Source organism: Rhamphochromis sp. 'chilingali' (assembly GCF_963969265.1).
Source record: "Rhamphochromis sp. 'chilingali' genome assembly, chromosome: 11".
NCBI classification, from domain to species: Eukaryota; Metazoa; Chordata; class Actinopteri; order Cichliformes; family Cichlidae; genus Rhamphochromis; species Rhamphochromis sp. 'chilingali'.
Window position 1 is genome coordinate 21,209,585 of NC_137938.1, and position 72,089 is coordinate 21,281,673.

The window sequence follows — 72,089 nt, forward strand, 5'->3', positions numbered from 1 at the left end:
ACAGCTATTTCATGAGGTGAGAACGTTTGACAACACGTACAATAGATAGAAGAATTGACTCTTCTGTTGTGATTTATAATTGTATCTCCATCTGCCTGGTAGAAATTGTTTTGCTTTATTTGCAGCTCCAGTGTAGAGTTTAAATTACTTCCTCGCTAAGAAAAGAACTGTATTGTTAGTCCTTCAAACCTGCTGCCTATTTGCTTTGTTGGCCTTTTGTTTCTCATCCAGTTCTGTAATTATTTCTATGCAGTAACTGTTGTTCCCACCTCAAAAGATTCACCTCAAATGTGTAATAGTTAATTGAAAATCCTTTCTAAGGCAAAGTAGAGGCACACATCAATTTTCTAGTCATTTATTAGGTATTATCAGGATATATGGAGCATGGCTGTGCTGATCAGCACTAATCATTTCTGATTTGACTCATAAGTTTGTGGCATTTCAAGTTTCATATGTTGTAAGGATAATATAAACCAGGAAAAACTTTTTCCGTTGCCTCTTGCTAAACAATATCCTGCAGTTTAGGTGATTTAAATCAGTGAAATTTGCCATCTTGCACCACATGGATAAGGAGGAAAATGTGTTTGCCCTTCATCTTGTTTAGTTACTCTCACTGGGATCATTATGGATATCTGTCTCTTTGCCTTTATCCTCACAGTGGAATTCAAAAATTGGGAGCTGCTTCTTTCTTCAGGCTTTGGCTACAGACACCGTAGCTACTCAACACTGACAGAGATCACAGTCATTAATCTGTTAAAAACAATAAACATCTGGCTTTCTGTCTTCCACATATTGCACCAATATGGTGCAACATGAGCCAATTAAAAACTTTTATACACACAGACACAAGCTTTTGTTCAAACACTCTTGATTACACTCTGTAATTCAGAGGACTGCATACACACTTACTGGAATCGGCATGCGCATACACACACACACATGTTCACGCATTAAAAATAGACAAACATTAAAGAGTTTGAGGAAATTAAGAGAAACACATAAAGAACTTCAGAACTCCAATTCCCAACCTCCCACTGGGGCAATCCCAGTGCTTTTCTTGCCTTTAGAACCAATCGGGAAAGAGCTAAATGAGCCTCAGTCATCAGAGGACTGAGTGATTGGTTTGGGGCTTTGAGGACGAGATAGGGACTCTCAGAGAAACACATTCATTCCAAAATCCCAAGCAAGACTTAGTCAGGCACCACATGTTGAAGACAAATTTGTTTACAGAGGCTGATTTTCACAGTGACGTGGCTAAATCTCAGATGAGTCACATGAGTGAATATTACAGATAATGTTAGAAAATGTGGGATTAAACCTAACAGTGCAGCCTCAGATTGTTATTTTTACAGCACTGACATTAGCTGTTGCAGTTTGTGTCCCTCAGGATGCTGCAACGTCGTCATAGGTTAGTTGGGTGTCACATGCTTCTTTTCTTGAGATCACAGCTTCATTTAAAGATTTCATTATGCTGTGCTGTAAAATGGCCTTCATAAATTGCCAAGTTAGTGCGATGAAGGGGTTTGTGTGATCCCAGGAGCTATGTTGTCCAGGGCAATTTGCGCATGGTAGGATCTCCACAGGAGGGAGATAGGCCTGTGATTGACAGACAGATTGGTGCTGAGCTGAGCAGGAAAGCAAAACTGTAACTATATCAGTCAGTCTACATTGTCACTGTCACCTACGGCCACAAGCTGTGGGAAGTGACCGAAAGAAAAAAGTTGTGAATACAAGCTGCAGAAATGAGCTTCCACAGAAATGGGGAGAAGAGCTTGGTCATTCAGAAGAAGGAGCTCAAAGAAGAGATGCTCTTCCTCCACACTGAAAGGAAAGAGTGGAGAAGGTCCAGGTTCTGACTAGGATGGCCTTTTAGGTGAGGTGTTTAAGGAATGTTTAACTGGTAGAGACCTCAGGGTGAGACCCAGGATGCACTGAATGGATTAGCTCTTGGCTGGTTTGGTAAAACATCTTGATGATCCCTAAGACTTTGGAGGAAATATTCTGTGGACTGATGATACAAAAGCTGAACTTTTTGCAAGGTTTGAGTCCCGTTACATCTGCATAAACTTAATACAGCATTTTATAAACAGAACATGATACCAAGAGCCAAACATGGTGGTCTTTGGCTGCTTTGCTACCACAGGATCTGGTGAACTTGTTGTTATTAACTCAAACTTACTTGGTTTCTGCAGCAGGACCCAAAACACACCAGCAAGTGTGTTTAATGGCTCTGAAAGGCACAAGGAAATAAAATATCGGTTTTTGTGTGCCCTAGTCAAACTCCAGACTTAAATCCAATTAAGATAGTGGACCTTAACTGTTCATGCTTGAAACCCTCCAATGTGAATTAAATTCTGGAACAAAGTGTGGGCCACAATTCTTCCACAGCATTGTGAAAGACTCCAGTTACCTGTTATTGCAAACTCTTTACTGCATTTCTTGGTGCCAAGGGTGGCACAACAAGTTATTAGGTTTGGGGGCAATTACTTTTTTACACAGGTAGGTTTGGATAGCTTTCTTCACTTATTAAAGGAATTCATCTTTTAAAAACTGCTTTTGTATTTATTAGAGTTGTCTTTGTTTAGTCTTAGAAATTGTTCAGTGATCTGAAACATGTAAATGTTATACATGAAAAAACAAAATAACAAGAAGAAATCAAACAGGAGGCAAATACTTTTCAAATCAAATCAAATCAAATCACTTTTATTGTCACATCACATGTGCAGGTACATTGGTACAGCACATGCGAGTGAAATTCTTGTGTGCGAGCTTCACAAGCAACAGAGTTGTACAAAATACAATAATGTAAACAAGCAAAATACAAGAATGGCTACATCTGAAACTAATAAATGTATGTACAATATATAATAGTATATGCAAAAAAAAAAAAAATTCTGGATGTGTATACTAAATGTTTTTCTACGTGTGTGTGTGTGTACACATATTTTACAAATTAAATAGAGTCAATAAATAAAATATATAAAAATATACAGAGTTGAGACATGTGCAAAACAGTGGCATTACTGTACAGTATGGAGTGCATAATGTTGAAGTTCCAGTAGTGAAGCTGAGGTGTCTATGACGTGTTCAGTAGTCTGATGGCCTGGTGGAAGAAGCTGTCTCTCAGTCTGCTGGTACGGGACCGGATGCTGCAGAACCTCCTTCTTGATGGAAGCAGTCTGAACAGTTTATGGCTGGGGTGACTGGAGTCCTTGATGATCCTCCCCGCTTTCCTCAGGCAGCGCTTCCTATAGATGTCTTGGAGGGAGGGAAGCTCACCTCCAATTATCCGTTCAGATCACCGCACTACTCGCTGGAGAGCTTTGCAGTTGTAGGCGGTGCTGTTGCCATACCAGGTGGTGATGCATCCAGTGAGGATGCTCTCAATGGCACAGTGATAGAAGGTCCTGAGGATGTGGGGGCTCATGCCGAATCTTTTCAGTCTCCTGAGAAAGAAGAGGCGCTGCTGCGCCTTCTTCACTGTGTTGTTTGTGTGTACTGACCACGTAAGATCCTCAGCCAGATGTACTCCAAGGAACCGGAAGCTGCTCACTCTCTCCACAGCAGCGCCGTTGATGGTGATGGGGGTGTGTACTTCTCTGCACCTCCGGAAGTCCACTATCAACTCCTTTGTCTTTGCGACGTTGAGGGTGAGATGGTTGTCTTGACACCAGTGGGTCAGGGCGCTGACCTCCTCCCTGTAAGCCGTCTCATCACCATTGGTGATAAGACCCACCACTGTAGTGTTGTCACAATGATGTTGGAGTTGTTAGTGGCCGTGCAGTCGTGGGTGTAGAGTGAGTATAGGAGAGGGCTCAGTACACACCCCTGTGGAGCACCAGTGTTCAGTGTGATGGGGGATGAGGTGATGCTGCCCAGTCTGACCACTTGGCGTCTGTCAGACAGGAAGCTAAGGATCCAGCTGCAGAGGGAGCTGCTCAGTCCTAGATCCTGCAGTTTCCTGTCCAGCTTCGAGGGAACGATGGTATTGAATGCTGAGCTGTAATCTACAAACAGCATTCTCACATATGTGTCTCTCTTCTCCAGGTGTGACAGGGCAGTGTGTAGTGTCAGGGCTATGGCATCATCAGTGGACCTGTTGTGGCGGTATGCGAACTGTAGAGGGTCCAGTGAGTCGGGTAGTGCAGAGCGGATGAAGTCCCTGACCAGCTTCTCGAAGCATTTGCTCACGATGGGGGTCAGGGCTACAGGTTGCCAGTCGTTCAATGAGGAGATGGTGGAGGATTTGGGTACAGGGACGACGGTGGCCATTTTGAAGCAGGCTGGGACTACAGACAGAGAGAGGGAAAGGTTGAAGATGTGCGTGAACACTCCAGCCAGCTGAGCCGCGCATGACTTGAGGACGCGGCCGGGAATCCCGTCCGGACCTGTAGCTTTGCGTGCATTCACCTTCCTGAAGCACTTCTGCACATCCTCCTCAGACACAGTGTGCGCACTGATGTCATCCGCGGTGCGCACACTGTCTCACTCTCTCATGGTGTTCGCTGTGTCGAATCTAGCGTAGAATACGTTTAGATCCTCACACAGACAGATGCTTTTTCATAGCATTATAATATTAACAAATTTAATAAGAAGAAACTGATATAGATATCAACAAGGAAACAACCTAAAGCAAGCATACTGAACATGGAGACAATAAGACTCGCAGTAAACATAAAGATAGATACAAGGGAACATGTGAGGACAAAAACATGGACAGGATGAGAAAGATGAGCCAGAGGTCGGAGCAGATAAGAAAACACAGAAGAAACTTAAACTACTCCTGATACAAATCAGAAGTCAAAGATGTCAGAGGAAATAAAGCTTCCAATATACTAGAATTAAAAACATCAAACCAAGAACCCAAAAATCTAACAAGCACAGGAATCAAAACTTCGAATACCTGGAATTTAAAAAATAAATAAATAAATAAAAACATCATAAACAGAGAAAAATTCTCCCAAACTCCCAAATGACAAAAACCCTTCTGATAATAACAACAGATGTTTAGTACATGGACTCCAAATAAAAGAGTGTTTTGTTTAGTGTGCGTACACTGAGCATTGGGCTAGTAGGGTTCTTACTCTGAGCTGTTAGCTAACAGAATCAGTGCATGGACTCCTGTCATATTATTACATTTGAGGCGTTAGCTGGCGAAGTTAGAATGGATATTTTCCCTCCCTGGGTGCTCCTGGGAGGATAAACAGGCCATCCATAATTAACAGCCGCTCCGCCTGCATTCTGATCCACTCTGCTTTAAAAAGAACAACTGTCACCATCAGTTAGAGAGGGGGAGAGGGGGATGAGTAGCAGTAGAGTGGGTGAAACACAGACACACACACACAGAGAGATGGGGAGATCATGCTCAGGAAAAGATTTGCTTCCTGTATATTAAAAGCACCGTTACACATTCTCTCTCCTAGTTTGATGTGCTTTGCATTTCTTGGAAAAAGCTGATCCAGTCAACATCACTGCTGTTTGGTTTACAGCTGGAGAACCTAGGAAGAGTAGTGTGAGTTAAGTGCAGTTGTTTGGGTGATCTTCATACTGTGTTGTGAGTATGATATGTGTTGTGCTTAGCCTGCAGTGTGACTTTAATAACTGGATGATCGTAGGCTCTCTAAGGACAGTGTCTCCACAGCAGCTCACGAACTCCATCTCATTCTAAACTCAAACTGTAGGAAACCTGCCACAGCTTAGTGAGGTCGTGTTTTGGATGTTTTCTTTAGTTAATATCTGCTGCCTCACTGTCACCGCAGTGGTTTTGTCACAGCTAATAACGGCTGCGTTTCCTCTTTGATTTACCAGTGGCTGGCTCTGTTACTATAGTTCCTTTCATTAGAACCTACTTGGATCGACTCGCCACGGCTCACCACAGCCTGACTCCAATCAACTGGTTTTCCATTGGAATCGAGTACCACCTAATGTGCGTAGTTGTTGTTATAACAATGCATTCCAGCATCCGTGACGCAATAAGTATGCGCCACAAACGGCACAACAAAGGTGGATGTCGAGGCGACGATATACCTGCTGCTCAGTCTGTGGCTTTTCATCAGACTCAGTGGAACATGGCGTTGTTTTTGTAGCCATTTCCCTCGTTGCCAGGTTTCAAAAATGGTAGTTTTGATTTTTGTGAACAAGACGCTCTCATGACTCATCGAGTGACACCACTAACTGCTCAGATTTTTTTTAATTAAAGCAACACACAGAGAGCATATTGCACTAACTGTAAACTTCCATGGACCTGGATTACAGTACAAGACTAACACTGAATCACTGCAGCTAAATTTTGGCAATAGGTGACTTGCAGTTCTTGATTTTTATATCCTTTTTGTTGTTGTTGTATTGTGATAACGGTGTTTCCTCTCATTTAACATGGCAAAACACCACCAAAGCCTCTGGCATAAATAAAGTTAAAGATGTGTTTGTCTTATATTATGACAGCATTAGTAGGCAACTAAAATCAGCTGTTTGCTCTAGTCATTATTTCTTGGATTGACGAACGACTTCAGCCACAAACCCATGCCAACCTTCCATACAGACATATTTTAAACAGATTAGAGATGATGTCACTGATCAAGTTCTTACAATGACTCACTGATGACGATGACTCCTCTGGGTCCTCAGAATGATGTCATCAGTTTAAATAACATGCCGGTGATAACCTACAGCGTTACTAATTTAAAAAAAGACACATGTTTAATTCAAAACATGCACACATCAGGCTCACATATGTGGGAAAGGTACACATAGTTCCATGTAAGTGCTTGCATATGACACACACATTCACACGCACGAGCCCAAACACAGGGAGAAACATGTATATTCTTACTCACCCAGAACACATTTTGCCTCTGGCTCTCAAATGAACAATCTGTGACTTTATAATGTATTTAGTCAGAACATATTCAACATGAAAGCAGGAAGCTTCTACTGTGCTTCTCCGAATGAAAGGATGCAATTATCCAGAGCTTTTACAAAACAGAATATTTCCACCTGCTGAACCTGCCAGCTAATTCAAACCATAAACAACAACAATGCAATATTTTATACCTCCACCAAGGCTGACAAGTTCCCTCAACACTATACATGGACTGAGTTTGAAGATCCAGAAGTATTTCTGAATCTGTATTAGTTTGTGATATTACCTTAAGAAGATCGAGACAATATATGCCAGTTTTGGATATTTCAATTTGACAAGCATATAAAGATATGATATGAAATCTACAATTTCAGTGTGAATTGCAATGTAAACTGAATCCTTCCAGTCCTTACTAGATCCAGATCTGAAGTCAGATTGATGTTCAAATAAGGCAAAGCCCCACCTTCGGTAAAGTTTTAATCCAAATCAGTGCTTAACACCAAATCGTGTTTATAGTTAAGGTAAACCCCCCAAAAAATAGTTAAAAAAAGAAAAAGGTACAGGCAAATCTAGATATTGTACTAAAGATATTGTTCTGCAGCATCCGGTCCCGTACCAGCAGACTGAGAGACAGCTTTTTCCATCAGGCCATCAGACTGCTGAACACTTCATAGACACCTCAGCTTCACTACTGGAACTTTAACATTATGCACTCCATACTGTACAGTAATGCCACTGTTTTGCACATGTCTCACTCTGTATATTTTATTTTATTTATTTTATATATTTTATTTATTGTTTACTCTATTTAATTTGTAAAATATGTGTACACACACACACACACACACGTAGAAAAATATTTAGTATACACATCCAGAAATGCATATACTATTATATATTGTACATATATTTATTAGTTTCAGATGTAGCCATTCTTGTATTTTGCTTGTTTACATTATTGTATTTTGCACAACTCTGTTGCTTGTGAAGCTCGCACACAAGAATTTCACTCACATGTGCTGTACCAATGTACCTGCACATGTGATGTAACAATAAAAGTGATTTGATTTGATTTGATTTAAAGTAGTTGTACTTTTCATTTTGCATTTTTCATTTTGATTCATAATTACAAATAATATTTAACTTAAGTAATTGAAATAATAACCTCTTGTGAATCACCACTCTACCATGATGAATGGATTTTTGTGTTCCAGTGATTCCAGGAGCTCTGAGTTGTTGTTGTTGTTGTTGGGTTCAGTTTCCCCATCACCAAATTGCTCCTGGGTGAGGACTTGGAGTAGAGCTGCTACTCCACATTGAAAGTGCCAGTTGAGGTGGTTTGGGTATCTGAATAAATGCCTCCTAGGTGAGGTTTTTTAGATATGTCTTACCAGGAGAAGAACAAGGCAGACCCAGGGTATGCTGGCTATCCTTTCCAGCTCACTCTGAGCTCAAATGGATTGCCAGGAAGGTGGGTCGGTGGATGGATGGATGGATGGATGGATGGTTATTTACCTTATACTGGGCCTTGGTTCAGCACCTATGTTCAAGCACGAACCATTTTAGTACTCTCTCTGTCCATTTGAGCAAACTTTCTTCTGATTGTCCGAAAACATGTGAACAAAAGGTTTGGACTGCAGGACATTATTGGGAATGCTTGCTATCACTGGCACCATACAAAGCTGAGACAGAATAAACAAAAAGCACCAGTGTGGTATTTCTTAACTACTCTGCCTACTGTGTCCTGCATTTGAGTTGTTAACCTGTTGCTCTGTGTTTATATCGATAATGTTCTGGATTTTAAATGAATGAGCACATTTGCATACTTTTTTGGCAGTTTTACACACTGTTAAAAAAATCCGTAAATTTAGGGGTCCCTTTACCGTGGATTTGCTACGGATTCGCTCCGTTTTGCGAAATACGGAAAGTTTGCTGTTGCGCAAGGCAGAATTTTCTCCCCCAGCCAGAATATTCCGACGCCATTACTTTCAGTGCGGTCAGTGCCTACCTAAATTTCTGCAAGTCACAAGGAAAGTTGGAAACAGGTTGGTTGTGTGGAATGAGAATGAGAATGGAGTGCCACCTTGTTCCCCCTCGTACATTAAATTGGTCTCGATAGGCAGTTGGTAGTGGTGTGTATGTGAGTGGACGTTTGCTGCTAGCTGCGTTAGCATTAGCCAGCCGCCTGCGCTTCGTAAGTACATCAAAAACCATTTTTTCCCTCCCTCTTACATGAAATTTGGTCTCGATAGTCAGTTGGTAGCCGTGTGTGTTTCATGGTAACATTTGAATGTGTGGGTTTTGCGTTATTTTGAAGCGTGGTTTGCCCAACTAAAGTTAACGTTAGCCCATAAGTTGGATGCGCGCGCGTGTGTGTGTGTGTGTGTGTGTGTGTGTAAATTAGCCACATGTGTGTATTGTTATAGCTCGCTGTGTTACGTTAGCATGCAACTGAACATGGTAATAATTAAAAGGGGTGATAGTTAAGTAGAATCAGATTTCATTGCAGAAAACATTGCAGCCCAAAGAGAGTGGCCCATGCAGCCCAACGCAGATTACTTATTTGAAGGTACCTGAAAAGTGAATATGCTTCACTGTGCTGATATAAATTTATTGTTTTCATATTGATTCTGTTCTGATTCTGGCTATCCGTCAATTGGCAAATTCAATCTCTTAAAAATGTTGACTTGTAACATTTGTGGCTTTAACGCTCGGTCTTCGACTGATTACTTGAAACACTGCCGAACACACAGAAATAATAATAATGTATCTTTTTTATGTGGCCATAGGGATTGCAGAAGGAAGTTTAACACATACAGTAGCCTTGCTGTGCATATGTCACGAGCTCATGTAGACAGAAGGAGCACACAAACATGGAACCGTAATGTGTCTGTACAGTTAAGGTGCTTGTTTAATTTTTGCAGCAGTGAATATGATGATCTTAAAACTTTAAAGTGTCATTTGAGTGGTCACATAGATGAGGGTTTGACTGTAACGTGTCCCTTTGATGGATGTTCTAAGACATTCAATGTAAAGTCATCCCTAACGCATATTTCCAGATACCATAAAGGGTGGGATGTTACCAAGATAGCCCCAGTTCATATATGTGAACTAACAGAACGGTCTTTCCAAGGTGAAGGATCACATGTAGAACCTGAAGAACCTGAAAGTTTTAACATTGATGCAGAACAAAGTGATAATTTCTGCAGTGATCAAGTGAAAGACAACTTCACAGAGAGTCTTGCTCAGTTTTACTTGGGTTTACAGGCAAAATATTTGGTTCCAGCCTCCACAATAACAGAAATAGCAAATGAAATGAGAACTATAAGTGATATTCAACAGGAATATACTGTGGATGCACTAGCCTGTGAACTGGGGCAGTATGGTGTTCCAAGGGAGACTGTAACATCTCTTGGGAATAGTATATACGAGCAGAGCCCTATGCACAAGGCATTACATTCTTATTTTAAAAGGTGCATTAGGGCAAGTAAGAACTTCATAAATGTAACCAAGTCTCTGGCTGAACGGCACCAGTTGCTTCAGGCTTATCAGTCTTGTGGTACCTTGTTTCGTTCCCAGGTTCATGTCTCAGACTCAACACGGTTCTATCCAGAGCTCTATGACCAGAACATAAAGACAGTGGTTGGAGAATTTGATTTGAACTCAAGTAACTCAGTTGTCACAGAGAGTGTGCAGGTTAAAGGCACTACATATGCAAATGGAATGCTGGTCTTACTGAGCTACGCAAAAGGACTACTGCAGTTAGGACAAATAGCAAGCATTTTTGTAAAAAATGAAACTACTGTCCTACTTTTGCTTCGAGGGAAAACTGCCAGCTGGATACCTGATCTTGGACTCTATGAACTTGATGAAAATGCTTCTGACCTGTTCAGTTGCCATGATTTGAACAAACTTGATGATTATCATCCACTTTATTCTTACCAGAGAGGTACTCGGTGGCTCATTCCTCTTAAACACACACCAACATGGAACTTGTGAAAAACTATGTCAAGAAAGCAATGCCATCGCTCAGTAGCGATCAGATGGATACACTCATGGCTAAACTGGAGGAATTAGGAGTTCTCTCTGTAGATGACCTGAGCCTTGTGGACCCGGAGGACATTAAAGACACTCTGCCATTCATTCAGTGCAAAAGATTCGTCAGAGCTGTCAAAGCATTGGAAGCAGGTGAGTTTTTGCCCCTCTGTTTTAATGCAAGTTTTCTGAAACTACAAAGGTTTATTCCAAAAATGCAAAAAAAAAGTTGCCATCAGCTGTACATGGCAATAATTACTCTATAATTGGTTTTCATAATTAGGTCCATTTGTATTCCTGGTTGACCCAAACTGGACATTGAGGACCAATGTATTAATTGATTTGCAACAATTGTGATGTGTTTAATTTATGGAGATGTTTGTCATGTCATCCATAGATTCACAAACTCCACCGCAGTTCACCCGGCCTGGCCCCTCATCAACACCTGAACCACAGAGGTTTCAGCTGCCCTCAACACCACCTGAGACAGCCGACTCCCCATCCCAAGACGCATATTCTGTACCATGGCACAAATTTCCCTCAAAAGTCATGGATGAGTTGCGTGAAAAAAAGTACATAATGGGGAAAGACAGACGAGAGATGGTTCGGATCGTCGCTGAAGATTACCTCCATAAACACCCAGGAAGACCTGGTAGACAAAAGCTGAGGGAACTCGCCAGTATGATTGTAGGACAATATCCTGCCTCCTTCAAGCTGATAGAGCCGTTTGGAAACAAACCTTTTGCAAAAGATGGTTCTGAAACTCTCTTTCGTCAGCTGGAACACAGAATTGAAAATATGAAGAGGCCACAAAGCTCACTGAAGAGGCAAGCAGGGGGTGAAAATTCAACAAAGAAAAGGCCCAGGAATTCAGATCTGTATGGATGTGTGGCGTGGGATCCAATCATTGAGGGGGCCGTGTGTAGAGAAGACCTGCTGTCTAAACGAGATGAGTTGAAACGTGCCTTTCAAACCCAGGATCTTCAGGTGGGTCTGCAATCATCCATTACAGATACAGAAAGCTTTATTAATCCTCGAAGGGCAATTCGGTTCCTACAGTCCACCATCTAGACATACAACCATTCACACAGCAATAGTATATAGCAGGAGTAATGCGATAAGGTCTGGGTCCAAATACAATTTAGGACACATTGTGAAATTGTAGATCGTCTGTAGATCACTATGCCCATAGTCAATTGAAATTGATACCCTGTTTTATTATTTTAATTGGTTAGTTTGACTAACTGTTCGACTGTTTGTCTAACTGCCTCATATCTTTAGGAGTCATCTGTTCGAAAATTGATGACTGAAACATATCCCATTCAGCGTGAAATCCTCAACGATGATGATACCACTATTGCCGTTGTAAAGGACGAGTGGCCGTTCCTGTTTGAAGTTCCTCACCTGTTTGATCATGCATCTAAACTCCTTGGCTTCTCTGTACAAAACAAGCTGGCACAGGTGTGTTGTTATTGTTATTATTATGATTGTGCTGTGCTGCTCCATATGGAGAGAATTTTGTCTTTATTAATCAATCAGAAAAAGATTTGCAACCAAAAAGAGAGTTGAGACCAAAAAAGATAAACTGGCAACCAATCAAATAGAATAACTTGGATGAACAATCAAATGGAATAGATTTGAGACCAAAAATCAGGAAGTGACAACCAAAAAAGCAGGACATTTGAGATCAAAACAGAACAGGTTGCAAATGAAAATGAAATAATTCATTTTTATTTTTATTTTTTTCAAAATTCTCTCCATAGCTCCAAACGAAAATGAGTGTTAGTCTTATGTACTTGTACAAAATTAACACCTTGAACCTTGAACAGGAACTTTCCAAAAAAGAAAAGGGGATCAATGACTTCCTTGACTCCAAAGGGATGAAGATGGGCGAAGGTCCAATACAGCTCATCTGTGGCATTTCAAAATACTTCAAGGAAGACTCTTATAAACTCTTCCACAAAAAAGAGGTAGATGTTGTAGATTTTAAACTGTGTGCAAGATAATTATTTGCATCCAGTGGTGAACCAAGTAACCAACCACAGTAGGAAGTATAGATTCCCCTAATTGTGCTGCTGATATTCTCTATAAACTCTCTATCTATAAACTATTTACATTAATGTTTTTGCATAATGGCTACCTCTGTCTGATGAAGACATTAGCAGATAGTCAATTTGCCAGCAGGTTTGTGTGCACTGGAAACATTAATTCATGTATCATGTCTGTCACCAAAACAGATCTCTGCAGATCCTGAAGTCGAACTCCCAGTGACCCCATGCATCCTAATCAGAGGTTTGTAGTTAAATCTTTTTTTGTATCCCAGCAAGCTGTTGTTAGCTGTTGTTATAAGCTGTTGTTGTGTCATATTTATTAAAGAAATGTTTTGCTTGCCTTAAAATATAGGATTTTTTTTTTTTGTAAATGGTACATGGTTTTTATCTGTGTTTAAGGTGACCAGCAATTCAAGATTGCTGTTGATGGGTTACTTGTCAATGACCACATCACCTCTCCCATTGTGGCCTTGAGCTACGTCTTCTCCATGTTTTATGTCTGCAACGTCCAATACCCACCGGAGATGGCTTTTACTCTCGAATTCATGCAAAGGTAAGCACTCATTGTTTGGAAATACTTTGTAAATGTGACTTTGCCGTGCCTTTCTGCACCTGACCTGCTTTTTGTCAATCTACACTAAACCCGTTTGTCTGAGATGTACAAGCTCAAAATGTTTCGTCACATGCTGTGAGCTTTTAGATCAGCTGTTATTGGCTTATGATCCCCCTGAATATGGATTTGTTCAGAGATTTTGTAGCTCCCTGTTGAAGACTATTGTTGGAATAAATGTGTCATATCTTTTTAAAGGGCAGGTAACATGCTTTTTGCTTTAAATAGTGTCCTAAGTCAATCAATAACAAAACAAACATAACATGATTCCAGTTGGGAAATGGAGCAAAAACATATTTTTCTCAGAATGGTTTGTTGACACAAAATTCGTTTGAGCTATCTCTTTAAAACCATTAGCACCTGAGACCAGGTTATGTCAGTGGTGGTCAAACCTTTTCATGTCAAAGACACACAAACTGAAATTTATTTGGCTGCAGACCCCAAACTCAAAATATGTTGTTCCAGGGACCCCCCCGAAGGAAAGACTAAACATATTAATTTAAAAAATACTACATAGTGGATTCATGCCCAAATGTTAATACTTGTACTGATGTGTAACGTGCACTGAATGTCACAGTTTCTCCACTCCATGTTTGAATAACCCCCAGGACAGTCCGTGTTCAAATGTGCTGTTACACCTTTTGATAGGACAATGTCAACTGTGTTTTCTATCCCCTTCTGTGTTCTGTGCATTTATAATATCCCTGCATACACATTGAGGATGCATGCTGTCATGTGTTGGTGATAAGCAGACTTCTCACCCTTGCAAACATTTCTGTATATGCACAGTGTGAATGCATGTGTCTTGAAAAGACAAAGGAAGAGAGCTTAGCCACTGGCACCAGCACCACAACAACATTGGGTTCTAGACAGATGGTCAACTAGAATGATAGAGAGGTTCACACATAGGGGCATATTGAAGAAAACAAATGTAGGATTTTATTGAACTGCTCCACTCCTGTCAAGCCACACTACATGTGCAAACTTTGTCTGCATATCACTATTGTTTTGTTTTTTTTCCCTCAGAGTTTTCTTTGGGGTCAATCCTGAGGCTCCAAGGCAGAGAAGAAGGGGAAGAAACGGCACTTCATTCCTCCACAGGTGTGCAAGCTGGTTTCTCAGCTGAAGGAATTTGAATGCAAGCAGAAGGAATCTGAATGGGCCATTTGAGCTGTTCTCAGAGCTCAGAAAATACCTTTTTGGACTGAATGTACACACACACACACACACACACACACACACACACACACACACACACAAAGGCAAATCCAAAAACATGGGGCTTGGGAGTAGAAATACAGATTTTTACAGTATTAGGTGAGTTCAGATGTTTTAACTAGATGCCCACAACACACATGCTGCAGTTTCAAATCCCCCATGTTAAGGGGGAGGGAAGGTGGGTGATATTTGTCATTCCAGTTAAGCTTTTCCTGTCATTGTGGAGTTGGAGGTGTAAGTTTTAATTTTTTTTTTAGTTTTAAGTTGTTTTAAGAGTTTTAAAAATCTCTTTATGGCATGTTGCACAGTCATCCTTCTAAGGTCATGGTTGTTATTGCTGCACTGATGTTTTATAGATGTAAAATTGTAAAATTTCTCTGAATGTGAAGGTGATGTTCTGAATGTTTTAATGGTTGTAGTGTAAATATTGCAAATCATTCACCACAAAAAGTGAAATCACTTTAAAGCACTGGCAGCTGTTAAAGGAAATAAATAATTGCTGTGATTCTACATTTGTGCTTTATTGATGGTAAACGGTATAGAGAATGGTACAGAATTAAACATTTTAGGATGACTGAAGTGTCCGTAAATGGTATGGATTGAGTACTTAAATAATACGGAATATTCCATTTTAGGTTTGATGGAACTGTCCGTAAATGGTAAAGAAAAAGTCAGGTAAATCTACGGAAATATCTGTTATAGGGTTTACGGAATTGTCTGTGCAATAACGCCGAAATTTATGGAAAATACGGAATTTTCCATTTTAGGTTTGACGGAAATGTCCGTCAATGGTACAGAAAAACTCGGGTAAATCTACAGAAATATCCGTTTTAAGCTTTACGGAAGTGCCCGTACAATAACGGAAAAAGTGCTGGTAATTAATTACCAGCACTTTTTCCGTTTTATAACGGAATTTTTTTTAACAGTGCACATTATGTCTGATTTGCAGCTTATTTATAATAAATGTGTGTTATTGTGTAAGATGCTTGCATCAGAATCCAGGACAGTTGTCATGGGGACCAGACGGATGGTGAAACAACAGTTGATTGTACTGAATGTTACTGGCACGAAAAAGTAGCACTGTTCCTTTGTGTCTTCTCTCCTTTGTACCATCACTCCTCCTTTGTCCCCCCTTCTTCTTCACTCTCCTCTCCTGTCTTCCCTTGAGTTTCCTCTCCTCTCTCTTCCTTTCTTTTTGCCCCTTGTCTCCCCCTATATTCTCCCCTCTCTTGCCTTACTTGTGCTCCCATTCTCTACAAATCTATATGCAATCATCCTACTGCAGCAGCCGAATTTAAATGTGGAACAAATGTTGTGACAGACTAAAGCTGGATAGAAGTCCTTATCCGCAGAGTGAGAACTGAATTATCCTGCTTGAGTGAGCTGCTGACACACACATATTGAGAGGAAGAGAGAGAGAGAGGGCAAGTCTCAACGGAATTAAAACAACCTTTCTGTCTGTCTACCAGTAACCCTGGAAGTCAGTAATTCCTTAATTCCATTGTGGAGACATTCAAACATTTTCTTTGACTTAAAGTTGTCAGGTTTTGCCTTTCCTCAGCGGTAGCCGTGAGCCACCAGGACACCTGTGGAAGGAAACTTAAATAGTTATGTAGCATTAGCCCTGGATAGAGTTGGGCGGCTTTAAATGAAAGGACTGCATTTGTCAGACCTTGTCTGAAACTCAATCAATGAAAATCCATATTGGAGAACTAAAATAATCTGAGATAACCTGAGATAACTAAAATAATCTGAGATGTGGCTCTTTGATTTTTTCTCTTTATTCTGCTAATCTTGTAAAAACAATAGAGTGTGCCTGGTGTCACAAACAACTTAAAATAAACCACAAAGGGAGTGATCAGGTAGTTTATCCTGGGTAAGTACAAAGTGACTACAAAGTTACTTAAGTTGGAGTTAAGCATCATCTCATGCTAGAGGTGCATGTTTTTCCCATGTTTTTTCTTATTCCCAATATGGAATCAAATATTATTAACACGTTAATGTGGATACAAATGCTGTGGGAAAAAGTTATGCTGCATAAGAATTTTAACTTTCTGTGGGTTGCATTTCATAACTTGCTGTACCAGGATGTCATCTGGGAAATACTGCAACATTTCACATACTTAGGTATTAGAAAGAAAAGATGAGGTTGCAGGACAGCTGATTTAAATTCATTTTATTATAGTGCATGGAAGTGAAATCACTCTCTGATGATTAAATGAGAAAGAAATAGAAAGAAATACAACACAGCTTTCCTCTTGTTTTATTTCTTATTATCTTAACAGAGATTTATAAAGATATCTTAAGTAATCAGGTAATTCTTGGATCTTTTACAGTTTTGTCTACATTTTCATTCAAATAATGCAAACTGGTTCCAACCCCCCAAAAAAGCTTCTAAAATTAATAACGTCCCAAAAAGATTATTTTGCACCAAAATGGGTCCCAGCAAAGCTTGCTCTAATTGTTCACTGCAGACAAAACAGTTGTTTATTAGAGACTTTGTGTTGTTGCAATCCAAAATGTTTTTATTTTGGGTCATTCAGCCTGGATGATCCAGATTGCTGCTGTTACAATAACATCACATCAATGTTTAATAGTCTGCAATGCAGAGATAACGCCTCTGATAGTCAGTGTGTGTGTGTGTGTGTGTGTGTGTGTGTGTGTGTGTGTGTGTGTGTGTGTGTGTGTGTGTGAGAGAGAGAGGGAGAGAGGTTTTGCATGTCACTGACAAAAAAGAAAGAGAAACAAAAATGATGAGTGTGAGGGATAACACATAAATACATTCAAGTGTAACCATATAACTCAGTTTCCATTAACATTTTTTGAGTCTCACAATCATCCTCAAAGTTGAACTGTTATTTTTGGTCATCCCAGAACGGCGCGCCAATCCTGTTTCATAACAATTTGATTTATTCTGCCAACAGGGACAACGATAAGAAAGCTGATAGTGCTGCCAAGTCCTCAAAGAGCAGAGTACAGAAGACAAAACATGAAACATTCAGCAGAATTTGGCAGCTGCTTTTTGAGCGTAAATAAATCAATTAGATGTACAGTGCCTAGAATAAAACACATTTTCCATTGCTATGGGCCCATTTTCTGGTCCAGAGCTGCTGGTGTTCTTATGAAATGGAGCTCATTTAGTAGAAAAAAAAACCCTCAAAAGAAACCAGGAGCAATAATAATCACAAATGTTTTCACTGCACCACAGTAACTCAAGAATATGCAGCTTACCATTTAATACACTGGGTTAACAAAAATCTGAAAAATTATCTTGTATTTTGCTTTAAATACTTTTTCCCACTTGTCAGGAGAGCAAGCTGCGGAAGTCAGACGTCAGCCAGGGGTGAAGTGAAACTATAATTCAAGGCTCAAATTTGACCAGGTGCTAATTATAAGTGTGTTGATATAGTCAGGTTTTTTAAATGAGACTTTTTATATATAATTTCCCTGTGTGCACCACAACGTTAGATTTGAAATCAAAGTCCAGACGTCAGTGTCATTTCAAGAGGTTTGAATGAAATATTTAACTGTTCAGGAATTATAGCCACTTTTGTACACTGTTCCTCGTTTTCAGACCCACAAGAATAGCTGGGCAAACTAACATTAAAAAAGAACGGCTTGGTCATTGAAGAATATCTCATTTCTTTGCCTCAGTTTTGCAGCATTTGGCTGAATCTGAGCACAAGGTGTAGCCGTGTACATCTAAATTTATCCTTCTACTTCTATCAGCAGGCACGTCATCAATAAACACTAGTGACCTGGTTCCACTGGCAGCCATACATGTCCATGCCATACACTGCCTCCACCATGTGAGACAGATGAGGAGGTATGTTTAGGATCATGAACTGTTTCTGTCCTTCTCCTTACTTTTCCCCTTCCTATCATTCTGTTCCAAGCACTTGTATCATCCTTTCTTGTCACACCAAACCACTGCAGGTCCTCCTTCAACACATCCACTAATCAAAAACACTTAAGATCTTATTTGGTGGCAAAATGTATTTTGCTGCTCATTATATACAGGCAGTTTTTATGTCCAGGTGATCATTGCAGTAAAAGTTTATTTTGTTAACGCTTTAAAATAACTGCTCACATAAGTGCCTGGAGGCATTGCAAGGTGGCAGCAGCAGGTCTCAGCGAGTCTGCATATGTGCACTTGAAAAGCAGATGTGTTGTTTTCAGACCTAAGTTATGTTTGCAAAATTATTCCAAAGTCTGTGACTGGTTTTGTTACTGTGTTTTCACCATTGTATGCCCGAAGGCACATACACGCAAACACGCACACAGGTGGCTGTTGCTTTATGCCACGTTGTGTTCCCCACGGCAACCATGCAGCGGTCTCACACGTACACGCACACACCATCCACTTCTTCTATAGAGGCTTCTTCCCTCCTCACATAACCGTCTGACAGACAGCTTAGAGTATCTGTTATCTTCCTGTACATGAAGCACCACATACCCCAGTGGTTTTCAGCATTTTGGTGGCACATTTACAAAAAACAACATGATTCTCAAGCAAACTGGAATGACCCAAATATGTTTAGCTTGGAGGAGGAAAAAAAACATAAGCTCATTAGATTTAATGTTAGACATGTGGTGTTGATGTGGACTACATTTCAAACAAAAATGTAAACTTCCTACATTAATGTGGCATCTTTTACTCTTTCTGGAAAATAGTACACTTGAAAGAAAAGTAGACTCGTAATTCAAGCTCGATTCCTGCTTGTTTCCATCGCTTGGTTTTTTCCACCTCTTGGGCCATCCATTATATTGTTGTCATCTCGGTTTTGCCAGTCACTTCATTTTTATTTTATCTTCTCTTATTTGTTTGTGTGCTTGTGTATGTGACCATGACTAACAGGTCACTGCTGTTCAGCACTGCAGCCAATCCCTTTAGGTCCTTGTTTCTGCTGCTTGTTTAGTGACCTTGACAGCTTTTTCCTGTCCCTTTGAGTCTCACTATTCCCACTCTTTGTTCCTGCTCTTTCCCTACATCTTTCTCACAAATTTCTTGAAAATCCCATTCTCTTCTATTCCCTCTTTTCCTCTAATCCACCTCTTTTTTTTTTTTTTGCGCTTGTCCTGGTCTTTCTTCTCCTCTTTGCTCTATGTTTAGCTACCTTCTTAGGGTTTTCCATCCCTCTAGGTCAAATCTTTCCTAATCACTTATAGTACCCTCATCTCTCTCTTTCCTTCTTTCCTTCTTTCTTTCTTTCTTTCTTTCTTTCTTTCTTTCTTTCTTTCTTTCTTTCTTTCTTTCTTTCTTTCTTTCTTTCTTTCTTTCCATCTTCTGCCATCATTTGCTTCTCCTCTATTCAGCCAGGGTGAAAAGTATCATTACAGCATAAACTCTAATGGATTCTGTCAGTATTAAGTGAATGTTGGTGGTTACATAGCGAGTGATGTCAAGCAAATACATATATTAAGACCTTTGGTCATGACAGCCTAGAGACTCTACCACCAAATATATAATTATTTGCTAGGTTCGGCATTCAGTTCGGTTTTGGTTATGGTTTTGTCTTATAATAGTCCATCCATCCTTGCATCCTTTTCTTTCTACTTATCCATCTCATTCAGACTATCCCAGGTGTCATAGGGCAAGAGGATCACAGATAGAGGAAGTGGCTGATATTGAGAAATCTTACCAATGGCTGGACAAATCTGGACTGAAAGACAGTGCAAAAGCACTAATCATGGCAACACAAAGTACTGTCAACATCAAGTAGGCATGGCGTAGATGACCTCTGGGGTTATTTCCAAGGCTTCTGCAGTGGTTATTCATTGTCAAGGTTGCACAGATTGTTTTTGTCTTTTATGAGATGAACACAGACTGTTTTATCCATTGCACCTGCAGCTACACATCTCCTACAATGTAATGTGTTTGATTTTGTCATTATGAGAAAAGACAGTATTAAGGCTGCGGTGACTGAGTTTTATTTCTTGTGAGTGTTGTAACTCCCACTTGGAAATAAACTCTGAAATCACTTCAAACAGATCAGTTAAGATCAGCATGAGCCAGCAGACTCTTTGACTTGCTTCCTCCCATTCGTCTCTCTCCTCCCCCCATGTCCTCTCCATCCCTCCTCTTTCCAACCTCCCCAACATCCTTTTTCTCTAACTTTCTCCTCTTTCTATTTGTACCTCTATTTTCCCCTTCTTCCTCCTTCTCTGTGTCTCCCGCCTTTCTTCTCACTTACCCGCTCTTCCTCTGCATCTACCCTCCTCTTTCTCTCACTCCTCTCCTAATCCCTCCTCTCCACCCTAATTTAAACTCTTTGAAGTCTTCAATAAGGCTCCATAATAAGCTTCTCCCTCTCCAGGCAAGGCAAGGGAGCAGCCTCTCAGTTCCCTTCTGCCTCTCTGTGAGTGGAGGCATGTTTGTGTGTGTGTGCGTGTGTGTGTGTGTGTGTGTTCGCTGTTTATTAGCATTTCTGCTTGTGAGCTTTCATGCCTGTGTTTGTGGATGTAGCGTACAAGCATGTGTGTGTGCACACTTGTGTCTGTGACAGAGAGAGTAGTGTGAAGCTAAATGCTGAGCAGAGAGCCCTGAGGGGAACTGAGGAGCATATTGTGAGCAGATCAAAATACGACTCAGCTACAGATTAAACTGTATAAGTAGGTTATTGATGCAAAATGTTCTGCAAAAGCTAGAATTCACTTAGAAATTAATGAATTGAAATTAATTGAATTCAACTGAGTTTAAATTTTGAACACTTAATAAAACAAATAATCAAACAAGAGGCGCTTTCATCTTCTCTCAGTAACTACTACAAGTCACATAATGCAGGCTATCAAACAAAACACAGTCAGTATCAAAAAGATCTTTTTCATTTGAGCAGGTGCAGGTTTTCATAAAGGAAATCTCTGTACTTTCCTAAGTCCAACTCCCTTAACCCCCACCTGTCCACAACCCTCATAGCATGATTCTGCCACCACCGTGCTTCACAACTGGGATGGTGTTTCGTAGGTAGAACCTGGTTCCCCCTATGCATGATCCAAGATTAAGGTCAAACAGTTGAATGTTCGTTTCATCAACCATAGAACCTGCAAATGGGCTTTTAAGTGGCTTTCACTAATACATAGGTGTGTCTGGCTATTTGGCCTTAAAGTCCAGATGGGTGTAGTGGCACCTATGGTTGTCCCTGTGGAAGTTTTTCCCTCAACCCCTGTGTCTGCCTCGTGTGTCAGTCTACGTGTTCCCTGTTTTATTGAGACAGTCTCACATCCTGTGTTAGTGTGTTCGGTTTTGCTTCCTGTCTCATTTTGTTAGATTAGCTCCAGCTGTGTTCCCACCTGTTCCCCATCCTCTTGCTACCCCTCTGTGTATTTAAGACCTTTGTCTTCCTTTGTTTGTTGCTTCTGCATATCTCCCCTTGTGTTTCCCATGGTCCAGGTTTCTGGTTGCTATTTTCTGTGAGCTTATGTTTTAGTTTCTTCCCAGTTTAGGTTTTGTTAGTTTAGTCATTGTCTCTTTTCACATTTAGTTTGTGTTTTTGTGCCTGCCGCTAATAAAGGCTCACTTTCAGTTTAAGTCCGTTGTCAGTGTCTGCATTTGGGTCCACACTCTCTCTCATCTCCACGGCGTATGTCACAGCAGACGTGACAAGTACAGTTTTGTGAATAGCTTGCAAAATCTTCTGTAACATTTTCACTTTGTCATTATCTTGGATTTTTTTCAAACATGACAAAAGGTGAAAAAAATAAAAGGCTCCAAATGCTCTCAAGCTTTCATTTTATCTTAAAATCTGATCATGATGTCTGGTCGACTTTTCGACGGGTCGAGCATTTTCACAGAGTTTCTGCAATCGCATTCTCCTTTCAAATGGATCTTGGCAGTTTTGAAGGAAGTTAAAACTCTTAGTCTTGGTCACCCATTTATTCAAGACTAAAAGCTGAAGAAGATGGAAGATGCTAACTGGCTATGTTCATGTGGCTGTGTGTGTATGTTCAGTCTTGATAAATGAGCGCATTTACGTAGTGATATTACAATTTAAAAACTGGCAACAAACAGAAAACTGCTGTGCACATCCACACCAGAACAGCTTAGGATTTTAGTGATGCTGAAGGGTGCTGTGGAGATTTGATACCTCTGACTGCATCTAAGCAAAAAATATTCTGACATAATTTAGGCATTTATGTCTCCAGAGAGAACTCACTTCACTGGTGATGGACAACGTGTCAGTGTTTGGTTCATTATGGGAGTCCGTGGCAAGGATTTGGCTGGTTATCTTTGTCCACTGTACAGTACATCTCTTTGAGCTATGATAGATTAGGGAATGGTTTCAGCACACACACACACACAAACTTGCGCACATGCACATACACACACACACACAAATCTCTCAGCACTTGTTTGACACACACATATAAGTACAAAAATAAGCAAACACACAGTATATGCGCACATCCACACAAATATTCAGATGGCACACAAATACACATTGCCTATTGGCTAACTGTCCGCACACACATACACACACACACACACACACACACACTGCTCCATGGGTTTATCTTCATGATGATAGTAATCAGTATGAAGCCCACTGGCTACAGCAGCAGGCTGCTTGGTAGTCATTACCGTTAGCTTAACTGTTTACACTCGTTAATCAAATTAGCAAGTCACACACAAGCCCCGCACACACTCACACACAAAACTGCACACACACACAAACATGCTTTGCATACACTTTGCTGAAACACACTGGTAAACACACACGCAAACAGGAGATGTAAACATGAAGAAGGGCTCTGAGTTCCATGTGAGATTAATTATCTCTGTCCTAAAGCAGAGACAGTCAGAGATGGGGGGGTGGAAGGGAGGAGGAAAACAGATCTCCACACTTCTGCAGGTAGAGAGATAAAAATGAGATAAATACAGCGAGAGATGGTGAAGAAGAGAAACAGACACCGGGAGCCGGTGGGTGGTAGACAGATGGGAACAAAGATGTACACGGGAGCTGAGGTCACACCTCTACTTCTGATCTTAAAACTGAAATCTCAGAGTACTCTAAGTATCCAAAAAACAAACAAAAAAACCAAAACCAGGCAGAACAACAGTGACAACCAGAGCAGGGAGCCCCGAGGCTATAAGAGAGTTTTTAGTGTCTAGTGGTGTCTGCATGTTTTGTCTTGAGGCCAACTTGTTGAGGCAGTGGTGAAGTTTTGATTCCAATGAGGATGGTGAGCAGCAGTGAGACAAGATATGATATAGCCACACTGAGGATCAGTGTATAGATAAAATAGGTATAATTGTAGGTTAAATAGTCAATGAACATTACCTTAAAATCTATAGCTGCCGCTATCAACCTCTCTTTCAGCCATTACGTTAGAACATGTCTGTGAAACACCATACCCCATAAATTTGCTGTATGCAACACTCCCAAAGGCAGCAGTCATAATCAAATCATCAAGCATGAGTATAGCAGGATTTTCTTCTTTTAAATTACAGTCTGAGCTCAGCATGAACATCAGCCTTAAAGCGCTTGGTCATTATTGTCCAGTGACAGTTCTAATAAAGTTTATTTGACCTATGCCCTGACTGTTTACCAAATGACAACAGGCAAGGGGGTTATGAGCTTGATTTGTACAACATTTACAGGAAAAGAAAGAGGCTTGCTCTGGTTCTGAAGCACAACTTCCATTGTTGTGGGGAAGCAAGGAGGCTAATCGCTGGTAGAAAGGTTAGTTTCAGAAATAGAAAGTGGAGAAAGACACAAACTGACAGTTTTAGTGCAATTAAATTACTGTGGGGGTAGGGTTGCCAACCGTCCCTGCTGCTCCATCTTTTACACCAACGTTTACGTGTTTGCGCGCGAGCAGTGTGAGCGGCTGTGGTGAGACCCTCACGAGCGATTGATGATCGGGAGTTGGTCGTGAGGTGTTAATCACTTCTCGTTACCCCACGTATACTACACGAGGCACGATGAAGGCCAAAATCGGTCCGATCACTCAAAAATCGGCTCAAAATGGGCCTAAAACCGCACAGTGTAAGCCCAGCATTAGAGCAGCAATGTTTGTTCAGAGAAAGGGAAAAATGGGAAAAGGAAAACACCTGGCTGGAAAAAGTTAATATGGGCATGTGCAGTGAATATCAGTGCTATGTGGCCAGAAGTGTGATAATATAATTTATTTTGTGTAATAAACAACTGCAAGGATAGATGATTACAACAAATAGATGACTAATACATAAAAGTAATACATAGATGAATAATGATGATGAGTTAAGATGCGTAATCATGGGAACAAGCGGGTTTACAAACAGGAGCAGCTGATTAGCATTAAGCCAATTGTACTAAATGCACTAAATGTGCACTGTTACAAGAATGTTTTTCTTTCTATTGTTTTCTATTATTTTAAGTTAAGCAGGACAGAGTTCTTTTAAAGAAAGATTTACTTATATTCTCAAAAGTTAAGCATGACAGGCTTCTGTTTAAGAAAGAGACCTGTTTTACTGTGTTAATGTTGTCATTTTGAGCTAAAAAATAAATGGCTAAATGATCATTTGTTTCACATGTGTTCATATCACAAAGAATACACATCTACTTAAATCAAATTCAAGTCAAATGGTTAAAAAAATAATTTCACACACAAAAAAAGAGCTAGAAAATTCACCACACTGGGAAGGGTGAAGACAACTGGGTCGCCCGGCCCTGGCCACGAGGTGTCCCTTATTTATTTTTCAGGGAGTTGGCAACCCTATGTGGGGGCTACCTGTAATAACCCAAAGATGTGTTAGACTTTACAAAACACAAAGGCATCAGCATAATGGGAGAAAGAAAAAATATGGAAACATTTGTCAGAGCTTTGTAGCACTCACTCACAGGGGAAAAAATAAACTTGGCAAGAAACTCAATCCAATAACAAAAACAGAAATGACTCTGTTTTTTTCCACAGCTTTCCATAAGCACTGAAATGAGAAATGGATTTTAATTGTTTTATGTTTTTTTTTGTTTTTGTTTTTTTGTTGTTTTTTTTTGGGGGGGGGGGGGCAAAAAAAACAATCAGACCAGTGACGTCACTGCCTCAGAGATTTGATGCATCAGTTTACACTGCATGTTGGAAAATGTTCAGCAGAGGACGATGGTGTCCCCTCGCTCAAGATGTTCTCAGTAAAGATTAATGGAGAATAGGACACACTGTGCATGTGTATGTGGTTGTATTTTTGTGCCTGGTAGCTGCCCTGTATTTGGTTTCTTTATAAAGACGCAGAAAAAGGATAAGACTAACTAAAGCAGCTAAAGCGCAGATTAGCAGGCAGCAAGCTACTTTGTGATCCCATCTTGCAACAGACACGCACCATTTTTATCATGGCCATACATTATATAAATGAACATTTTACCATTTGCACACACACACATGCACATACACACACAGATTAGCAGGCAACCATTTATTTGCAATATAATCTTTCAATCCAGGACTCGCTGCAGTGAATTTTAGTGACGTTACCATAATGACTGCAAAATCAATTCCCATAGCAGTGCATTATGTGCACATTATACGGCAAGCATTCATTTACAAGTAAATGACTAACTCGGGTCCTGAGGAAAGGGATGCTTCAAAAAAGAGTTAATGTATTTACATACATATTTCACAATACAGTAGATCTTTTTATACATACAGTATACCGGTAAACTTCACTTGAACGATTTGTTTCTATGGTTATCAAGACGCTAATTGAACCTACTCTGCATATAAACAGTGCTTTCTTTTAAGCTCAATATAAAAATGGGAGTTTCTAAGGCACTCTTCTGATTCTGTTCTTAAACACCTGATCCTTCTCTGGTATTTTACAAAGTTATATAGCATGCACTCGCTGCCCTCTTTATTAGATGAACTCTTTTACTTTAAGACCTATCTTCATGGCACAGATTCAACAAGGTGCTGGAAACATTCCTCAGAGATTTTGGGTCCATATTGACATGATAACATCGCATGATGCACATCCATGACATGAATCTCCTGTTCCGCCACATCCCAGTGATGCTCTACTCGATTTAAATCTGGTCACTGTGCAGGCCATCTGAGTACAGTGAACTCATTGTTTTTGAAACCAGTTTGAGATGATTTGAACTCTGTGACATGGCTCGTTATCCTGTTGGAAGCAATGGTCAGAAGATCGGTGCACTGTGGGATGGACATGGTCAGCAACAAAATCCACGTAGGCTGTGGTATTTTCATGACGCTCAGTTGTTCCCGAGCGTTACAGAGTAACAGTGACAGAGTTACTTTTGCCTTCCTATCAGCTTGAAGCAGCCTGGTGATTCGCCTCTGACCTCTGACAGCAACAAGGCATTTTCACCCAGAGAACTGCTGCTCACTGAATATTAAAGATAAAACTATCTTTTTCAGACTATTCTCTGTAAACCCTAGAGATGTTTGTGTGAGAAAATCCCAGTAGATCAGCAGTTCTTGAAATACTCAGACCTCAATCATGCCATCACTTTCTAGATTGTAACCCAAACATCACTGACATCTCTGAAAAATATATATATTTAATATAGTTACACGCCTCATAATTATGCCAGATTATCCTGATTTTTTCATTAATCCTCAAGTAATGAGGTTGATTTGCTGCGTCGCATTTTGCAGAGTTCCTTGTTATCCTTTTCAAAATCCAGCACTTAACTTCTATTCTGTGCAGCATTCTGGGTTTTTTCTTTTATTATTCCAATAAAAATGTATATTCTTTAATAAATGGTTTAATTTATACCATTTTCGGAAGCAAATACTTGCAGGATGTTTTTTTTTTATATATTGACGTACTATTTTATATTATCAGTGGCTGTGAAATGTGGGGCAAACATCCCCCTTTTCGGCATGTAGTGGCGTTGTTTATTGCATGTTTACAGCTATGACACATTCATATATGCATGAATGCACTCAAACATAAGCACACAGATGAGTGTAGACACAGAGACCATAAACTCACCCAGACACAGAAACACACGCAGACTGCAAAAAACATAGACGGAAACCCTGCCAGGCGCTGAGAAAACAGATAGTGAAAGAAAGGTAGCGAGGAGATAATGAAACAAGACAAGAAGAGCTGGATAAAACACAAGTGGAGGAAAGTGGAGGTTAAAAAAAATGCGCGCGCGCACACACACACACACACACACACACACACACACACACACACACACATACCACAGACAGCAAGAGGAAGGTAATTCCAACGTAGAGAGAGAAGAGAGAAATGTTAAATAGGTGGAAAGAATAAGAAAGTTATACAATTAGAAGGTAAAACTTGAAGTAAATAAAAGAGATAAAAGGACATCATCAACAGAGAGAAGATAGGTGTTGTAAGAACACTTAGTTCTTACAACAGTTTTATGCTTCCAATCTGAGGCTATTCATTCATTCATTTATTTATTTATATAAATACATCCTTTTTAAATAGCTATCAGATTTATTGACCAAATAAATAAGTTAGAAATGGGTAATCTATTTGATGATGATACTTAATATTACAATCTGCTTTCTGTGAAACAGCAACACGCTATGCAGCCAACACTTGTTAAATTAATAATGCCACCTATTGACCCACAGTGGTTTAGACAAAAGCATGACAAACTTTTTATAGCATACTGTTTGTTTAAACTGTTTTTCTTTGATGCTATATTTTTCCTAATAAACACACACATGCCAGATATTGTTAGTAATATGGCTACATTTAGTTTTCTCCTAAATTCCAATGTATTTTAAATACTAATGAAAAGGTGCAGTTCATGGCTAAATTGATCATGTTGTTTCTCAGGGCAATATGTTAGGAGTGGATAAAAAGCCTGACGGACTTTTTAGAGTGGAGCTCAAACATTGTATGTTTTCTTGCATGGATCCGTAACATGGTATATACAGCCTTAAAGTCTTAAGATATGCTTAATTTCTGTATATTTTGTTACAAAATTAGAGTTTATTGAAATGTGCAAACATACTTGGATTACAGTATATATGATAAAGAGTTTGTATAATTCTACTGAGCTTGAAAGTTGAGATTTGGTGTAACTATCTTTAGTCTTCATCACAGCCTGAACTCTCATAGGCAAACTTTCTGGTAATTCCTTTAAGTAGTCTTCGGGAATAGTTCTCCAGGATTCATGAAGGACATTCAAATCTCTTTTTTGGATGTTGGCTGCCTTTTTGTTCCCTTATCTGTCAAGATGTCAAAGTAAGTTTTTTGCTGCATTGGCAGTCTGTTTGGGATCTTTGAAAAATGATGGAGTTGCTTTAGATGAATATATTCCAGATGGTACAGCAAGATGGATCAAAATCTGAAGATACATTTCTGTGTTCACATTTCCATCAATTTTGACAAGCTCTCTAACACCACTGGCTGAAATCCAGCCCCAAACCATGACAAAGCCTCCACCGTCAAACCTGTTGCCACTAATTTTCAGTTCAGTTCTTGTGTAACTTAGCACACCTCAGCCTTTTCTCCCTGATTCCCTTCCTTAAGAACTGCTTCTTGACAGCCACCCCTCCACTGAGACCATTTCTGATGAGGCTTCAGTGAACAATAGATAGATCACCTGAAATGCCTTCAGGTCCTGTGTCAAGTCTTTGATGATTTTTTTTTCCTGACAGGACAAGATACTGTTCATCTAATGTAGATAGTTTTGTTTAAGCGTGTCACTTTTTTTGTCCTCCACTTTTCCTGTTTGTCAAAAAATTGAGGAAACACTGCACACCATGCTAAGTTATGCCAAGCTTTCAACAAATACCTGTTATAAGAAATGAGGCGTAACAGTAAAATCAATTAATGAGGACAGGTTGTTTATTTTTAAACCCTTAAAGGTGACATTCCCTCTTTATCTTGTGGTAATAATGCAGGTCAGAAATACAGTGTAACAAATTTGTCTGATTTCAGTCCATTTTAACATATGCAGTTTTGTTGAATTACGATTTTGGATGTATGTTTTCAAAGGAAATGGGGGTTTTTTGCACAGGGAAAAAAGCTACAGTGATTAACAGTATTGGTTTTTCACTCAATTGCATATTACAACCAGAGTGAATAGTCAAAACGAGGCAGGTAGCGGCGGATCAGTAGGAAGCAGTCAGAAGAGACAGAGTTGTTGTGCTAATTGTAGTCTACCCCTGGTGTGGGTGGAAATGAGATCCTGAAATAACTACTTCCTGGTTCTATTTGCAGCTGAGGTCAGCAGCGGAGGAGTACATCATGCTGATAGGTGTGATGTGGCTCTGTCGGTTTGACCCTCACCTGCCGCGTATCCTTTACTCAAACCCTGGAGGGCGAGTGTGTCAGTGTGTGTAAGCAGACATGCATACATGCAACACAAGTGTCCAAATACAAACAAGTAACTGTTACAATGTGTCCACGGTTCGAGTGGGCGACCTTGACTGAGAACAGAAGGAGACACAACCACACACACACACACAGACACACAGACGTGCCTCACTAGAAATATATAGTTCTTTGTGTTTAGTTTTTGAGGAGTTTTTTTTAAAATGCAAACGCACAGAAATTCTCTCATACGTAGGATTTGGTAAACTTCCAAGACACACCAACATACGCTTGCACACACACCTCACCTATTACCAAATCATTATGTACAAATAGCTAAAAGAGTACAGAAATAACTTAACCTTGCAAGCTGACACACACAAACATATTCTGTCGCTCTCTCTCTCAATTTGCATCTGACACACACACACACACACACAGTATAGGCTTTAGCGTGGCATTGAGTCATCAACCCTCTGCTGTTAGTCTTCCTCTTCCCTTCACTGCAGGGTCTTTGGTGCTGTGAAGGTCATGCAGACTAATGAACCTACATGAACACGTGCACACCTACACAGTGCACATACAGTACTGTGCAAAAGACGCACAGATACCACCTGGAAGGCATCTGATTGGTTCAAAAATGCACTACAACAACCCTAAACATGCAGCCAATACCAGCTTCAGTGACAAGAAGAACAAAAAGTTCTGCAGCAGATGGTCCAACTTCTTCAGAGTCCAGATTGCAACATCATGACTTCAATCTGGGATTAGAGCAGCTTGAAGACCAGAATAACTGTGGCAGGTTCTCCAAGTACCTGGAAATACTGAGTGCATGTTCTCACCACTAAATTTTGGTTTTGTAAAAGTTTCACTTAAAGTCACTGAAATAATAAGTAAAACCTATTTATAACATTGTTTTTGAAATCCTCCTTGCTCTGCTTTTAGAGATCTGAACCTTTGCTCTCCACTCTGCCTGCCTACGTCACATGTGCCGCATGTACCTCATTCAGCTCTTAACATGTTGTGTGAGTTCAAATTTATATTTTCTTTATGTAATTATACAGACTGTGCAAAAGCCTTTAGCACTGGGATTAAAGTGAGCCTGCTTTAAGAAATAATTAGATTTTCTTGTTCCTGAAGGTACTGTGGCTCTTTGGCACTCTTGTATTATCGGGAGTCTTTATCAAAGTACTATACCTTTGTACTGCATTTGCACATGCTTTGCAATCATGTGCTGTGCATAACTGTAGCAGTGTGTGAATTAGATTTAAGTGAGGAATGAAAATAGCCGGTTATGGTTAGACACAGCTGTGAAGGTCAAGGTTAGGATAACTGGCTGGGGATTGCATTATGCCGGTAAATATCCCCACAAACATAGCCATACACACTTGTGTGTTTGTTAGGGGCCTGGTTTTCTCCTGCAGGCTGGTTTGAATCGATAGCATGGGAAAGTGCTGAAATAGCAGCCTGATGCATACACACACATGCGCACACACACATATACAGATACAGAAGGGTGAGTCACTTGAGCAGAAAACATGAACAAGAATGCTGACTTCTGAAATAAGGCAAACATAGAAAGGAAGAAAGAAAGAGCCAAGCTTTTAATGGTGGGAGTATTTGCTGTGCACTTCTCATAATGTGCTGCTAATTCTTTTCCCTTTTTTCTTTTCTTTTTTTTTTTTTTGTTATTATTTATTTTATTTTATTTTCGGTTGTTACAGACGGGACAGACATGACTGGGAGAAAGAAAGATGAAGGAAAAGAAAAACAGAAGGGAAGAGGGACAGTGAGAAAGGGCACTTAAAAAGAGAAAGAAGGACAAAAAAATCTCCTGGATCACCTGTTGAGAGAAAAAGAATAGAAAACAAGCAAAAAAAACAGAGCAACATACTAAACACAACACCATCATGTTAATCTAGCTAAGTGTAAACAGCAGTAAATACTAAATATTGAATGTTGTTGTGTAGCAAGCAGGGCCAACAGCGCACAATGTGCTTGGAACTAGCAGCCAATAGAGGTGTAGTTTATGTACAGTATGAACAGTGAACACCCGTGTGCCCACCTGTGTGGATCAGCGTGCTTGTGTTCCAAAGGTTTCCCCATGTAATGGTCTGCTAGAGGATGTAGAGAGCCATAGCCCTGTCCCCCAGGGCATGAAGCAGGCATGGAGGAGATCCAGGCCCCAGACATCCAGAGGCCCCAGAGTGCGAGAGCCCAAGGAGGACCACCGGAGGGGCATCCGTGCCACCCTCCTGGGAAGAGCTGAAGAGAGCCCCAGATGAGGGGTCACCCAGTAGCCACGGAGCAGAAGCCAGAGGGGGCTGCAGTGGCGTGCCCGCCGGCTCTGTGAGGGCCCCCTTTGCCCCGGAAAAGGCCTGACCGAGCAACAGGAAACAGGCCCCGCCAAGTAGTCACCGGGAGTGAGCTGGTACATACCTGAGCGCCCAGCCCCGGACACCAAGAACCACCAACGCACCAACCCCTGAGGGCATCAGTTACTGGCAGGGAGTGCGGTGAGGGGAGATAGGCCTTTGGAGGGCCTGGGAGTTCCCAGAGAGGTGGAGTGTAAGACCCGACCTGACATATAGACACACACAGACACAAACATGCATTCCCATCCTCATGCACACATATACAAATACTCAGCACTCACTCAACGTAGGGATAGACATACATGGACACTGTACACACAATCGCACTCCAGGTACCCTCGCCCCTGGAGGGGGGAAACGGCACCTAGACCCAGGAGATGTTACCCTTTCCCCCGGGTGGAGGCAAGCAGACCGCCCCAGGCTCCACAGCAGCAGGGAGGCCCCGCATCCCAGATCCCAATCGGACGGCCAACACCTCCTTCCAGCCCCCCCGTCCCGATGGCTAGGAGAGAACAGGGGTGTGTGAAGACCCTAAACCACCCTCCTCTCACTCATGTGTAGTGTTGCTGCGTGTTGTTCTAAGGTGCATTTAAAACACGGGAGAGCATGGTGCTGCTGCCAGAGAGCAGCAGGTGTTAGCACGGCCCCTCCCGAGACAATGTCTACATGGATTTAAAATTGAGAGGTGGGCACCAGAGGTGGGGTTGAATACACAGACCGTCCACTGGATGCCGTTAACGTGCCCACTCTCAAGGCCCTATATGTATGTGTTATGAGAGTGTGAGTAATGTGGATGTCTAAGTTGTGGAATAAAATTGAGGCTCAGGTGGCCAGAAGGGGACGGGGGTGGGATGCCTCCCCTGCACCCTGGTGACACACCCACACCCCAAGGCCCTACTTATGTGGGTGGGTGTGTTGGAGTGGGAAGAGGGAGGCAGCCGGGGATGGGGAAGAAAAGAAGGGAGGAGCAAGATGCCCCTCTCTGGGGCCAGCTCCCCCGCTGACCCCAGTAGGCACCCCCGTCCTTCGGCACCCACCAAGGCAAGGGAACCCAGGCCCATCTAGACCGGGGCCTACGGCAGCAGGACCGCCCAGCCCCGCAGGACCCAGGGCAGCCCACCCGACCCAACCGCAGAGGAAACTGTACCCACCCTAACATTCAGTCATCTCCCAGACTGCACAAGACAGTAGACACCCAGGTTAAGTTTATTCTCCACCTCTCCTATGACTCTCCCCCACCTTCAGAGTGGACTCCTGCAAGGATGGAACAAACTCCCTGTCAGTTGAAGAGCCCCCTAGTTAGGAAGATGCGCCAGAGGACCCTGGCGCCAGGGCTGAGCCCCCGTGCATCCACCCGCCCACGACCTCGGCGACACACCAACAAGGACCGAAGCCCCCAAGGCCCTCTAAGAGCAATCAGAGCCACTAACCAAGTTATGACCACAACCCCTGGGTTAAGCCCTCCAGGGATAACGTCCCTAGGGATTCTCCAGACGCCCTAAGCCCGTCCCAACCTCCACATCAACCACAATGGCGAAGGCGGGACCAAACCACGACCCCCCACCCCCGCTAGGTGATGGAGCCAATCAGAGGAGCCCAGAGGGATTGATCTAATGTGGTGGCAGAGGCTGTCTTGAGACCAATGTGATCTATTAGATGGTTTCTATATTGGCTAGAATTAAGATTATTTTGTTTTTCCAGTTCATGAGAACCATTTTCTTGGCAATGCATAGGGCAGTAAAAACCATGTGGACTGTATTAGTTTCTGTAGTGACATCATCCAATTTGCCCAACAAGCACACTAAAGGGGAGGTTGGAATTTTACATTTGAGACACTTTGATAAGTCTTCACATATCTCGCGCCAAAACTTTTGCACTGGTGGACAGAACCAAAGAGCGTGGATGTAATTGTCTGGTGTATTGCCTTGACAGTGTGAGCAGTTGTTGGAAGATGTAAGGCCCATCTTGAACATCCGATGACCTGTATAGTGCACTCCATGTAGTATTTTGTATTGTATTAATTGCAGACTGGGATTTCTAATCAATTTAAAGGTTTTTAAGCATATCTGAGACCAGAGGTTTTGGTCTAAGCCGACTGACAAATCTGCTTCCCACTTTGCAATAGGAAGGGATATTGATTCATCTATTTTAGAAAGTGTTCTGTATATTTTAGACAATAATTTGGGGGATTTAAGAGTAAGAAAATGTACTGGTGGTGTTTGCAATTCAACTTGACTGAGGTTAAATTTCTTTTTTACTATAGATTTAATTTGTTGATATTCTAAAAAATCTTTTCTTGTTGATCCCATATTGTATAACTAGTCTGTCAAATGGAATAAAGTCTGTTCCTTCTAATATATGTTCTAAGTATTTAATTCCTTTACAACTCCTTTCTGGAAAATTAATCATATTATTGTTTTGTAATATGTCAGGGTTATTCCAGATAGGTGTACGTTTACATGGGATTAATGAAGACTCCGTTATTTTTAGAAACTCCCACCATGCTGTCAGAGAAGAGCTGATGTTGATGCTTTTAAAGCATTCATGTCTTTTGATGTTTGAGCTGATAAATGCTAGGTCTGAAATCTCTAGATCCTTGCATAGTGCCTGTTCAACATCTAGCCAGGGCTCATCTAAGAAGGTATGTTTTGACCATTCTGAGATGAACTGAAGCCTGTTGGCTAAGAAATATTGTTGAAAATCAGGCAGATCTAATCCTCCTTTATCCTTGGTTCTTTGTAGCGTTTTTAAGCTGATATGCAGGGGTTTATCTTTCCAAAGGAATTTAGAAATATACGAATCCAGAGATCTGAACCAATCTTGTGATGGTTTGTTCGGGATCATTAAAAGTAAGTAATTTATTTTTGGCAAGATCATCATTTTTATAGCGACCCTTCCCATGAGTGATATGGGTAGAGATTTCCATCTAGTCAGATCGCCTTCTTCTTTCTTTAGAAGTGGGATGTGTGGGAATTTAGTTAAGTCTGAAAGCTTAGGAGAGACATTAATACCTAAATATTTAATATTTCCAGATTGTAGTGGGGCAGAAGAAGAATTATGGAAGGAGCAGTTAATTGGAAGAACTGTAGATTTTGACCAGTTAATTGAATAATCTGAAACTCTTGAAAACCAGTTTATTAGAGTAATTACCACAGAAAGGTTGGTTTGTGAGTTTTGGAGAAAAAGCAACACATCATCCGCATAGAGACTTTTTATGTTTTACGTTCTTACATTTTATGTCCTTAATTGTTGTAGCCTGTCTAAATGCTGCTGCTAGAGGTTCGATAAAAATTGCAAAAAGTGAAGGGGAGAGTGGGCATCGCTGCCTGGTGCCCCACAGGAGACAGAAGCTGGAGGATGTCTGGTCATTTGTTCTGACACAAGCTGTTGGGGAATTATATAATATTCTTAGCCAGTTTATGAAAGAGTTTCCAAAACCAAATTTGTGTAAAGTTGCAAATAAAAATTTCCAGTTAACTCTGTCAAATGCTTTTTCTGCATCTAGAGATAATATTGTGGTTTCAATGTTTTTACTGTATGAGTAGTCTATTAAATTAAGTAATCTATGTGCGTTTGTTGATGAGTGCCTACCTTTTATGAAACCAGTTTGGTCAGGATGAATTACAAAGGGGGTTATCTTCTCTAATCTTTTTGGGAGGGCTTTGCAGATTATTTTGAGGTCTGCATTTATAAGGGATATTGGATGATAGCTTGCCTGGTTTTAGCAGGAGACTAATGTTGGCAGAATTCATATTTGGTGGTAGTCTGCCATTTTCCTTGATTTCCTGCAACATTCTGTGGAATACTGGTGCAAAAATTGTCCAGAATTCTTTGTAGAATTCTGCAGGGTAGCCATCTGGACCTGGAGCCTTATTACTGGGCATACTTATCAGGGCTTCCTGGAGTTCACCTGGCGTCAGTGGCGAATCCAGTGCCATTGCTTGACTGTCTAGTAATTTTGGAAGAGTTACGTTGTCAAGAATCTGATCAATTTCATTTTTAGACGGGTTTATTTGTGGTGAATATAGAGTTTCATAGAAATCCCTAAAAATGTTGTTTATTCTTCCAGGGTCATATATTGTGTTTCCAGATAAATCTTTAACAGCACATATAGTTGTTTTTTCTTTATTTATTTTTAACTGGTTAGCTAGAAATCGACCTGATTTGTTACTGTGTTCAAAATTCTGCAAGCGAAGTCTTTGTACTAGGAATTGTGGGTTTTTTTATTAATAATTTCATTTAATTCTAGTTTTGTTTTGCATATTTTGTTCATTATCTCTTTATCTTGGTCGCACGCGTAGGATTTGATGGTTTTTTCTAGTTCCTGAATATTTTTGTTTTCTTCTTTCTTTTTGTGTGATGAGAAAGAAATTATTTTAACTCTCATCACAGCTTTCCCTGCTTCCCATAGAACAAAAGCTGATGTTCCGGGAGTGTCATTAAAGTCTAAATATGAAATCCACTCTTTTTAAAAATGTTTAATAAAGGCTTCATCTTTGAGCAGCGATGTATTGAATCTCTAGTTTTTACTTGGTGTAGCATTCTTCTTATGTATTAGTGTTAAAGATACAGGAGCATGATCGGTGACAGCTATAGAGTGAATCTCATTGTCTGAAATATCGCTCAGCAGTGAGCTACTGACTAGAAAATAATCCAGAAGGGAGTAGGAGTGAGGGACATGTGAGAAGAAAGAATATTCCTTACTGTTGGGGTGAAGGGAGCGCCATGCATCGCAAAGACCAAAGTCACTCATATACTGTTTGATTATATTTGTGGACTGCCAATTGCGCTGAGTTCCTGTTGTGTTGAGCCTGTCCATTTCTTCATTTAGTCCAAGGTTGAGGTCGTCTCCAAGAATAAGTGTGCAATCAAGGTGTTCAGAGAGTGCACTAACAAATCCGTGGAAGAATGAGTGTGTAAGCCGTGAGACCAGTTTTCCCGTGATTCACTCGCGTACGTCAGTTTGAAGAGGAAAAAGAACTCCACGGGACTCCGATGTGAAAAGATGTAACAAAAAATTTATTCCACGGTTTTGCATCTTACAGGAGTGGTCAGGTTAACTTGTCCTCAACAAAATAACATACTACGGTAGGAAAACCGTGTGGCTCTGTTCTACCCTGCTGCCCCGTATATCTTATGCCGTGTTAACTCTTTTTCTCTCTCTCCCCCCTCCCGCACCGCATGCACTAATTTGCATACATCCGTGATGCCCGGATTTTACCATAAACACGAGTCTTTAAGGCACATGTATACATGGTACTACATAACCTAGTTCCACCATAAACATGCATCTATTTCCTAAAATTATTAATTACACAAACAAGCTTAACAACAGCGAAATATAAATACTAAACATATGAACTATCTTAACTTTGCTCCCACATACCGGCCCCTAATTGTGACTCTATTACACAATTACCAAATTACACTTGTGGAGCCAAGGTACACAAACTTCAGTCTCTGCAGTTGATTACTTCAGTCCGATTCCTGCAGAAGGCAAATCTTCGTAATGGGCCTGTCCAGTACACTCGTCTTGGTTTTGATCCTAACCTGCCGCACCATTCCTGCCTTGTCTGAGATAGCATGGATTACTTTCCCTGTAATCCAAGAGTTGCGTGGGGCTGTATCGTCAACAATAAGCACAATGTCTCCAACCAAAAAGTTGCGAGATGGACGGGTCCACCTTTGCCTCTCTTGAAGTTGTGGTAAATATTCCCTTGCCCATCGTTTCCAGAATATTTCCGACATGTATTGCACTTGCCTCCATCTTCTTCTTGCGTAGAGATCTTGCCTGTCGAACAGTCCGGGAGGAAGAGATGGTTTGTTCCTGAGCAGCAACAGGTGATTGGGAGTGAGTACTTCCAGATCATTTGGATCACTGGACGCTTTGGTTATTGGCCGACTGTTAATAATGGCCTCCGCCTCACACAGAAGTGTATGCAGGCTCTCTTCATCCAGTGTCTGGAGCCTCAAGGTAACATTTAGGATTTTCTTTTTTTTTTTTTTTTTTTTTTTTTTTTTTTCTTAAATGACATCAGAAACAGCAGTATGCGACATTACGTGATGGCAGAGCTTCAGTTCATCCTTTGTCATTTTTTTTTTTTTTTTTTTTTTTAATAAATAGGACAGGGGGAATGAATGAGAGAGAGAGGGGGAGAGAAAGAAAGAAAACCAAAGGGGAGAAGAGACAGTGAGAAGGGGGGGGAAGAGAGAGAAAAAAAAAAAAAAACTCCTGGGTCACCTGTATGGAGAAAAAAAACAAAAAAAAAACAAACAAACAAAAACAAACAGAGGAGACAGCAAACAACAAAGAGCAACATAATAATAGAGAAAGCAAAGCACCATCACAATAAACTAGCTAGTCATAGATATCAGTATTTACTAAGTAATAAACGATATTGTGCAGCACGCAAGATAGACAGCGCACAGTGTGCTTTGAGGCAGCAGCCAAGAAAGCTTTAGTCCGCGTCTGTGAATACCCATGTGTGCATACCTGTGTGGATCAGCATGCTTGCATTCCAAAGGTTTCTCCATGTAATGATCTGCTAGGGAGTGTGGGGGGGGCCACAGCCCCGTCCTCCAGGGTGTGAAGCGGGTATGGAGGAGATCAAAACTCCAGACATCCAGAGGCCCCCAGAACACAAGAGACCATGGAAGACCAACAGAGGGGCAGCCGCGCCACTGTCCCAGTAAGAGCTGAGGAGAGTCCCAGATGAGGGCTCGCCCAGCAGCCGCGGAGCAGAAGTCAGGGGGAGTTGCAGTGACGCGCCCGTGAGCTCCGCCGGCCCCCAGCTGCGCCTGAGTGACCGAGCCCTAGGCCGAGAGGCCGGGGGCACCCCACCTCCAAAGGGGCCCGAGCGAGCCCCAGGCCCCAGGCCCCGACAAGCGGCCGCCAAGGAGTGAGCCGGTGTGCACCCGGACGCCCACCCCCAGACACAAAGAACCACCAACACACCGACACCTGAGGGAGTCCGCCACCGGCAGGGGAAGTGGTGGTGGGTGGAGATAGGCCTCCAAACCTTGGAGGGCCTGAGGTGTCCCCAGAGAGGTGGCGTCTGATACCCAACCTGACATATAGACACAGACATACAGGCACACACAGACACAAACATCCATTCCCACCCTCATGCTCTCATATGCACTCACTCCACACTCAACCAACGTGGAGACAGACATAAAGAGACGCTGTACACACAATCACACTCCCCAAGCGTACTCTACAAACCGGGTCTAGGTACCCTTGCCCCTGGAGGGGGGAATTGCACCCAGACCCAGGTGGTGTTACCCTTTTCCCTGCGGTGGGGAGAGGCAGACCACCCCGACTCCGCAGCAGCAGGGAGGCCCCACACCCCAGACCGCAGTCGGACGGCCAACTCCTCCTACTAGCCCTCCCGCTCCAGCAGGCCGCAGAGAATGGGGGTGGGAGAAGACTCCAAACCTCCCTCCACCCGCTCATTGTAGTGTTGATGCATATGTGTTCTAAGGTGCAATTAAAACCCAGGAGGGCATGGAGCTACCTGCCAAGGAGCAGCAGGTAAGCGCATAGTCCCTCCTGCTAACCCTCAATGACTAAGTGTATTTAAAATTGAGAGGTGGGCAACGACGCCAGGGGTGAGGTATACACCCTGATGGTGATTTGGACTCCGTGATTGTGCCCACCCCCAAGATCCTATATGTATGTGTAATGAGAGTGTGAATAATGTGAATGTCTAAGTTGTGGGATAAAATTGAGGCAGAGGCAGCCAGAAGGGGACGGGGGGGGGGGGGGGGGGGGGGGGGGGGGGGTAGCCTCCTCTGCACCCTGGTGACATACCCCCACTCCAAGGCCCTGCATGTGTGGGTGGTTGTGGAGGAGCGGGAAGAGGGAGGCAGCTGGAGATGGGGAGGGAAGGAAGGGAGGGGCAGGTAACCCCTCCCTGGGGCCAGCTCCCCCGCTGACCCCAGTAGGCACTCCCACCCTCCGCGACCCGCCAGGGAAGGGGGGCCCAGGCCCATCAGACCGGGGCCCAGTGCAGTAGCGCCCCCCGGCTCCACAGAGCCCTGGACAGTCCACCCAACCCCACCACAGAGAAAACTGCACCCACCCCACCAACCACACATCTTCCAGACTACATAAGACGGTAAACGCCCAGGCTGAGATCTTCCTCCACCTCTCCTGTATCTCCCCCTCCTGCAGAGAGTTCCTGAGAGAAGAAAGCTCCTGCAAGATGTGACCATCCCCCCCACCAGTTGAAGAGCCCCCCAGGCGGCTCGATGCACCGGCGGCACCCTGCTCCAGGGCCGGGCCCCCATGCACCCACCCGCCCACAACCCCGGCAACACACCAACCAGGACCCGAGCCCCCGAGGCCCGGCCCGGGCCCCAGCCCAGAGACGGAGCGCCCCCAAAACCTCACGCCCATCCCGGACCCACCCAGGGGCAGCCAGGTTGCCAGGTCAGTAACCCACGTCCGTCAGCACAGACCCTCCCCTAGCCCCGCTGCACGCAGCCGCGAGGAAACAGTCACCTGAGAGCCAACAGAGCCCTCAACCGGACGTGACCGCTACCCCGGGTTGAGCCCCCCAAGGAAGATGCCTCCGGGGAACCCCCCGACGCCCTAAGCCTGTCCCTACCCCCTCACCAATCACAACAGTGAAGGCGGGACCAAACTATGACCCCCCACCCCCACTAGGTGATGGAGCTGATAAAAGGGGCCCAGAGCAATTGATCTAATGTGGTGGCAGAGGCTGTGTCAAGACTAATGTAATCTAATAGATAATTTCTATATTGGTTAGAATTAAGATTATTTTTATTTTTCCAGTTCATGAGGACTGTTTTCTTGGCTATGCATAGGGCAGTGAAGATCATATGGGCTATATTCTTTTCTGAAGTGACATTATCTAAGCTGCCCAACAAACACACTAAGGGGGAGGTTGGAATGTTACATTTCAGACATTTTGATAAGTCTTCACATATCTCGCGCCAAAACTTTTGCACTGGTGGACAGAACCAAAGAGCGTGGATGTAATTGTCTGGTGTATTGCCTTGACAGTGTGAGCAGTTGTTGGAAGATGTAAAGCCCATCTTGAACATCCGATGACCTGTATAGTGCACTCTATGAAGTATTTTGTATTGTATTAATTGCAGACTGGGATTTTTAATTAATTTAAAAGTTTTTAAGCAAATCTGAGACCAGAAGTTTTGGTCTAGGTTGACTGATAAATCTGCTTCCCACTTTGCAGTAGGAAGGGATATTGATTCATCTAATTTAGAAAGTGTTCTGTATATTTTAGATAATAATTTGGGGGATTTAAGAGTAAGAAAATGTGCCGCACTTAGTGGTGTTTGTAATTCAACTTGACTGAGGTTAAATTTCTTTTTTACTATGGATTTAATTTGTTGATATTCTAAAAACCTTGTCTTGTTGATCCCATATTGTTCAACTAGTCTGTCAAATGGAATAAATTCTGTTCCCTCTAATATATGTTCTAAGTATTTAATTCCTTTACAACTCCATTCTGGGAAATTAATCATATTATTGTTTTGTAATATGTCAGGGTTATTCCAGATAGGTGTGCGTTTGCATGGGATTAATGAAGACTCCGTTATTTTTAGAAACTCCCACCATGCTGTTAGAGAAAAGCTGATGTTGATACTTTTAAAGCATTCATGTCTTTTGATGTTTGAGCTAATAAATGGTAGGTCTGAAATCTCTAGATCCTTGCATAGTGCCTGTTCAACATCTAGCCAGGGCTCAACTAAGAAGGTATGTTTTAACCATTCTGAGATGAACTGAAGCCTGTTGGCTAAGAAGTATTGGTGAAAATAAACATTTAGGATTTTCTTCACTGACTTGATCAATCTCTCCCAGACCCCTCCATGATGGGGTCCTGAGGGAGGGTTGAACATCCACTGAATGCCTTGTTGTTTTAGGTGGTCTTCAATTTTGGACACATTCCATTCAGCAATGGCTCTTTTAAGTTCACGCTCTGCACCAATGAAGTTAGTTCCATTGTCAGAACGAAGGGTCTTTATCTGGCCTCGTCTGGCTATGAAGCGACGGAGAGCATGGATGAAGGAATCTGTGTCCAGCGAGGCTGCCATCTCCAAGTGTATTGCACGAGTGGTTAGGCAGGTGAAAATGACTCCATACCTCTTCACCGTACTTCGACCACGTTTGATCTCGAACGGACCAAAGTAGTCCACTCCGCAGTTAGTAAATGGAGGGTCATCTGGCAGAACTCTGTCTCGGGGTAGGTCGGCCATTTGCTGCTGTCCTGCAACTCCATGCTCACGCCGACAGGCAATACACCTAGCGAGTATTTTTCGTACTGCAGAGTTGGCACCGGGTACCCAAAACTTTGTTCTCAACTTGGAGATAACATGATTGCGACCACTATGAGCCAAGTTCTCATGTATTTCTCTGAGGATAAGCTTCGTGACGTGAAGATCCTTGCTCAGGATTGCTGGCCGCTTAGCCTCCTCGGGTAGTGCTGCTCTGCTGAGTCGCCCTCCGACCCTAAGGATGCCTTGTTCAAGTACTGGACTCAGTTTGAAAAGACTACTAGTCCTCTTCACCCCCTGACCTTTAGAAAGTGCGCTGATCTCCTTAGGAAATGTCTTTCTCTGACAGTAGCGAATGATTGCTTCTTCAGCCTTCGCAAGGTTCTCTACCGTTAGCTTGTTGGTGTCCCCTTGAAACAGGCTGTCCTTGAAACCTTCCATATCCCTCTCGACTTCAGGTTGTGTTTTAACAGCACACAACTCCTTCCTTTTGCGACACAATTGCAGCAGAATGCTCTTGACTTTAAGCATCCATGCCACTGCCCTTTTAAGTTTAAACCAGGATGAGAAGTAGTGCAGGAACTCCAGCACTACATCTTCACATTCCTTGATTGTACTAGCACACACCAGGTTACCCTTTACCTCTGGGTCATCTGTAGTCAGGCCTTCAACTGGGTGCACCTCTTCTGGCCACTCTTCCATGGGTTTGGTGAGAAAGTCCGGCCCCTGTAACCATGTGTGGGACTGCATGAATCTCTCTGCTTGGAGCCCCCTTGATGCAAAGTCGGCAGGATTCAGTGAGGTGTTGATATACCTCCATTGCTCTGGACTGGAGCATTTCAAGATGGCATCCACACGGTTAGCAACAAAGGTACGGAATCTACTTGTTTGATTGCTGATATACTTGAGTACCGTGGTACTATCTGACCAAAATACAGATGGTTGGAGCGGAAGCTGCAATTCAGATGTCAGAACCCTGTCTATGCGTGCTGCCATGGTTGCTGCGGTAAGTTCCATGCGGGGAACTGTAATGGGCTTAAGTGGGGCCACTCTTGCCTTTCCCAACATGAATGCGCAGTGGACTTCGTTACGGCTGTTCCTCTGTAGCAAGTAGCTTACTGTACCGTAGCCCTCTTCACTGGCATCAGCAAAGTGTTGCAGCTGATTGTATACTGACTCTCCAAAGCCCACAGGTTTAAAACATCTTGGAACGCTTATGTTCCCTAGCTGGCGGAGCTGGGTCTTCCACTTGAGCCACTTGTGAGCTAGGTCTGCAGGTATGATGACATCCCAGCCAATCTTTCTCCTGCAAAGCTCTTGCAGAATCTTCTTTGCTTGAAGCGTGACTGGTGACAAGATACCCAGTGGGTCGTAGACAGAACTCACAGTGGACAGAAGGTTCCTCCGAGTGGGTGCCTTGTCCGGCATTACAATCTTGAACCTGAAGCTGTCAGATTGAATACACCATTGGACTCCCAGCGCTCTCTCAATGGGAAGTGTGTCCTGATCCAGATCGAGATCTTTAACCTCCGATGCCTTTTCTTCCTCTGGAATAGCAGACAGAACTGCTCTGCTATTGCTTATCCATTTTGTGAGCCTGAATCCACCCCTCTGACATACAGCTCTAAGAGTGTGGTATAACTGTATGGCTTCCTCTTCTGAGTTCACAGCCTTTAAACAGTCGTCCACATAGAAGTTGTGCAGGACTGCGTCAACCGCTTGGCTGTTGGCTGGATCTCGGTTGTCTTCAGCACATTTACGCAGAGCAAAGCTGGCGCAGCTTGGTGACAAAGTTGCACCAAAAATGTGAACCACCATCTTGTACTCCACCATATTCTGAGTAATGTCACCAGATGTCCACCACAGGAACCGAAGAAGGTCAGAATCCTCATCAGGCACCTTTACTTGGTGGAACATTGCTTCCACATCTGCCATGATGACCACTTCTTCTTGTCTGAACCGGATAATTACCCCCAGAAGGGTACTGGTAAGATTTGGTCCTTGTAACAGCTGATCATTTAAGGTGGTGCCTTTGTACGATGCTCCACAGTCAAAGACCACTCGAAGCTTGTGTTTCTTGGGATGGTAAACTCCGTGGTGCGGTAGGTACCAAACCCTTCCATCGTCACGATCAAGGTCCTGTTCTGGCACTTTCACTGCGTAACCGTTGGTTATGATGTTACTCATGAAAGCCGAGTATTCTGCGTGGAATGAAGTATTCCTCTCCAACTTCCGCTTTAGGTGTAAGGCACGTTGCTCAGCCACTTTGCGGTTGTTGGGCATCTTAATGCGCTTGTTCCGCAATGGCAGAGCGATGCTGTAGTGTCCGTCCACAATAGTAGCTGACTCTGTCGCTATCTCCAGAAACTGCAAATCCTCTCTTGACATTTCCTGTTTCTCGTTTCTTTCAGGCTCAGGGAAGTCACTTTTAAACTGCTGGTCCCAGAGTTCATCCAGTTTGCTAACTGATATTCGGTTTGCTGCAACCTGAATCAGTCCGCATGGTGCCTTTTGTGAACTGCTTCCTTGGAGGGGTTCGCTGATGGTCCAACCAAGCCTTGTCTTCACAGCATATGGACCGCCATTCTCGCTGGCTATAACTTGCCAAGGTTCAACAGCTTTAGGTGCATTAGCCCCGATTAGCAGTCCAATCTTTGCTTCAATCCTAGGTATAGACACCTGCTGAAGGTAGGTCCACCTGTTCACGTAGTCTTGAGAAGGAGCATTGTCGGCAGAAGCAGGAATGTCACTGTGACTGTACATTTCTGGCAACTCAAAGAAGTCATTGCTGTCTAAGCTGCTTATTTCCAACCCAGACACAATGTGGCTACTGACGACCTTTTCCTCTCCCATTGTTTTCAGCAAAATCTTTGTCTTTCTGCCAGACAAGTTAAGCTCATGCATTAACTCTTCAGTACAAAAGCAGGCAGTACTGCCAGGGTCCAGAAAAGCATAAGTGTGTGTCACCTTTTGTCCTCTTTTAGGTTTCACTTGTACTGGAACTATTGCCAAAATGTGCTCTGTTTTCTCTGCAGCGTGAGCAGGTGCTTCCATTTCAACAAATCCATTCACGATTGACTCTGTTTGGTCTTCTCTTTCTAATGATTCCACTTCAGAAGCTACCCTTTTGCTTGTAGCACTGGGCTTAGTCTTCATGTGTAACACTGTGGGGTGCGGTTGTGCACAAACCTGACAACTTGCCTTTTCTTGGCACGAACCACTCATGTGTCCCTGTTTAAGACAGCTGAAGCATAGTCCTTTAGTTCGCATGAAGTCAATCTTTTCCTTATGAAGTGACTTCTTCATCCTCTTGCACTGTTCCATGGTGTGCTCTTCACCACGACAGAAAAGACAGGGTTTGGAAAATGCACACACCTGCTTCCCGCTGACCTTGTTCCTTTCTTTAGAGGGTACGTCCTGTGTAGTGGTGATAGTTGCAGCTGCAGTGAATCCTTTTCTGTTTCCACTTCTCCTTTGCAACCTCTCATCCACTTGCCCTCTAACTTGGACCTTTAATGTGCTGTCCTTTATATCACCGAACAATGGATGCAAAACTTCTTTGGCCTGCTTATTGACAAACTCCACCAGATCTGCAAATGTGACTCTGCGTTTTGCCTTGTCTAAGACCCCACAAGCATATGTTCTCCACCTTTCTCTCAGCTTGTACGGAAGCTTGGAAACGATAGCACGCATGTTGGCCGTGTTATCCAACTCCTCCATGTACTCCACATCCATCATTGCATTACGACATCCAGTAAGATAGAGGCCGAAAGCATGCAGAGCCTCTCCATCATCTGACTTGATGGTTGGCCAGTTAAGAGCCTTGTGAATGTATGCCACTGATATCTTGTAGGCATTTCCAAAGTGCTCTTCCAACAGTCTCTTAGCCGTTTGATATCCATGTGTAGGTTCCATATGAAGACAACTCCGTATCAATTCTCGTGGTTGCCCACTTGTGTATTGTTCCATGTAGTACAATCGATCCTTGTCGCTCTCTGTTCTGTCCTCCACACCATGTTCAAAAGCTCGCATGAACAGCCGATACTCTAATGGGTCCCCTTTAAACACAGAAATGTTCTGCGGGGGCAACGTAGCTAACTTCTGTTGCTTAGTTAGCGCTTCGACCACATCCTGTAGAGCACTTGGTGTCTGCGATGGCTGGTAGGTAACAGTGTGTGTTTGCTGTGCATTTTGGAGAATGTTCTTCTTCTGCGCTTGTCTTTCTCGCGTGGGGGATGGGCTATTTGACTGCTGTGAAGTAAATAAATCTCCAACCTTATGCGATGCCACGTAGGAGTTCATTCCATCCCGAGTGGATACGTGACTGGATGCCTTGGATGCACGACTTTCGTATTCTGATAAGATCTTGATCTTTGCCTCATTCGCTGCAAGAGCTGTTTGTATTTCTAGCTCCTCCTTTTCAGCTTGGAGCTTAGCCTCCCTTTCCTCCAGCAAGCGTTTCTGTCTTAAAGACGATGCCTTAATCAATAAGGTAGCTCGCTCCACCTCTGCCTTCATGCGTGTGGACGACACCGATGACGAAGCGCAGGAGCCGCGTTCTGAAAATGCCTTATCACTGCGTTTTGAGACAGATGCATTAGATACGCTGTCAGATGGATCCACCTCTTCATTGCATTTTTCAGCCTCCACAGCGCGCATGGCCATCTTGTCAATCCAAGCCGAAGCTGTCTCAGCAAAAGCCTTAAAGGAATCAGCCTTAGGTTCAAACCAATTTTCCTGGTCTTTAGTTAAATCCTCCTCCGGCATTTGCTGGAGCACCTCTTTAACATTTGTGTTCAAACCACAAAACTCTCCAAACCGCTCATTAAAATCCTTCATTAACTGTGTTACTTCTGCTAGGCTGGTATCACATTCATTTTCCATCAGCTGGCGCACTTGCTTCACTGTGCCTGTTAATTTGGCTAGCTTGGCCTTCCGTAAATTGATAACACGTTGCAGCCTTTCCTCCATAGCTTTAGGTGTGATTTTCACCGCCCTAGTTTCCATTTCTGCTACTGTGTCTTCTTCTTCGTTGTTCATGCTATTAATTTCCCGAATAGCAACAACAAAATTCTTATTTTATCATCCAAAAATCATGCAGGTTGGCTACCACACAGCTCAGCATCCACCATGACTCAGCACTTTTTTCCTCGTGAATTAGCTCCACTTACTCACGTTTGTTGTCGCTGCAGCAGCTCGGGTTTTTTCCTTCTTTAGTCGCGTCAATTACTCCACAACGAGCGGGTTTTCCTACAAAATGTGTAAGCCGTGAGACCAGTTTTCCCGTGATTCACTCGCGTACGTCAGTTTGAAGAGGAAAAAGAACTCCACGGGACTCCGATGTGAAAAGATGTAACAAAAAATTTATTCCACGGTTTTGCATCTTACAGGAGTGGTCAGGTTAACTTGTCCTCAACAAAATAACATACTACGGTAGGAAAACCGTGTGGCTCTGTTCTACCCTGCTGCCCCGTATATCTTATGCCGTGTTAACTCTTTTTCTCTCTCTCCCCCCTCCCGCACCGCATGCACTAATTTGCATACATCCGTGATGCCCGGATTTTACCATAAACACGAGTCTTTAAGGCACATGTAGACATGGTACTACATAACCTAGTTCCACCATAAACATGCATCTATTTCCTAAAATTATTAATTACACAAACAAGCTTAACAACAGCGAAATATAAATACTAAACATATGAACTATCTTAACTTGGCTCCCACAATGAGGGTTCATCAACATTTGGACCATATATCCTTACAATACATAGCTTTTTGTTAAATACTGATAATTTAATAATAAGGAATCTACCCTCTGGATCTATAACTGTATCGAGTACTGTAAAATTAACATTTTTATGTATTAAAATTGCTACTCCCCTTTGTCTAGAATTATAACAGGCTGCAAACACATTAGGAAACTCGGGTGTTTTAAGTTCGTTTAAACCTGTGACAGGCCTGTGAGTCTCTTGTAATAAAACAACATCTGCCTGTAGTTTTTTAAGCTGGTTAAATATCTTTAACCTCTTTCCTCTGGTGCCAGCTCCATTTACATTCCATGTGACAAACTTTAGTGTGCCCATAATTGTGTGTGTATGTCTAATGATGTACGCTGGGTGTTTCGTTTAGACGGGTGAAGAGAATGTGGAAACATCACTTGTTTGTAAATAGAAAGAGAAAAAAATGTGTGGTGAGAGGCTCCATAAGTCTGACTATGTGTGTGTATATTCACTAATATGAACAAGCGTGGCTTGCGTGTGTCCTATAAGTCTGTGTGTTCTGTGAGGGTGTTGTAAACGTGCTGCCATTGAGCGCATGTGTTTGCGTGATCGTGGTGTGTGAATATGCAGAAATAGAGGGTGTTGTTTGTAGGTAAGTGGAGAATTAGGTGATCACAGCAGTGAAAGAAAAGAGAAGAAAAAAAACACGAGAACGGTGAGCGACAACAACAAAAAAGAAAAGAAATGGAAACATTCCAATTAAAGCAGTGACGGAGGGTGACGGTGTTATATCTGCTATGACATCATACTGATATTACAAGGTTAAACCCATTTTAAAGGAGAAAGTGTGAATGAATAAGAAAAGAGTGTAGCGGGTTCTTATCTGGAGTGCAGTCAATATAACCATGGAGTGGTGCCGGGGTCGCGGTAGAGCTGTCCGTCCACGTAGATGACAGCGCGGGAGCCTCTCTGGATGAAGCTACGTTGAACTGGGAACAGGACCTTGCGTCGTTCCAGGATCTCTTTGGGGAACTGGTCGTTCACGCTGAAGTCCATTCCTTTCAGCTCCCTGCGGCGACTCTTCACCTGTTCCTTCTGTTTGAATTGGCCGAATTTGGCCACAATAGGCCGTGGTCTCCCAGTCGGCGACCTCGCGGCCCCCAAGCGATGCACTCTTTCGAAGGCGATGTTCTTTACGGTGTCCTCCGCCAGCTTCAGGTGGGTTTTAATGAAGCTTTTCACTGTTGCTTCTGCGTCCTCTCCGGCAGATTCTGGAATACCAGAAAACACAAGGTTGTCTCGCATGCTACGGGCTTGTAGATGATAACGGATTCTTTTATTTTTTTATTTTCTATGCTTAACTGGGTCACGTTATCGGTGAGAGATTTGACCGACTCCCGTAGCGTGGAATTTTCAGCGGCAAGCGTTTCCACCTGCTGCTGGCTGAATTCCAGGGATTCTCTCAGAGATTTAAATTCCCGGTGTAAAATCTCCACCAGGGACAGCCTCGCGTCGAAACTGGACAATCGCTTGTCGATTGACTCCAGGATGTCTGCAATGTCTTTGCCGGCAGGCGATGTTGTACCGGGGGAGTCTGCCAGGCGACATCTCTTCGATGACGGTGTCTCAATTTTGGCCGGGGAAGATGCACTCTGAGCCTTCTTCATTACTAAATCTTGGAAGCACCGGTCGATGTAATCTTGGAGAGCGTCTAAACTCTCCTCGTTGTCCTCCAGGGTGTTAGAGATGATAGGACAGATGCTGTTAGTTATATGACAATTGATTAGTTTATTTGGCAATACTGAAGCTTAAAGAAACTTTGTTAAATTCTAGCTACCATTCGCTTTTTTTCCACCAAATCTCCGGCGTCTGACATCACCTACAACATGGGTCTCTTACCTTTTCCCGTCACTTCCGTCACTTACCTCCCATCTCCTGTCTGTGTACCCTTCTCCCTTTTTGTATTTATCATGCGGCGTTAGTGCTCTCAGCTTTCACCTTCACTTGACATCCATTTTTTTTAATGACCGCTGTCGTTAGTGTGGCAGAAGACAGAGTAGGAGGTTCCACCCCACACAGGGTCCATTGAGGCTGTAGATGAATCACACTTGGTTAAAGAGTGACTACGTTGATGGTGTTAATAAAACCAAGTTAATGTGTTGAGCATGTAAGAGGGCGGGTTGAGGAATCTGAAAGATTACACTGTAAACCTGCTGTCTTACAGTAATGTTGTTTGCAGCTATAATGGGTGGTGTGTGTGGTAACCATAATGTTGATGGTTGTCTGGTAACAGTTTAGTGTTGAGTGAGGTGCTCGTTGAGGAGTGGTGGCTTATTTTCTGTGGACTGCTACCATCCTTTTGTCTAATATTCCCCTTCATACTGTCACATCTTTTAGGGCATTTTGCAAGGTCATGAGGATTAGAAAGAAAGCAGAGAAAGCAGTTAAGAAGTTATGTCCTCTGTTTGGACTTCACGCCTCCGTTTGGCCTTCTTAGTGGCTAATTCAAAGCTTTTAAAGGTCAGTGCAGCACAAAGGTAAGCATCCCCTTAATGTCTCAGATTATATTAAGACAGGTGTGGAGAGGCTGGGCATTTTGACATGTTTAAGTAGGAATAGCTGTAAATAATGACAATAATCAAAACTGGCTGACATTTATGTAGGTGCTTCAGTTTCAGGGTACTGGTAATGTGCATACTGGCTCACTGCCACACTTAGATAGGACAGATAAAGTATTTACCGAAAGTATTCACTCACGTATACAAATTATTAAATTCAGGTGTTGCAATCTCTCCCACGGTCACAGGTGTATAAAATCAAGCACCTAGGCATGCAGACTGCTTCTACAAATATTTGTGAAATAATGGGTTGCTCTCAAGAGCTCAGTGAATTCCAGCGTGGTACCGTGATAGGATGCCACCTGTGCAACAAGTCCAGGCATGAAATTTCCACACTACTAAACATTTCACAGTCAGCTGTTAGTGGTTTAATAACAAAGTGGAAGCAACTGGGAATGGCAGCAACTCAGGGTCAGTGGATGCTGAGGTGGAGAGACTACAAGCCAGTTACAAAACAAGGTCTGTAAATACATGAATGAGTTTGGTGTGGAAGAACTTGACTGGCCTGCACAGAGTCCTGATCCCAATCTGATAGCACACTTTGAGATGAGTTAGAGTGGAGACTGTGAGCCAGGCCTTCTAGTCCAACATCAGTCTCTGACGTCATAAATGTGCTTCTGGAATAATGGTCAAAAGTTCCCATAAACACACTTCTAAACCTCATGGAGGTTCACTGAAGAGATAAAGTTGTTATAGTTGCTAAGTTTGTATCTACATCATATCAAACCCTTTGGATCAAGAATAGGATGTTTCAAGTTCATATGCATGTGAGGGCTGATGAGTGAATACCTTTGGCATAAAGTGTACTTTGTCACTGTTATTTGTTCTTTTTCTAAGACTTTAGATAAAAATGTTCTGCTGTGTAACATGCTTGTTTAATACTGAATAATGTTTTGTAATAAACAACAATTCGAAAAGCTAGAGAAAGTCTTACAACTTGATGAGTTATCAATATGATGTGTTAAGATACATGGCAAAAGCAAAACGCATGGCTATTCTTGTGAAACTTTTGATGAATTGTTAAAATTTCCATGCTTCCTATTATATTGCATTAAAAAAGATTTCATTTAACCATGATGGGAAGTCAAGTAAAGGAATAATTGTTTATTACATACTAGAAACAGCTGTCGACTTGCGGTTTTAGCTCTGTGTTGGGTCCACATGTAACATGTGAACACACCAAATTTGGAAGGATAACTTCCCATCTCTGGAAATGCAACCGTCCAAGAAGCACACTAATGCACAGATGGTATGTAGGACATTATGTTGCCGTGTTGGCGTCTTTCACTTTGACTCTATAGACTCACCCTATGTGTGTGTGTGTGTAACTCAATGTCATAGCAGAAAAAACACTTACAGCACAGGTACCCCATGACAAATAGCATCCTTACTGTTCTGTTCTTTTTCTGGGCAGCTAATAGAGTGCTGATAACAAAAAATAAATATGTAAATATCATAATGTTGCAAATGTTGGGTGGAAGATTTCCACGTTGAGTCTGATTCCTGTGCTCCTGCAGAACCAGATGTGAGCTCCGCTTACAGCCTTACCCACCAGTATCACCAGTAAATCCGGTGCATGGTAGGGGTTTTTGTTCTTTTCATTCCACATACTGTAAAGTGATTCAACAGGCGCGAGCTTAACTCCAGCAACAAGAGTCCTAGTCAACAGTGTCTGTGTGTTTCTCTGTGTGTGGGGGTGGATGGATGTGTGCATGTGTATGTGTGTCAGCGTGCAAGTGGTTGGCGCTATTAAACATTCACCAGCTCACTCAGCTGCTGCTGTTGCTGCTGTTAGGTTCCCAATCTGGGTCAAGTCTCCCTCCTCTCCTCCCCGAGCTACCTCTACCCCTCCACCCCGCCTCCTTCCCTCTCTATCTCTCTCTTGCCCACTCACTCGGTCTCTTTCTCTCTCTCCCTCTCTCTTTCTGCTCAGCTCCCTAAGTGCTTTCTCTCTGTGTCTGTTTCATTTCCTCTTCTCCCTCTTTCTCCTCCCACCTTCTCTCTTTCTCTTTTGCCCATTTCTCTTGTCTCCTCTTGCTCTCTCTAAGGGAGTATTTGCTTAACTACACAGCTCAGAGGCAAGCCCATGCTCTCTTCCAGTGTCCAAGTCAAATAAAAGACTCTTATAAATTTTTGAGTGACACGATGAATAATTTGGTATTTTTTTATGTGGGGTTTTCAGCATCAGATTTTTTTGCACTTCTTTGCTAATGAGGCATTGTGTTCAGGCAGAGCACCTACATGGCATCAGCTGCTCCATTCATGCTTCACCACAAGTGGCTCCTTCATCAAGGGCTTTGCTATCACTTAACTAATAACAGAGCTTATTCTAGTGTCACAGACAGTTTCACAGCCACTCTTGCTGCTAAATGCAACAGAGATTATCATGTTTGAAGCTGATTTATGTGGCAACAAATATGATGACTTTTAAAAAAACATGTTTTTGTTTGGTTTTTCTTGTTTTTTCAAATAAACTGGACAGTGGAAAGACCAGGACAAGGTGGGCCTCGGGGTGGATTCATATCCAGTGAGCTAAGCCAACACCCAAGATGATGATGGCTTTAGTAATTGCGGCTTTTGAAACAGCAGCATTATTGCTGTGCTGTGTTTCCTCACGACAACGAGGAGAAACAGCAAGTGTCCTTGTTCTTGCAGAGTCTCTAAATGTAGCATTAAATGGAGCAATAATAATCAACCTTAACATTCTTTATGTAATTTCAGAGAATAAACAATAAATGCTGTTGTCGCGCATGTACACGTGCATACAAAAACATACATTTCGGTAAATGAGTGAAGGACATTTCAGAGCAGGCCGCTAAACAATAAATAAAACATATCGGCGTCTCCCGTCGCTGTAAGTGCAAGCACCGCTGCTGCTGACACATCAGATGTGCTGCCTGCAGTGCACCACAGAAGTTGGGAATTAGGAGTTACAAATAACATATGTCATGATGATGTCTGGACTTTTAGTTGGACTTGAGCTTAGTTTTCCCTTCTGTCTTCATGACTGTCACCAGCTCGACACATTGTGCTTGGTAGTGAAACCATTTGATTGACACTGCTGTAGAAATAATACGGGCTTGCCTTTTCAGCTCACTTATTTTCTGGCCCCGCAGCTGTCCTTGGAGCAGTTTTGTCTTCTTGCTAAAACAATAAATCATCCACTGTAAGCGAACCACATCGCCTTTGGCCGAACAACGATGAACACACATGCACATGACTGCACAAAGAATTTAAACATAGACGTGCTCGCAATATCGCTGCAACCATCCGACTGAGTAAAGCTGTTGAACTCACATTTTAACATCCCTACTGTGTAACGTACGCAAGCTACAGGTAAGATACGTTGCACACTGTGTCTCCTGAATGCATCTTACATATTAAAGAAGTTCTTTAGCCATTAGGTTTCCTAGCAGCATCCATCCTGTTTCCTCCTGCAAATGTTTTAAATATGTTTTTCTTGCCTGAATATTGTTGTTTGGTGCGAAGAAGCATTAATAATAATGGCATAAATGTGTAAAGCTGCTATCACAGTATGTCAGCTGTCAAGAAATAAATAAAAATAATAATAAAATGTTATCTGTTTGCAGCAGCATGCATGAGAAAAAACTGCAAAAGAACAGAAGAAAGAGAAACAAGGAAAGGAATCATTCCCCAGCTATCTCACTACATCAGTATTGTCTGTTGTATATATTTATTTTTGCTAATGGCATAATCACTAAGTCATGACAGGAAACTCCTTTCTGCAGCTTTGCATTTCATTAACTGCTTGGTGATAAATTGAGAAATTTGAGCTCAACATCTCCCCTCTGCTCCTTCTACACCTCCACCTACCAGAGTTGTGAACAGCACTTTTTCTCAGCCTGTTGATGTTTCTGATGACAGCTGCCATTTCTACAAATAGCCTCGGATGTGGTGAGAACATTCACAACCCTGTCCTACACCACTTTGCTCTTGACAACGTGCACGAGTGGGTGGGGAAGCTGTAGCTACATGGATACAGATATTTTACTGTTCACTGTTTGCCTGCTGATAAAGCAGGATGCAAATCTAATCTGTGGAGTAGATGCACGTACTGTTTATTTATCCATATCCGCATGGGATTATATCGAAGTGGTGCAACATAGCCTTATTTATGATGGTAGCAGCTCTGGGAGGGTGTGTTTCATTAGGATCACTTGTAAAATTTCGAGCCTAAAACTCAATTACAAAGGCAGCGTTAAAGAAAAACTGCAAATCTTTATCAGATCAGATGAGGAACAGCAATGCTGCCTTCATCTTTTTGCCCATAGCAGTTATGAGTATACCTTCATTGTAAGAATAGCGCATATTTACATTTGCTTTATCACATTCAACAAAGTTAATTTGGACTTCAGTTAAGAAGTGCAGGGTAACACACTAAAGCAAAATGAAAAATACTGTTGAAGCTAAATTTTTCGGTCTGATCACATTTCAGCTTGTTCATCATTTAAGGCATTTTCTAAATTAATACGCGTTTTCCCTGCACAGCATGGCACTACTTAGTCCATAAAGCACATTACGATGCCTGTTTTAACAGATGACATCACAGAACCCAGAGGAAGCCGGACTTATCACTGCACAACCTCATATAACGAGATGGGAGGAAGTGAAATGAAATGATGAATAATGTGCTCGTTAAATTTGTACTTTTTCAACTTGCAAAACATTTCCCGCAGCTGATCACACGACAGAAAAACCCGTGATATCACTGCTTCTCACATTATTAAATATCTCTGCTCCCTGACACCTGGTGTGACCTGCTCTGCAGGAGACAGCACGGAGGAATTAGGTTCACTCTAAATGTCCGGGTCAGGCCGAGAGTTTTTCTTTAACGATGGACATTTGGCAAAATCCTTTGATCCAAGTTGGATCTTGCTGAACTAATCGCATGAGTCAGCAAAACTTCCAAAGCACAGTTTCCTTTACAGCCAGGACACACTAGAAAGAAAAATAGGATGACAACCTCCGTGGGACTTAGAGAAATTGATGGTTATCCGGAGATCACAAAGATTCTTTTCACTTTCAGCGACCGACTCCAAGTTAACCAACTGAGCTGAGTTTGCAACCACTGGCTGACCACAGGTCGAGTAGTGGGAGGCAATCGGTCTCCAATCACTGCAATCACTCTCAGACAGATTGGTGAAGGTTCACAAAGTATTGACATGTAATTTATAAACACAAACAGATTCCAACAAATTTCTGTTAAGTGTGAATTTCTCTGTGTATGTCAACATATTTGCAATTTTCACTTATCACAAACAGATTGCATATAGTCTCCAACTTGATTCCACTCAATTGCAAACTGACACCAGACTGATTTGGTTCTATTGCCATTTCACTATAAGTTGGGTGCAAGAGGTGACAGACCCAGTACGTTTCTTCAAAACGAAAGTCAAAAAATGTACACGCGTTCTGACTGGATATACTATTGTTAATTGACAGTGTCATCATTTTTAGTTACTTTTTGCATTAGAATTAACATAGCCTGCATCAAAAACATGGTGATCAAGTCAAATACTAATGACAAAGTGCATTTTGTGAGGATAGGAGTGTTGAAAGGTTCACAGAGTTAAACGATGTGGGAGAAAGACGGGTGGAGGTGGACAGCAGAAACGATGACATCAAAGAAAGTAAAAGAGTGTGGAAAAGAGGGCAGGTGTAGAGGTTTCTGCGCTGTTATCAAATGCCATCGAAATTAAAGTCAGCGTGAGGTTAAGTGAAGAGGTTAATGTCACTACTGGGGACCTTTAAACTTAACTACAGTTTTCACAGATCAGATGTGAACTATCTGAATATAACCTGTGGTATTTTGATTTTATTTTGCACCCTCAGCAGTCCTTCACTTCCTGTTACAAGTAGTGGTTGATACACACATGCACACACACACCAACACACACAGTGTTAATTTGACTTGCCAGGGAGGAAATAGTGTGATTCGCTTGAGTAGGTCCCTGGACATGAATCTAAAGACAGTAGGGAGCGTGCAGAGCAATCAAGTGATAAAGCTTATTATCTGAGAGGAGCTATATTCTAAGACTTATTATCTACCAGGAGTTAAATGACTTTCAGGTCCTCAAAGGCCTGGTGGCCTGGTTTGACTCGGCAGGAGAGAGAAAAGAGAGGTGGCAGGAGGAAGAGGGATGGTAGAGGACAAGTGAAAAGGGAAGGAAGAGAGATGTGTGAGAGAAGCAAACAGGTGATGCCGGCGAAGGGGAGGGAGATGAGAGGGGGGAGGAAAGGAAACCCAGATGTGAAGAAGGAGGAAGAGGAGGCACAGAGGTGGAAGAGAAAACCAAGAGGATCAGAGGGGAAGTTGAAAGGCAAGGTTGGGAGAGGAGAAGGTGATTCATAGGCGTGGGCAGTCACTTTTCTGTCTTCATACAACTGCTGAGAAACCAATCTTCTGTTTAGGGTTGGCAAATATACTCCACAAAGCTGCAGGGTTCTGCATTGTGTCTTTGTTGAAGCAGTTCAGGTAGTTTACCACTATAGATACTGTAGATAGTTTATTGCCTTGGATACCACAGGTGTTGGCATAGCAACAATAGATTTGGAGTGTCTGTGCTTACTAGGAGCAAACATCGGGGCTGAACTGTTACTTCACTTAAGGATGAGCTACCACATGATTGATACAGTGGAGCAGACTTACAGCTGCAGCTGTACTGTAGTGCATGCTTAATGTGTTGTCCATTATCAGAGAAACAGATGTAATATAAAACAATCAGACTGGGGTTTTTTGCATTTTTTCCAGCGTGAATGAAACAAGCTGAGGGGAGGAAGTGATGGGATTCATTCTGGCATAGCACGGCACATGAAAACAGCGTTGTCACATTTGCAGTTTACGTTGCAAAAGCTTTGAGTTAAAGTAGCACACATAGTACTTTTTAGGGATGAAAAGTGACTAGACTACTGTCTCAAACATTTAGGACTGTAGGTCTATAAATCCATGCTTTTTCTGTTCCCTCGGGGGTCTACTCTCTGGTTTGGAAATAATTTTGGATCACATGCTTCTGAGCATCAATCAGGGTTTGTTGGTTTTGTTATCTTTGACTTCGATTTATCCAATAAGGTTATTAACAAATGCCTTACTGAAAAAAAAAAGTCCAACATTCCCCTACTTAACAAGTGTTTAATGTCCTAATACAGAGTTATCACGGTGAACATATTTAACCATCAAGTCAGCTGTGAGTTTAATGTTAGCCCAGTGCCTGTCTAAATATACAATATTGACAAAGCTAATGCAAAGTATGGGCTGTTTAATCAGAGTAAGTGTTTTTCTATGCAAATGAACTGAGCACTCTTTTGACTTAAAAGGCAAACTCACTGCAACAGCATGAACTGAAGAAGAAGAAAAAGCTAACAGGAATTTTAATAACTAAATCAATTAACACAGTGTCCATTACCTGCAGGTCAAATTACTTCCTGATTTCTATTATCTTGGATAGTAGGAAATACATATTTCTTAAGACATGACACAGACTACAACAAATTGCCTTGGTTCGTTAAGATTATTCTTTATTATGAAGTGCCACAAAATGCTTTGTGTTCATTGTGCTTACATTGTCTGAATACTGGCTCAAAAAAACCCAGGAGGTCCTCACTCTGCAACAGAGATCCAACCCTCCTGAGGTAAGGTGTGTCAGATATCACTATACAGCAGTAAAAATGTCTCAATCCAAAGGATTCTTTACAAACCCTCTTGCAATAAATGATTATTTAGGTTTATTACCATTCTTTAACTTGAAAATACAAAAAAGAAGAGAGGTCAAGCTAGTACAAGGTTTTTAATTCTTCTCTACCTGAATTCTAGTTAGTTTCATTGTGCTACTTTCTTTAGGGTGGAGATGACTAAAATGGAAGTGCTTAAAGAGGCCAGACCAGGAGCTTGGCCAGAGACAGACACACAGACAAACAGACTCAAAACGAATCCTTTCTCCTTTAAAAACCACTTAATAGCCACACGTCCACTTTAGCCCTAATACATTTAGACTACAGTGCAAAGTTTCAACCAGAGTTTACAATGATACAATTTGGGATAAGTAAACAGAGAAACTGCAGAGATGATACTTTCACCCTTTTTTGTCCTATTCTTACGTCTACTATCAGTGTCTGAGAAACGTGTGTAGAAAAATAAAGGTGATGCTTTTGTTCTCTTTGCGTAAAGGGAATCGCAATCATGCTTTTAACACTGTTTTTGCAGCTGTTTGCCTTTTTTGTATTTATAACTGTTGTTGGGTATTTTGGCCAAAATCATACGTAAAAAGGCAAAAGTGCTCGGCCATAACAGACTGGAGCGCTATGACTAATCATCTGATACAATTCAAGTAATTGCAGCTCAAATCTAGTTCATACATCAAGAAAGGAGATAAGACCTACAATTTGCTGACTCACACACTGATTCCCTCAGTCACAACAGAAGTGCTTCCTTTAATATTGCCTTTAAAAAAAGTTTCTTTGGAAAATATAATTGTATTGTACTGTGTTATTGTGCGGCAAAGCATTTATCACAAACTGTAGACTTTTTGACTTTATAAAATTGTCAACCATGGCTGCCTTTGATCATTCATCTCTGAGATAAAAATTTGTTTAGCTAATGCATCCACATAACCGTGCTGTCCTTTTGTCCGTGTGCCCTTATAAACTGTGTTCAATACGGGCCAGTCCGGACTTACACTGAGTGTCTGAGGAAGCACTGCAATTACAAAAAGCTTTCTTTGTTAAAGATTCACATCTGAATATTAAACCTGTTCTATTTTTTTAATTGCTCAAGCTTCACTGTACACAAAAGTTTAGTCACCCCAAATGGCTCGTCAGCAGGCACCGCGTGCTCACATGTGAGGACGTGCACCCATGCATCTGTGCACCCGTGTTTATGTTTCTTTGCGAGATTACGATGTCGACGTGCTGCATTTTATGATGAACACACAAACATTTTCCTGTGCAAATCTGTGTGTCCTCAGTCTGTCTCCTGGGAAGCTCCATGAATCTGTAGAAAAGGTTTCTGAGCTGCAGAGAACTGGGTTCAGCAACACTGGTATTGACCACCTAGATTAAAGGTTAAATCTTCCATGGGGTCGGGGTTGATTAAAGTTAGCCTGTCCGTAGGTTTCTCGATCTTAGAGTTACCCTTCAGTTGGCCCAGTAGGGGTGAGTGGGGACTACTGCAGAATAATCAGGACTCAGTCTGGTGTATCTACAACAGTTGTAGCTAAGCTGCAATCTGACCATCAAGCTAAAGTGCATGCTGTTCCTGTGGTTTAAGAAAGCACGCTTTATGGGTTGGAAGCGAACCGGAAGAGCAGATGAGTAATTGCATTTCGGCTGAAGTCGACTTTGGTTCAACTTCAACTAAACTTTGTTGTTAACAGATAGCAGCTGCATGTCATATATGCTAGCTGTCAATTAAGGGTGATGGATATCTTATTGCATATTTATCCAATCTGATTGCTATTTTAACCTTAACATAAAGATAAAATTGGTGTTATTAAACTTGGCCGACTGTGACAGGAAATACTGTTTAAACGCATTTAAGTGTCATTTTGCCATCTCATAAACATCAGTAAACCACTGAATTTTGATGTATGGCCAATTATCCAATCTAAGTATCCAATCTAAGAAAAGGCCTGAGCCAAAGTAAGGCCTTGTTTGTTTTTGTTAACAATTAAATCACTAGAGCTATTGCAGAGCAGGGCAGTCAGGGTCATACAGTAGTTATCCTACAATAGGCCTCTCACCCAGCAGGCAGCTGATCCCAGCCTCTCTAGTCTACATCCTACATTAGTTCTACTCACTAAGAGGCAGGCAGTGCATAACAAGAGAGGAAAGACAGGACTTTTCTTTTTGATACTCTAACACTACATTGGCATGTTCCCTGATGTCTGTAATATTAGTATTTTTTCTGTTTATGACTATAGGTGAAGTAAAACATACCTGATTTTTAAACTGCTATACAGTAGTAGGTAATACTTCATAACTTCATCATAAAATACCATGCATTAAGTGATTATTGCTTTTAAAGAGTCCTATGGAGGCTCCAAGAGAAAAAAATAATAATATTGCCCTCGGGTTCTAGCTATAGGATTTTGGCAAAAATCATAAGCTTTTTATGATGTTGGCATAGGTTTTCATATTTTTTTTCTGTTTTCTTTTTTTTTTTTTTGCATGCAATAACGTTAATAAGAAAAAAGATATTAACAACATAATAGGAAAAAATAGTACTCAAAAAAGTGACATATGCTTTGGCCTGTAGTGGTAAAAAGAGGTTGGCAAATATCCTACATACATATACAGAAATTAAAGTGCAACAAATAAATGGCAACACTTTTCATTGTTATCAAATCAAGTATAAACACATAAAAAAGAAAAAAAATGTCAAAACAAATAAATCAATAAATAAATAAATAGTATTTTGACCTCAGTAGTGGAGAGAATATGGTCACTTGGTGCAGCAGAGCATTATTATCATTATTATTACTATTATTATTACTATAATTCTTCCAAAAAAGAAACAACATCAGAATGAAAAAACTTTCACTGCATTTGAGTGCAGGGAGGAAACTAGTAGCTATAGGCTTACTATTGTCTTTGTCGTCATCCTCATCGTCATCCCTTTTTCCAAAATATACGGAGTCATACTGTATCTAGAAGCCAGGAGGAAGTCAGTATTAATGTCTCCATCCTCAATGGACAGAGGAAGAGGACGTGAAGAGTTTTGTTTTGTTTTGTTTTTTGAGGAAGTGCATGCGTCGATCAGTTAAATCCTTAAGTGGGCAAATCTCAAGGAGAAAAAATTGTGCTATCTTCATCATATTCATTATCACGAATAGGCTCCAAGGGAGGCGAGGTGGGGGAGGGGGCAGAGGGCCAGTGAGGAGGGGTGAGGAGGGAAAGCAAGGTCACATTCTGACCCAAAAATATATTGTTTGTGTCTGCAGTTAAGTCCGTAAGGGTAATTGTAATTCACGTCTGCAGTTTTGTCTCGTTTGATCTATATGGGGGGGTCATGCATCTAGGGGGCCGAGAGGAGAGAAGGGGCCTTTGAAGCAGGCAGACTCATAGTGCTTGTTCAGATAACTCTTGAGCGCGAAGGTCTTGTTGCAGCGTTTGCACTTGAAGTGTTTGAAGGCCGAGTGGGTCTGCATGTGAGCGCGCAGGTTTGAGCGGTCTGCGAAGGCCTTCCCACAGTGGGCGCACCCAAACGGTTTCTCCCCTGTGTGCGAGCGCATGTGGCCCTGTAAAAGCCAAGGTCGGCTGAACGCCTTTCCGCACACGTCGCACTTGTGCTTGAGGTCATGAGTGAGCAGGTGCATGGCCATGGCGGGCATGGACACGTACACCTTCCCGCAGGTCGGGCATTTCTTTGCCAGCTTGCTGTCCAGCGAGCGATGCGTTTGTTTGTGCCGGCTCAAGTTGGAAGACGTGGCGTAGGTTTTGCCGCACTCGTTACAGGTGTGCCTCTGGATGGTCCTGGGGCTGCTGAGAGCTTTCCTCTTCGAGCGGCCATCGGTGATGAAGAAGGCATCGACTGTGTAACCCTCGCTCACTGCAGCGTCTCCATTGATATAACCATCCGTGAGTTCTGAGCCAGGGCTGTCAGGAGACTCAGAGTCGGGAGCCCCATAGTCACTGTGGATACCATCGTAGAGAGGATCAGGAGAGGGGACCTTGATGCCACTGTCACTCTCACCATCGTACACAACAGGGCTGATGTAGTCACTGATGTAACCAGCTGTTAATGGAAAACAAACAACAGTATTAGCATATTGAAAAGAGAGCTCATCTTAACATGGTATGGAAATTCAATGGTGTACAGGACTTGACCAAAACATTAGTTACTGGTGCCCCTATTGACATAACTTGATAGGTAGTAAAGAAACTGCTATGTTAAGATTAAGGTGGCAAAACATTTTCTCTGATCACAGAGAGATCCATACCAACAGGAAATGTGAAGGGCATTAATTCCTGCACGCGGAGAAAACTGCAGGAAACACATGAATAAGTCCAGATTAGCATTAAACTGCTGTAGCCTGCTAGACAAGCTTATCTTTCAGTACAGATACAGTAATGACAGAGATTCAGTACGCTGACCAGAATTACACAATCTGAATTGGTGGAATTAAATAAGCGCTTACTCACTGATGCAAACTATTATAATATGCCATTTGGGATATACAGCTGGCTTTACACAGCTGTGTGATGTTTTCCCCTGAATCTTCTTCCCACTCGAGTGCATTTATGTTTATAATAAAGACATAGAGAAGGGATAAATATTTCAAACAGCTGGTTCATCCCACCAGTAACTTGTTGCTGACATGTTACTGTAGAAACACAAGAAAGCCTCCACCAAGTGTTATGGGCAACAACGACAAAAAAACAGTGACATGACAGGTGTTACTGTATTATATTTGATGAAAAACCGATTTGAATTTCCTTTTAAATAAAACCACATATGGCACCAAAGTATGTGAAACATAAGGCAACAGTAAGATCTATTCCTCATCTCATTCTAAATGTAGAGATATAGATTTTAAGAGGCTTTTCAAATGTGAGTGAGCACACCACCGTAACACTGCCACATCTGTGTCCAAGTCAGATCCCTGCATTTGTCTTGCAGATATGACAGTCTCTGTAATCAGCTCACAAACAGCAGATCAGCAGCAACAGGAGCTGCACGTAAAAAAATGTGAATAGACATTTTAAAATACTGAGCGTTAGTCACTTGCCTGCATAACTGTGGACCTTAGCGGTGTATTGAAAGGGTCTGCAGGGTTAGGGTTTGTTCAGGGATAATTCAGCAATACATTTCCCTTAGCCATCAAAGGCTGCAGTCAAGACACTTCTTCTGTAAATGGTAAATGCACACAAGCTGACCCTGAACTCGAGAGAGCTGATTTAGCGTGTGAAAATGAGCATCAGCACCATGGACAGATCCAGTGCAGTGCGTGTCAGGGGCACGATGACGGCAGGCCTGCAGTACCGGCTTGTGGTGTGGTGTTTCTTTTCTTTGTTTCACAAATCTGTGGAGTTGATGACTTGGAGGACAGGCTTTAATTACAGGAATCCATTGAAAAGCTGTACAGGGACACACAGCACAGTCAGCTTATGCTCCTGTTCCCTGATGATTGATGCATTTTTGGAGAAAAATAACGCTCATTCAAATTTTATGTGGAAAATAATACATATGTACTTCTTTAATGTGTACTAACCAGCATTATATATAAACAAATGGGTCATACATTCTTAGATTTAAGCGTAAATCAATACCTTTGTCAAAATGCACTTGTTGTACACTGTTGTTTATGTTTTTAATATGGATCGACAGGTTGGATAAGTTAATAGCTCCAATTCATCCTTAATTGTCCCTGAAGACAAGCTAATAGTGGCAATATTAGCTGAGCTTATATCAAGCTGCTCCAACAAAAACTATCAATAGAAACGCATTAGGTTCATCACATAATAGAGTGTAAAAATGAACTGGAACAATAACCAACCTATAAGATAAGATCCAACTAATCAATGTTTTTGAGAGGCTGTTATTGTGATGAAAGCACGAAATAATGACCACAGGTTTTGGGACACCTGCGTCGTAGATTCCTGTGCTTATTACTTATGTAGTCTCGGTAATGAACAAGCAACAAGCTCCATGTGACGCACATATTCTATCTCGCACGTATGATCACAGCCATGTAACATCCACTACAACGTCCCGTCACATCATTCACTCACAGGACGCAGGGCGGGACATAAATTATTCCAAAGCCGGTTCGTTCAAGCAGAAGGTTGTTCCCAACACTGCGTTCTGCTGTGGGCTGACTCTGCTCCGAGCCATGTAGAAGCTGCATTAAGCTGTTAACATCGCATGTTAGGGATGGAGACAAAAGGTGGCCGGGACAGGCTGAACAGGCGGCTGATGGCGTGTGAGACCTAGCAGGGCTTGTTAACTTCGACGTCATAAATACATCGCTGACAGCTTTCTTGCTTTACGTGCTGAGAATCACAGACAGGTCCGCGCATGGGACGCACATGTTAGCCTGTGGATGACACTGGGACGGGAGTCATGCGGTCTACACGGGCAGAGGCATCGCTCTCTTTCTTTTCTTCCCCCTGTAAAATGTGACGCACATAGTTGCAGGTTGTGCGGAAGTTTTCAGCTTTGGAGGAGCACAAAACAGCCAATCATTTTGAGTCTTTTCAGGATAATTACAAAAGTCACCCTCATATGGCTAAAGAAACGTCTGAAAATGGTATAAGAGAAGAAATGCATCCACATTCAACAGTTACAGCGTCATAGCCACGGTGCAGAAATCTGCCAACACTGCAAAACTGGGACAGGCACACCTGTACAGAGCACGAGGGGGAAGGGCCACGCACAACGTCGAAAGATGAGCCTGAGATGAGACTCGTTTTATATGCAAAGAAGAAAGCAATGTTTCAGGGAAACACTAAAAACCTGAGTGTTTTACAAGACAACGTTAAAACTATGTGTATGCTTCACCTGCAGGCGAAGGTGAAGACTTATGTCAGAAGACCATTATGCAGCTTTTACACACACACACACACACACACACACACACACACACACACACACACACACACACACACACACACACACACACACACACACACTTATCAGGAGATAACCACGATGTTTCATCAGATTGTTTTCTGCAAACTCAGAGCTACATGGGAGGCAGCTCTTGTGCATCTCAAACATCACCCCGAGCTTGCAGAAGCATAACCGCAAAGGGTTTCGACTAAAACCAAGTGAAAGTGAGCTCGATATGAATAACCACTGTCCCGTTTCTGTCTCCTTTAAGCTTACTTACACTGCGAAGGGAGAGAAAGACCCCGCTGGGTGTAAGCCAGAATCGATGAAACATGCGACGCGCTTGATTTAGTTGATTTCACAAGTGACCTTTTCGCTTCGGCGGCAGCTCAACTCCTAGAGTTGAGCCCAAACGCTTCGACCGAGGATAATGTAACTTATGTACCCCGGTAAATAAAGTCTTAGACTGTGCGGTGTGGTAACATCCAGTTATCAGAGTGCATAGTTTTATGAGATTGACAGGTCTTCTGTGTTTTACTGTCCGAGCTCTTTTGCAGAAGTGAAGCAGCATGCAATTCTTTCACAGTCTGTGCTATTGATAACGCTTTGCTCCACTTTGATATTTTTCAATGCGCTGATTAGTGGAGGGCTTTGAAGCTTTTATTACCCGTGAGAAAAGTAACAAGCGTGTGGTAACTCTATGCTGTCTGATGTTTTGTAATTATCTGCCTTGATTACACCCACATCACCCCACAGGTAGCCAGCCACTCTGCAATAAGTTTCAGAGGTTATTGATGTTAGATGATGCTATACGCAAGATAAAAGGTGAAGAAAAAACGAAATGCGGTGCTGATACACTCTGAGTTCACGCTTACATTTTATAGTTATTGGTTGGCAGGAATGTGCACCGGTGTATCAAGCCCCAGGGTCAATTTTTAACGACCAATCACAGGAGGGAATCCCTTTAAGGCACAACAGGTAAATCCTGTTGAAGTCTCAGTCTTATTTCGGAAACATGTTCCCACCTTCGCCAACCTCCTCCTCTGTGAAATCGATTTTCTTCCGAGACACCTGTTAGTGCGCGCTGTGTAGGCTGCATGACCTACCTTTGTCATGTAGCCGCAGGCTGAGGTCTGTCCTGTGCCGGTAGGCGTTCTCCAGATCCGCCCCGGTGGAGAAATCATCCAGTTTCACCTTTTTTACCAGGAAAGACCTTGGCATGGTGGTGAGACACCGACAAGCTGCGCACACACACGCACTCACAAACACAACGACCCACACTCGCAAACACAGCCGATCGCCGACAGGCAGGCCAGCGTGGTGATTCGCCCGTGACACACCAATCAGACCGGCGGGCCGGGGGAAGATTGTCTTCAGATTGGGGAGAAAGCGCGAGCCTTGAATTGATCCGGTGAAAGAGTTGACGATCAACAAGCGCTTGTGTGTTCTTCCTCTTCTGCTCCGGTCTCTCTCGCTGTCGTCTGTCCGCCCCGTTTAGTCCTCGCGCACAGGAGGAAAGAAATGCAACTTCAGCACCGGACAGCTCCCTCCGAGGCGCGGGGAGGGGGTACGGGGGAGGCGAAGGGGTTGCCTCGTGCTCTTTTGAGCTCGCGGGAAGGCTGCAGACCAGGGGACAGAGGGCTCGCGAGCAGTCAGGGGAGATAAATAAATAAATAAACGAAACAGGCGATAGAAGACACCCCGCAACGCGCTCGGGCCTCTTTAAAGAAGAGGAAGAGGAGATGGAGCAGGGAGAGGAGGAGGAGGAGGAGGAGGGAGGGAGGGATGCGAAGAAAACAAGAGGGAAAATTGAAGGATAATTTTTGGAAGCTTTTCAGTAAGAGAAAAAAAACGGTCGGACACCTCGTCCTCCCCTCTTTGCCAGAGAAATTAGTCCTTTATTCCACCTGATGACGACCACTCAGGCCGGTAAGAAAAAAAAAAGAAATCACAGTAAGACTCCCTGCGGACGGATGCATCAACAGCATCCCTTCTTTCTCTCCTCTCTGTATCCCTCTCTTTCTCGCTCTCTCTCTCTCTCTCTCTCTTCCCCTCGTCTCTCTCTTTGCAGCTTCCGCGAGGTGTTCCCGTGAGTGTGCCGTCTCGCGATCAGCTGTTGGCATTTATACGGCGCAGTGAGAGAGAGAGAGAGAGAGAGAGAGAGAGAGAGAGAGAGAGAGAGAGAGAGATGGGGGGATGGATAGACGCACGAGTAGAAGGAGTGCTTAATTTAATCCATCCCACATCCCCGGGGAGCGACGACTGGCCCGGATGATTTATTGAAGCTGTTATCACCCCCCCCCCCCCCCCCCCCCTTCTTTCTCTGTCTTTCATTCTCCTTTCTCCCCTTCTCTTCATTTGTGTGTGTGTGTGTGTGTGTGTGTGTGTGTGTGTGTGTGTGTGTGTGTGTGTGTGTGTGTGTGTGTGTGTGTGTGTTTGAAAGAGAGAGAGAGAGAGAGAGAGAGAGAGACGCCATGTTTTGAGGAGATAAGACTGAAAATTATTGTTATGGTTTTTTAAGCTCATCGATTTGATTGCGCTATCGCAGCGTGTAACACGAATTTTAAATATTGTCCCATTGTGCACGATTCTTAGCAGTCCATGTACTTTCGTTTTTTTGGGTCTCCCCCTACATTTGAGCATATTGTATCTTTTCTTTCTCTCTCTCTCTTTCCTTTCCCATCACATGGATTTTACGGCGGAATATTAACTAGCATGCTGAGAGCCTACTAATTATCATTAATGTCGCCCCGAAGGCAAATGGTTGCAGACCAAATGGAGTGTTTTACAGTGGCTGAAGGTAGAGTACTGTCAGCTCCAGGGTCACACCGAGTTCACTGAAAACTTTTCCTGCAAGATGTTGATATTATGTAATAACAACAGCGATCTTTTAAGATGAATGAATCACATGTATTTAGACTCATGTTCCATGAGTATGAGATTAATTCAGGTTATTTCACTGTGAAGTGGAAGAGGGGAAAGTCATCATTTCAATTAGGTAGTCCAGTGTTTTAAATTTGAGTGTCATGCATGATCTAAAATGTGGCTTTGCATGGGCAGACGCAATGATTACACAATGCTGTGTTGCTTTGGGCCTAAATGCAAGTGCAAATGTCTAAGATTAAAGGTAAAGTGTTGCTTTACGTTTTTGAACAGCTGGAAAGTTGATAAACATCTGTTACAGGTTAGCGGGACCTCATTGGATAAGTCAGATCCAGAGAGAACACACTTAAAGATCAGTTTGTCCTTTTAATAACTGGTGTTAGAGGTTATTGGTGGGAAATCTGTGGGAAATTTGAGGCTAAAAACATTTAGCTTCAAAGGTATTAATTAAAATTTAAATAAACACATCACTTTCTTAATAAATGCTTTAATGTGTGTTCAATCATCTCTTTCTCATTCAGAGAAAAATATTGCATTATCGCATTGTAATTATTAGATTAATAGTACTGTTCTCCAGTACAGCTCCAAAACTATTTTATTTGAGGAATATCAACATGTGAGGAAAAATTATTTGCCAGATAAATATTAAAGATTTAGACTATTTATGTCTAATGACAGAAACATAACAAAAGGGATTTTTGTCAGATATTTATTTATTTTTTAGCTATGAGGATCATCCTTGACTAAGACTTTTTTTAATCTTCAATCTTTCTTTTGAAGTAAATTAACTCATAATCTCTGTCAGACAGACAGATGGAGAAGGACAGCACACGGATGTCAAGTTAGAGAGGCAGATTTGGAGAAGGAGGGGTTTATTTTCTTTGTTTGCAGTGATGATAAGAGCTTGTTTGAGCTCAGTGGATGGATATCTAAGGACCGGAGGAGTCATGTGAGCAAAAATAAGTGTGTAGAAGTTCAAGGTGGTTTGGTGTGACTTGTATGTATGTGCACTTTATATTGATTACAGCCCATGTGACCAGTGCAGTCTGTGTGTTCAGTATTTTTTGATGATAAATCATGACTGTGAAAGCATTCTGTGGATTGTGTGTGTGTGTGTGTTTGTGTGTGTGTGTGTCCATCTGTTGTCCTTAATCAGGGAAAGAGCAGATGAGTTCCGTCACCTGGAGACTGGCTCAGGGAGGTCCAATTAAACACACAAACTCACACACATACACACATACACACACAACTGGCCTCACACATGAACACACAACACACAACACCCTCTACAACAACTGTCAGTCGACTAAAATAACCCACAACATTAACAATGTGTTTCATCATCACTAGTGGATATGTGGGTCCACACACATACACACGCTGACAAACACATATGGCCTAATAAGACACACACACACACACACACACATCCGATGCACTGAAACAGGTCTTAGTACACACAGGCACACTTCAGACTCATGCATAAAGGTTTAAAGTGCTTCATGTGTTTAGATTAAGTATTAGTTGACATTCAGCATATTGAAAATTAGTTTTACTCTTAATTCAAATGCCAAAGCATGCTAGGCGTCACTCATTGTGTCTGTATCAGACCCAGGACGTGAGAGTAATTTCTAAAGATATTTCCCTGCAAAGTACATGAGTGTGAACTGTAGTCAAAAGTGGAAAGCTCTGGGTGTTCTCTGTCTGCTGTCATCCTCACACTTCGCTAACAGCGGCATACTTTATTTTTAGGGAGGTTTTTAATTTGTGAGGAATATATATATGTGTGTACTTACTGTTTGAAATGTTTGAATGGTGTAAAACGTGTACCTTCGTGTGTCTTATTTATTATTGCAGTAGAAATAGAAGTGATTACACTCCTCATAATTTAAGGGGAGTTCCCTTGCCTCCTTCCTGTGACTGCATTACTGTTTTAGTAAAGTTTAACCTTGTAGTTTCTGTCAAAGAGCACCCAAAGCATTTGTTTTAGGTATTTTTCTCCACCAGCATCCACAGAGGCTGACATTATGCAATGTCCTTCACACTGTCCGAGCTGTCACAGAGACTCTGACTTCCACTGATAACGGTTGTGCAAAGAGCCGGACTGTGCAGTAGTCCATGGACAGCCACTGGCGCTATAGCTACTTGTATACCTCCTGATTGTTGCTGGAGCTGAGCACCACTGATTTTTGGGGAGGGGTTTTAGAGGCTCATTGATCTTCTTGTATCCTTTTTCCATTTTTGTGAAGTCTTGCGGTTGGAGTTTTCAATTCCTCTGCTAATTCTCTTCGATGAAGTAGCACAGTGCAGAGATACAGACACCATCATCTCCTTTTTGTTTCACTGATGTTTTTTTAATCACAGGTGTAGTTAGTTTCACTGCGTTGGGTTTCCACTTGTTTAACAATATAGTTTTCCTAAAGCATTTTTTAAAGAGAATGAAATATTTTTTACTTTAAAGGAAAACCGTGCTCTTCAATTTTGAAATTAGACAGGTATTTGGAGCCGATACGACTTTGAATCACGTAACATGTAAAAAATCTTGCTCAGGGGTGCACTCACTCCTGTTGTAATCATGTCATGATGTTTGTTTTACATTATAAGACTGATAATGATTCATAGTGCCAGAGAAAAAGACCTTCTATATATTTTTGTTTTAAACTAAAAATAGAAAATGAGGCAGTATTGTCGTTACGTAAAGAGTGATCCATCCACTATTAAGGTAACATTTTCTTCCATCTTCCCCTGTTTTTCTGTGTGTGTGCACACTGTAAACCCTGTTAAAGCAAATCCTTTAATTTGAATCTTGAGCAAAGAAAAAAAAACTGGCTTAACGTGTGTGTGTGTGTGTGTGTGTGTGTGTGTGTGTGTGTGTGTGTGTGTGTGTGTGTGTGTGTGTGTCAGGCCTGAGGTTAGTCGTGATAGATGTCCGGTGCATTTTAATTGCCGCGGTGCCACGTCAAAGGACGACACCTGTGTTGTACACCAAACACAGAGACGCTGCCCATCTGCTCTGTGTACATTTTGAGTGAGGATGTGTGTAGGTGGATGTAGGTGGGTGTACAGGCAGCCATGCGACAGGCAGGCAGCATGTGCAGGTCCACTTGTTTTTCATCATTGTATAAACAGACCTAATTTTTTCAGATGTATCTCTCATTATCATATCTCACCCCTGTGTGACTACACATCTGCAGTATTTAAGCATCTTTCAGTATCACTTAGTGTATCAGCATTACATTTAACTTATTATTTGTGTTATAATTTTATTGTTATCATGTGGTTTGGGTGGGTTTTTTTTCCTCACTTAAAACTTAAAACAAAATATTTCAAGTGTCAAAAATCACATTTCTGCCTCTTTCCCACTCTCTGTCTCTTTTTGCCTCTTATTTCGTCTTTCCTGAAGGTGAGTCTCTGTTCCGTCCTAAAGCTGTTCTGTCGCAGTAACGCTAAATATTGCTGAGCAGTTCTTCTCATCAGGCACACACATACACACACACATACATACACACATGCACACTTGCAGACACGCAAAAGTGCTGGGCTAGGGGAGAAATGTGGCCTGTTTCTTTGCAGTTTTTGATGACTCCCACTGTACTGGTGAAACAGAATGCAGTGTACATTAGCACAGGATAGAGTGTCCC

General features: G+C 42.3%; 2 protein-coding genes across 2 annotated transcripts; one reads left to right on the forward strand and one right to left on the reverse strand.

Annotated features, from left to right (window-relative positions):
- Positions 1-11,625: 11,625 nt before the first annotated feature.
- Positions 11,626-33,698, forward strand: LOC308406021 (uncharacterized protein; the record flags this gene model as incomplete). Its single annotated transcript, XM_080896829.1, has 8 exons — positions 11,626-11,884; positions 12,179-12,358; positions 12,727-12,867; positions 13,135-13,189; positions 13,348-13,501; positions 14,585-14,659; positions 33,317-33,538; positions 33,641-33,698. The coding sequence occupies exons 1-8, from the start codon at positions 11,696-11,698 to the stop codon at positions 33,696-33,698; spliced, it is 1,074 nt and encodes a 357-aa protein (XP_080752955.1). The 5' UTR covers positions 11,626-11,695.
- A 24,900-nt stretch (positions 33,699-58,598) lies between these two features.
- LOC308406379 (transcriptional repressor scratch 1-like) lies at positions 58,599-67,584 on the reverse strand. The gene is made up of 2 exons (XM_080897360.1): positions 66,672-67,584; positions 58,599-62,748 (listed from the first exon to the last, which is right to left on the reverse strand). Exons 1-2 carry the CDS (start codon positions 66,784-66,786, stop codon positions 62,021-62,023), a joined length of 843 nt encoding a protein of 280 aa, XP_080753486.1. The 5' UTR covers positions 66,787-67,584; the 3' UTR covers positions 58,599-62,020.
- Positions 67,585-72,089: the final 4,505 nt, after the last annotated feature.

Bases quoted from the DNA above. Each gene is read 5' to 3' on its own strand.
- LOC308406379 (XM_080897360.1), bottom strand. From the start codon at position 66,786: ATGCCAAGGTCTTTCCTGGTAAAAAAGGTGAAACTGGATGATTTCTCC. The intron at 62,749-66,671 runs GTAGGTCATGCA...TTCCATTAACAG, and splicing joins CCTGCGGCTACATGACAAAG to CTGGTTACATCAGTGACTAC.